The sequence below is a fragment of the Pectinophora gossypiella genome, chromosome 2 (assembly GCF_024362695.1).
Source record: "Pectinophora gossypiella chromosome 2, ilPecGoss1.1, whole genome shotgun sequence".
Taxonomy (NCBI): domain Eukaryota; kingdom Metazoa; phylum Arthropoda; class Insecta; order Lepidoptera; family Gelechiidae; genus Pectinophora; species Pectinophora gossypiella.
This window is the reverse complement of record NC_065405.1, coordinates 16,962,668-17,034,756: the sequence shown is the minus strand read 5'-3', so window position 1 is coordinate 17,034,756 and position 72,089 is coordinate 16,962,668.

Genomic DNA, 72,089 nt, shown 5'->3' with positions numbered 1-72,089 from the left:
TGATCAGCCTGTATGTCCGAACCAATCTAGAGATCACAAAGTGATTTTTGTAATATGTCCCACCGGGATTCGAACCCAGAGCCTCCGGGTCGTGAGCCTAACGTTCTACCACTGGACCACAGAGGCCGTTCATACCTTACAATAAAACTGTACAAGTAAACTTGTATTTGTAATTCTGTGTTCTCGCAATAACAACTCTATTTCTCATTCTGCTGTTAAAACGAACAGGCAATTCAAATAAAACTCGGACGTAAAATTTTCTTCAGGAAATAAAAATATAAGCGTAAAATATTGGCAGTTACAGTGTTAAACTTGAAATATAGCCTTGCGGAGGTTGAGATATTGACCGGGGTCAGAGGGTTTAGGGTGCCTATCCTAACATGACACACCTATCTAGAGGTATACACCTACAGGTGTAAGTAACTGTTTGTGACTTGCGAAACAAATTTATGATACGGGTCTAAGTGGTAGGGTTGGTAGAGGAAGACCTAGGCGTACATGCCGCGATCAGATAAAGATTAGATGTTTAAATCACAGACAGCGTTTTAAATAAAATCCAAGTCAAGAGTACAGTTATAAGCAATATAATTTACCCACTTTAGGACTCTGTCGCACTAAAATATTTGACATTTAGTGAGACTTACAGTTCAATTTGTCAATAAAGTTAATGTGACATGGTACCAAAGTGTAAACATATTAATGCTCGTGACCGTACTCTAAACGGTCGAGTATGCATGAATGAGAGTAGAAAAAACGAAAGTGGTGTGTCCGGATCATAACAAATAGAATTCCATAGTCTCTGCTTACCCCGGTCGGAAATAGGCGTGAGTCTTCACATACACTACGTACGTAGTGCGTTCATTAAATCTATATCGTCTTCAACTGAATTGTAGGTGACAAAACATCACACGCTTGCTTAAAGGCGAATCAGAAATCAGAATCATTTATTCACCGTAATTATCATGGATAAACTTGTTGAAGGTCAATGTAACATTTTTGAATTTATGTCATTTCGCAAGGTGTTATGGCTGAGGAGAAGAAATGACAAGAAACTGCAATAGCAACTCATCTTTTAAATCAATGAGGGTATACATTACAAGTTATTTAATAACAATAATTCTCTCTCTGTATTTAAGAGCTGCGCTCTTGTCGGTGGAGTAATCGCCATTCCTCTCTTCTTCCCGCCAAAACCTTCACCTCCCGATACGACACGACCTGCACCTTCTCTTTTATTTGTTTCATAAATGTTATAATAGGTCTACCCCTTCCTCTCTTCCCTTAAATTTTTCCTTCTATAAACTAACTGACTAAAACCGAAGACTATAGAGAACCGGAGAGGAAATATGATTGGCCACCTGATACAATACGATTCATTTAACAATAACTAGAGGAACACATTTAATACCAGTCATTCTTATCATTTAGGTAATCATTAATCTTATAATAAACTTTTTTACATAAAGTAAGCTTCACATGAGCTTTAAATTTATTTTCTGACAAATTCAAAATTATCTGGTATCTGGTAATTATCTGGTATTTTATTGTAAAAAAAGATGAATTTAATTTCCTTAATCTAGAATTTTGAATAGCAACAGTGGCCCCCATCGGGGGTGAGGTAAATCAAGCTCACTCCAAGCTCATATTGGTGGGAGGGGAGGAGTGTTGCATCTATACTTAGTGTAATTATTCATTGTATGGTAATATTTAAAAACCCTAGACCCTAGAAGGACGTACATTGGGGATGTCCTTAGAAAAGGTTCACGGTACGATCTATTCTAAACCGGCGTGCGTGTGTCAAACGATTGATGAATGTGGAGGAAGCAAGACAAGTGTGTTAGAATTGAAGCAAATGTAATTCCATAGTCTCTGCTTACTCCAGTGAGAAATCGCGTGAGTTTATGTATTTATGTATGTTCTTATTATACACACGTGTATTAAATTATCTTCACGTACACTATGTACGTAGTACGTACATTAAACTATACAGTCTTCAACTGAATTGGAGGTGGTGGTTCCGCGACAGAGCATGACACGCTTACGTTAGCGGCTGAAGCAAAGCAAGCTCATTCCAAGCATAGAATAGTGAATAATACTTGCTCCAAGCTCATATTGGCGGACGAGGTGGAGTGGTATTTCTATAACTAGTGTTATTATTCATTATATGGTGAGACGACGTTTATACCGTGCCAGGGGTAGTAAACAGTTGAATGCATTCCGTTTTTTTACTCCCAATCCAGTAACGAAAGATAAATTAATAAAATTATACTTCCAAAAATACGTGCAAAATTATCATACCCAGACCCATCAGCGAGGGGATCCTATTAAATTAAACTTCCTCTTAAAAACATCAGTTAAATCAATTTCCGATTCTTCTAAAAAGAAGTTTATATAACGGATGAAATTCCACTTATAGGACAAAAGACAAAGATGTTTTTGCTTATTACGAGCACCGATTCATGGAGCGAACACGGAAAAGCACTTAAGATCTTTAGATGGAAAGAGAGAACTGAAGAGAGGGAAAATTTGCACTCGCGAGGACTACGCGATTCTATGCCCTCCCTAGAGGTGCGTCTTACGTTCTGGCAGAATATACGGGCTGTAATTTAATGCGCAGCCGCTGAGGTATAAATGTCGTTTTAGGTATGTAATTTGTTTTTGATAACCTACTTTCAAATTTTTGTCCAATATGTAATGACATTTCATTTCTGAATATGGAACATTAACGACATTAAGAAATAAAAAGCCGTTACATCTATTATGAAATTACATTTGATTTTTTTTCCCAATACCTACTTGTTTTTTTATATTTTAAATTAGAATTATTTATTGTTAAAGGACGCCACATATCTAACAACAATGCAATGACTTAATAAAAAACTTACGTAAAATTACATAGCTATAAAGGAGACTTACATTCTTGGTGTTGGACATCCCGTATATCCCACCAACCTCACCCAGCACCGGTGTGGTGCGGTCCGAAAGCGATGGTGCGTCTCACTGACCATAAGGAGTTGTGTGAGGTACGGCCCTCGTATTCTTTGAACCCTGCTAAGTGAGGCATCCGATAATCTGGTAATCCTTACGTAACATACACATGCGAGGTAGGTATTTTGATGTATACGCGCTCCCCATTTTTCCGGCAAATCTACTATAAGTCACGTCAAAAAAAGATGTATACAAAACAAATACAACAGCTTAGCGAGCCAGCATAAAACTATGTTCCCTATGTTTTCAGTCGCAGAAGAAAATACGAAGTCAAAATAAATATTGTGTATTCTTTCCGTCTCAGCTGTCAAAATAATAAATATGCACTTCCTTATGATTTATATCAGCTTTATTGAAAAAGGAAAAAGCTTGCTGTCAAATTCTCTAACTCTGGATTATGTGTTGTAAGCCCAATTTCAAGAGGGCATATTTTTATGAATTCTGACTGACTGTGTTTAATAGTGGGCTCGACTGTTATAGACGGCGATACTACTTAGCGAGGCTACTTAGTTCATATTGCGACGGATGTATGACTATTCCAATTAGGACATTTGTCGGACCGACTGATGAAAACGTTCGTGATACAGTGTTGATATGTATAGACCTTTTGTATTGTAGGCAAGCATTATAGTGTCCTACTAACTGTATCTATTGATAGTTATAACTCTATCATTTATAATCTACTAATAGGACATGCCACACACACATGTACACACACACACACACACATACGCATGCACACACGCACGCACGCACGCACGCGCACAAGCACGCACGCAAGCACGCACGCACGCACGCACGCACGCACGCACGCACGCACGCACCCACCCACGCCCGCCCGTAACCCTATATCAATAAAACCACGTGGCACGCATGTTACGACAAAATGTATTGAACCGATCGATACCTTTGTGTACCTTTTAAATAAATAAATAGATAATTTTATCACGTTGCGCATGTTAGTCCCGCTGATAACTTTATGACTTTTCGATCGATTCTTCTTCTTATCGTGTGGGTTGTGAGGTAGAATACCAACCTCATCAACCCTGGTGTCAGGGTTATAATTGAGCCGCCAACGGCCCCTGACATGGCTCATGTAACGATTACTCACTTACATTAGTAAATAGTAACCGGGACCAACGGCTTAACGTGCCTTCCGAAGCACGGATCATCTTACTTTCGGACAATCAGGTGATCAGCCTGTAATGTCCTAACCAAACTAGGGATCACAAAGTGATTTTTGTGATATGCCCCCACCGGGATTCGAACCCGGGGCCTCTGGGTCGTGAGTCCAACGCTCAACCACTGGACCACAGAGGCCGTTATTATCGATGTGATCTCGTGACATAATTTTAATGAAAATGTTTTTGTTGGGATATATTATTCTCCTTACACAGCTTATAATTAAAATCCAAACAAACATGTCTTAAGTTCACAATTTATATGGCTATAATCGCTACGTAAGGTACGACATAAATAAAGATTACACGAGGAAGATAATTAAATATTCTACTTCATCTACACAGCCACATAAACAAGAGACAACAAAGACGGAGAAAGGGTGCACTTATCGCAGAAACAAATCTCTTCCCGCTTAGGAAGTAAGGCGCACACTTGTCAAAATGAAATATTAACCGATCCCAAGCGAAATCTCAAAGATTTCAGAGAAATTTATAGATTTCATAGATAAATTATAGCGGTATTAGAATTTATAGCTGGAGCCCGTAGCCTGATTGTACCTAATTGTTGGCTGTTACTTCTTGTATCGTGTGGGTTGTGAGGTGGAGCCCGCGACGGCGGCACAGCGCGTCTATCAAGTAGCCCTTCTGCGTTTCTTGCTCCCTGTCAAGAATAGGAATTTGTCACCAAACGAAGACAGTGACCGGGGAAATGGTACGAGAGTACTTCGGAAGAGCCCCGGCCGATTCTGAAAAAGCAATTATTGATGCTAATACGCTTAAAATACATCGATGTCTCTAAATCTTCTTCTTCTATCGTGTAAGGCCTCCGTGGGCCGGTGGTTTGAGCGTTGGGCTCACTATCCGGAGGCAGGGAGGGTTCGAATCCCGATGGGGACATATCTCAAAAATCACTTTGTGATCCCTAGTTTCGTTAGGACATTACAGGCTGATCACCAAACTGTCCGAAAGTAATATGATCCGTGCTTCGGAAGGCACGTTAAGCCGTTGGTCCCGGTTACTACTTAGTGATGTAAGTATGTAGTCGTTACATGAGCGATGTCAGGGGCCTTTGGCGGCTCAGTATAATAACCCTGACACCAGGGTTGATGAGGTTGGTATTCCACCTCACAATCCACACGATAAGAAGAAGATCGTGTAAGGTGTGAAACGAATTACCAACCTCATCAACCCTGGTGTCAGGGCTATTATTGAGTCGCCATATGCCCCTGACATGTAACGACTAGGTACTTACAATTAAACAGGACGACCAGTTCAGTAAAATTAGCGATTAATTTCCAATAAAGATAACATTTCACAATTGCTGCAATGCGCGGTAAGGATTAGATCTGTCAAAGTACGTAAACTAGTGTTGTGACGTTCATTAGCACAGTGATGTATCAGTCGATCGATTCTTTTATATCTAACATTACTTACATTAGTAAGTAGGTAGTAACCGGGACCAACGGCTTAATAGCCCTGTGTACCACTGGAGCATAGTGACTATCCTTTAGTGTTGTAAGGAAAAATGCGTTTTAAAATCTTCACGAGATTTCACTGCAGCTCGTGCGAATAAAACAACAATTTTATATTCATTTCAGTGAATTTTCTTATGTTTTACGCTGACTACTGTGAGTTTTAGCTTGGAAACGGTTCATATTTTATTATAAGAAGTCTGCTCCACTTCTTCTTGGCTGAAGCGAACTATTTCGGTGCATTTAGTTCGTGATTCTTTCGTACTGTTATATCCTAATTTAATACTAAAGAATTGCAACATCGACAATATTCATCTTCACAAGGAACTTCAACGTAAACAAATTCATTTTAATAAAACTCTTTTGCATCGATACGATAGTCAGTCAGCCTTTAACCGCGCGCGAATAGAGTCGTCAGAAATCAGAGAATTGCTTCATATAATTCTTTGTATTTTCTATAATAAAGTGTTTTTATCGTAGTTAATTAAAAAGTGTTTTTTTTAAAAAAGACTGATACCAGCCGCTCCTAACAAAATTGGTGTCAGAAGTGGGATGCTTGAGGAGATTCTAGTCAAGAGAGCCCTCAGCATCTAAAAGAATCCAGGAACGGCACCCCATCAGTCGTGGTCGACGATAAGTCTCATCCCATAGGAGAGCCCGCACCACAGCACCCTACGAAAAACGCATCGTGATCGACGGTCAGTCTCCGCTCTATGCGTGAGCCCGCATCATTATAGAACATTCATCGTGATCGACGGTCAGCCTCCGCTGTGTGCGTGAGCCCGCATCACTACATCATCTGCAACGTGGTCAACAGTATATCTCCGTTTTGTACGTGAGTCTGTATCACATAGATTTAATTCGTCGTGGTCACCATCATCTTTTACCAACTCTGGCTGCACTCACCATTGTCATCATCAAGCTGTACACAGTCTACCTACCCTGAGTGGACACTTGGCGTGATCGTGTATTCCGCCACACACGCATTCTCCTTATCGTGACGGACAGCGAGGCGTCAAATTCGAAACCGAAGCTCCCGCTTTGTGTCTCCGCCGATCATACGCCGCCGCTACCTTCATCACACCGGTGAAATACAATCCACGCTAAGGACTCAATTTCTTATAATGTGTATTAGCATCATTTTAATGTAAGTTATTTTCTTTACATCTTTACATATCTTTATTCTTATCTTTATTCGAATTCTTTACATCTTTACATCTTATAATCTTTATACTATTTCTTTACAAACTCTTTACAATCATCTTATTTACAAATCTTATACCCTAAAACTTTAACCTAATTTCTTGCAAAACAACGACATAATGTCGACTAAATCAGAGGTTGAGACTCAAAAAGTCAACCTCAACGTCCTAATAAAATTTATTAAACCTTATAACGGAAACAGGGACACATTACCTGCTTTCCTTACAAATTGCGACAGCGCAATATCTCTAGCTACCCCCGATCAGCAGTATATCATCTGCAAATACATCTTATCACAACTTGAGGGCAAGGCACAAATCGTTTGTAGCTTAAAACAATTTGAAAATTGGAATGAACTCAAACGATTCCTTAAATCGACATTTGGAGAAAAAAAACATTCAAGCCACTTGCTTTACGATCTACAAAATTGCAGACAGGGACATAACGAAACTGTCACGCAATATTCTATCCGACTTGACACGTGCCTAACACGTATACAGGCGGATATCCACTGTTCTTGTACCGACAATACGTTGCTCCCTGGTGAGATTGCCGCAATGGAAAAGCTCGCCTTAAACACTTTCTGTATCGGGCTTCACCCTCATCTCGCCACAATCCTAAGATGTCGAGATCCTCAGTCTCTAAAGGAGGCTGTAACTTATGCAATTGACGAAGAAAAATTGTTTAAGTTACCCACAACATCGAACCAAATCTCAAAATCTTGCTCAATATGTAACAAAACTGGTCATTCAGCATCAGTTTGCTACAATCGAAAACGAAATAACTTTCAAAAATCTTATCATGTGCCCCAACCTTCCACCTCTAATTCAAATTCTTCAAATTCTTCCGCGTCAAATCAAAAAATCTGTGCCTATTGCAAAAACATAGGTCATCATATAAATGAATGCCGCAAACGTAACTACTACAATCAAATTCGTGCAAAAGGCAACAATAATAATAACGCGCAAACAAATTCACGTCCTCCACAAAATCCTAAACCCATAAACTATTGTGACGAACAAATTTTCGATGAATCCGAGGACGATGAATCAAAAAACTAAAAAGGGTTTCAGTGGCGTGTCGTCTGAAATCCAGTCCCAAAAACGACACGGTAAATACAAAATCTTGTGATGTGCCTAAACAGGTCATCAACGTCTCACATGAGACGAAACATACTAATTCTTATGCTAAATCTTCTACTAAATCTTATAATGCTAAATCTTGTCCTAAATCTTATAATACTAAATCTTGTCCTAAATCTTATAATACTAAATCTTGTCCTAAATCTTATAGTACTAAATCTTGTACTAAATCTTATAATACTAAATCTTATGATACTAAATCTTGTACTAAATCTTACGATACTAATTCTTATACTAAATCTTATAATACTAAATCTTATGATACTAATTCTTATACTAAATCTTATACTAATTCTTATCCTAAATCTTTTACTACATCTTGTGAAACAAACCTTCAAGACACGAACCCTAGTGTGTCTAAAAAGGATATCAAGGATGTCCCTGTCTATGAGACAAATGTCCTTAATAAAAAAATATCATTGCCACATGCCTTTATAACCACAAGGTATTCTAAAAAACCATTGTGTCTCTTAATTGATACTGGCGCAAGTGTCAGCATAATCAAACAATCGAGCCTATCAAAAGTGCCCGAACTCTCTGATGAAATAATCAAACTCAAAGGAATAAACGACAATGATTCTTATTGCGAAACTCTTGGTACTTTCCAAATGGAATTTAACTTATATGACTCTATCTTATCTTACAAATTCCACGTCATCAATGACGCAATAAATCTTGCAACTGATGGTATAATCGGTTCAGATTTCTTACATTTCTTTAAAACAAGTATCGATTATAGCACAAAATCAATGTCCTTAAATGAGCATAAAATACAAATTCATTATACTGCTCCCAAATATATAATACCAGCTCGTTCCGAGACTGTAATCGAATGCATCGTGTCAAATGACAAGTCCGAGTTGAATAAACTCAAGGAAGCACTCGTACTAGATCACACTATATCCGAAGGTGTATTTCTAGCCAATTGTATTGTCTCTTTAAAACGCAACAACAGAGTAAATGTATCTGTTCTTAATACGACAGATTCGCCTGTCGAAGTAAAAAACTTTAAAGTTCGCTTGACTCAAATTGACTTTGATGAATTCCACAAAAACTCATCTCAAGACGAACAAAATATCTTTAATATGTCTTCAACATCGTCAAATCGCATAGATCGCGTTCTTGATCTCATAAGACATTCTCATCTAAACGAAGAAGAGAAAAAGTCTCTTTTCGATTGTTGTTCCCAATACACTGATATCTTTTATCTTGAAGGCGACCCCCTGAGTCACACTAATGCTCTACAACATTCCATTAGTACTGGGAATAATCCGCCTATCTATGTGAAACCCTATCGCTTCCCGGAGTGTCACAAAAATGAAGTGGACACTCAAATTAAAAAGATGCTTGATCAAAATATTATAAAACCTTCTATTTCTCCTTGGAACGCCCCTGTGTGGGTCGTACCTAAAAAAATGGACGCGTCAGGAAAACAAAAATGGCGTATAGTGATTGACTATAGACGCCTTAATGACGTCACTGTTTCGGAAGTGTACCCTATCCCTTTAATCACTGATATCCTTGATCAATTGGGACACTCCAAATATTTTAGCACCCTTGACTTAGTATCAGGTTTCCATCAGATTTGTCTTAGTCCTGACGACGCACAAAAAACAGGCTTCACCGTAGTGAACACAAGTGGTTCTGCAGGTCACTACGAATTTACTAGGATGCCCTTTGGTCTTAAAAATGCCCCTAGTACTTTTCAACGTCTCATGAACACTGTCCTTTCAGGTCTTCAAGGCCTACATTGCTATGTCTATCTCGATGACTGTATAATATACAGTTCCGATCTCTCTTCTCACATCGAGAAACTTAAAATGGTATTTAATAGATTCCGAGAGTTTAATCTCAAACTTCAACCCGATAAGTGCGAATTTCTTCGACGTGAAGTCACTTATCTCGGACACATAATCACTGACAAAGGTGCATCTCCGAATCCGGACAAAGTCAAAGCTGTCCGCGAATTTCCAATTCCTAAAAATCCTAAAGACATTAAATCTTTCTTAGGTCTAGTCGGTTATTACCGTCGCTTTATTGAAAACTTTTCAAAAATTACCAAACCTCTTACATCCTTACTAAAAAAGGATACCACATTTCATTGGTCCGTAGAACAAGACCAAGCTTTCAATGTCTTAAAAGATAAATTAACTTCCGCTCCACTATTACAGTACCCCGACTTTTCCCAACCTTTTATCGTCACCACTGACGCAAGCAATTATGCAATCGGTGCTGTATTATCGCAAGGTTCTATTGGCAAAGATAAACCTATTGCCTATGCCTCTCGAACTCTTAATAAACAAGAAGGCAACTATTCTACCACCGAAAAAGAACTACTAGCTATTCTTTTTGCGGTAAAAACATTTCGTCCTTACCTCTATGGTAACAAATTCAAAATCGTAACTGATCACCGGCCCTTGGTTTGGCTTTTCAACGTCAAGGACCCCGGAAGCAGATTAATTCGTTGGCGCCTCAAACTAGAGGAATACGATTACGAAATTGTATACAAACAAGGCAAACTCAACTCAAACGCCGATGCCTTATCTCGAATCCCAATTCTTGCTATAAATAATGACTCTCTCAACAATCTTTCTTTTGAGGTCTATTTTAAAAAGCGTTTTACTAATTCTTTACCAGATCCAAATACGCATATCGAAGAACATTCACAACCCTTACATCTTTCTAAATACAACTCAATCGCCTGTCCAGTATCTCTTGATTTTGATAATTCTATGCCACATTGTGAAGAATTCTTATCGCAGGTAAATGACACCGCGACCTTACTCGCAGCTGAGCGATCACCGTGTACTGTACAATCAGTCACAATTAATAATAAAATTGTATACTTCTTATTCACAAAAGTCAATCACTTCGATGAGACGACTTATAGATCTATCTATGATCTTCTAATTAAACTTAGAGATGAAATCTTAGAACAAAATCCAACTTTGACGGACTTAGCTATATCAGACTTTACTGATCCCTTTTCTAAACTCGTGTATACAAAAATCTACTTAATGATATCTCATATCTTTCATAACACTAATATAAAAATTCATATTTACAAAAACCAAATTATTTATCCTACTCCAGCTGAAGTTCCTAAAATTCTTAAGGAAAATCACGATTCTCCTGTAGCCGGACACCCCGGAATCAAAAGAATGTACAATCGTATAAAAGAATCTTATTACTGGAAGAGCATGCGTGCAGATATTGAACGATACGTCAAAAGCTGTAAGCTCTGTCAAGTAAATAAACCTTTACGTGCTTGTAATAAAGCTCCAATGGAAATAACATCCACAAGTACTAAACCCTTTGAACGTCTTGCGTTAGACATTGTTGGTACTTTACCCGAAGCAGGTTTCCAAAGATTTAAATTCATTTTAACTCTTCAGGATGATCTCACTAAATTCTCTTGTGTCTATCCTATGATCTCGTCCACAAGTGACGAAGTAGCCCGAAATCTAGTTCATTTTATGTCCTTATTTGGAACGCCTAAAATGATTCTAACTGATCTTGGCACTTGTTTTACTTCGGATCTTTTCAAACAAGTCACTGAAATCTTCAAAATAAAACCTTTATTTTCTACCCCGTATCATCCCCAAACAAATGGCGCACTTGAACGAAGCCATGCTACTCTTAAAGAATATTTAAAATCTTTCGTAAATGACAATCAAAACGATTGGCACTGTTACCTAGCCACAGCAGTGTTAGCATACAATACAACCCCTCATAGTACTACACAGTACACCCCATTCGAACTTCTTTATGGTCATAAACCAACATTACCAAGTTCTCTTTATGAAACTAACAATAGCACTACTTATCATGAGTATATACGTGCTCTTCTCTATAGAATGAAAGTTAGTAGAGAAAAAGCTTTACAATTCATACAACAAAGTAAGGAAATGTCAAAACAAAATTATGACAATAATACGAGAAACATAATTTACAAAACCGGTGATATGGTATATTTAAAACACCATCATCGACTTCGAAAAGCACTTTCCCCGATTTGGAAAGGCCCTTATAAAATAATAAAAGTTCATAATAAACATAATGTGACTCTTCAAATAAATCGTAAACATGTCAAATACCATACTAATCTCATAAAACCAGCGCATTCTTAACATAACTTTAAATTCTTTCAGGTTATTATGTCATGGAGCACTCGCCGAATCGCAAGTCACTCCAATTATACACAGTCCTGGTCTTTATTTTGACCCTACGACGAATATTTATTTCTATAATGATTATTGGAAAGTAGTAACTCATGTCGATATTCACTCGATAGAACCTCATCTTAACAATATAGACAAACTCATCGTACAAACTTCTCTTCTCTGTACAAAAATCCAACATGAAGATTACTCAAACTGTAAGGATATCTTCAGTCCTATAGAAGTCTTATTAGAATCGAACTACGTCAAAAGTCATTCTCTGTCTCATATTATCTCTCAAGATGTTCCATCTCGCTTCAAAAGGTCACTCGAATTTGGAGGCGAAATACTTAAATTTTTCTTTGGCACCCTCGACGCTGATGATGCGCGAAAATACGATTCCGCCATTAACTCGTTTCAAAATAATGAACATGAAATCTTCAATCTCATGAAAGAAAATATTCATGTAGTTAAATCATCAATAACTTCTTTTAATTCAACTATTAGTAAATTGAATCAAAACGAATTAAAACTAAACTCGCAAATTGACAAACTAAACGAAATCTTATCTTCCACTGTAAGAAGTAATAATAATCTAATTTATATTTCACGACTTAACATTTTTATAAACATTATTGAAGGATCTTTATTGACTATTTCTAACTTCTTAGACTCTATCATTAATGCAATTTTATTTGCGAAGGTAAATGTATTACACCCTTCTATTTTAAGTCCTACTAATCTTTTAATGAACTGTCTAAACGAAGCAGTTCTGTAGATAATAAACTGGACTTCCCAGTTCCTTTAAACTTAGATAATATACATACCCTTATGGATGTATCTAAACTAATTTCTTATTATTATAATAATAAAATAATTTTTATTATACAAATTCCTCTTATATCTCCTATTAAGTATGTTGTTTATAAAACGATTCCATTGCCAACTCCTCATGAAAAAACAAATCCTAATACTTTTGCTCTAATTACCCCTACTAAATCTTATATTGCGTTAACAGATGATAGATCACATTACTCTTTATTAGATAACATGCAACAATGCTCTGTGTTAAATAATGAATATTCTATTTGCCCATTAGAAAATATATTCTCTAGTGTTACAAATCCATGTTGTGAAACTAAGCTATTAACGGAAGTAACCTTATCTCTTCCTGATGAATGTAATTCTAAAATGTTATATGGTCTTATTGATATATGGCAAAAACTTAAAAATAATAGATGGATATTTGTTCAATCTAAAACTAGCAAATTAACTTTGAAGTGTAATAACGAAATGAAGGATTATTCTATTTCTGGAACCGGTATCTTAACTCTAGAAGAAAATTGTATTGGTTTTTCTAAGACTATACGGTTAGAACCGTCCACTGTAACCAACATAGCTATCAATAATTATTTTAATATTGATTTTGACATCATTCAAGATGATTGTTGTAAAAAGGATAATGTAAACAAGTCGATTCCTCTTTTATCTCCTTTAACTCTTAGTAATATTGACTTAGATTCTTTAAAACATTCATACAAACAACTTGACGATCTTGAACGTGACATCCACAGGATAAAAAACGAATCGCACTTTACTAAATATGCACATTATTATTCTTCATTCTCTATTTTTTGTATTAGTCTTATATTCCTTTACTTTGGTTACAAACTATATAACTATTGTTATAAAAACTATAAAAATCATAATTCACACTGTTGTATACAGATCTTTAATCAATGTACTACCACTCGCAAGAAGATGGTTGGATCTAATGTTACGAATTCCATTGAACTGAATGAAATTTCGGAAGCTTCAATTGAACCCGTTTATGGGACAATAAACAAAGCAAACACGTATAAAAGGAATATTGATAATAATTGAACTTAACTTACTTATCTTAGCCTATTCTAATTCTTAATCTTATCTTAAAATGTTTCTATTTCTTATACTAATGTACTTTAGTTCCTAGCTTATACTATTCCTTAATTGTTTAATTCTTTTGTTTAAAATGTTCTTACTTAAGACTATCTTTCTTATAACGTTTATCTTAAATCTTATAATCTTATACTTTACATTGTTACAAGCAAATCTCTGCCTTTTTGATAACGTCGTACTTTTTCTTAACTTCGCTTCATCTCTTTACCATAAAGCTCAGTTTTAAGGGGGGAGATGTTATATCCTAATTTAATACTAAAGAATTGCAACATCGACAATATTCATCTTCACAAGGAACTTCAACGTAAACAAATTCATTTTAATAAAACTCTTTTGCATCGATACGATAGTCAGTCAGCCTTTAACCGCGCGCGAATAGAGTCGTCAGAAATCAGAGAATTGCTTCATATAATTCTTTGTATTTTCTATAATAAAGTGTTTTTATCGTAGTTAATTAAAAAGTGTTTTTTTTAAAAAAGACTGATACCAGCCGCTCCTAACAGTACGTAAATCGGGGTGTCATTGCATAGCCATTTAGAATATATAAGTAACTACGTTGGAAAATTTACCTCGTATTCAATTTAAAGTTAATAATTCTGTTTAAAACTTCTATTTTATATCTTTATTAATTTTTCACGAAAAGTAAATTCGCTACATATGTCGCCATTACTGAAAGTCTTTTTTTTATAAAATTCAAATTCATTTTTATTTCAATTTCAAAATTAATCAATGTTTTACGATACCTCCTTGGTCATTTCTGTAAAAACTGGACCTTTTCAATCTTCAGGTTTAGTAACTGGACCCTGTGGAAAAACAGATAGCGCAAGGTTTTTTGACGTGGCAAATGGCATTAACTCCTTGGCCGAATAAATGGGGAGCGCTGAGGACTCTCATGCGGTAGACAATTTTGGGGAGCGAACCTTGCGTCAGTGCGGCATCTGAGAGGATTATATTTGAAAGAATAAAACGAACCTAGTATGCCGATAGCGATAAGCGTTGAATGAAAGAAATCGGTGACCATGCCGGCACGGGTCACAGAGTCTTTGAAAACCTCAGGAGCCGTAGATTTAATTTAATATACAGTCCACTCCGATACCGCTTAAGTGGACGTACAGCTTAACTCAAGCAAAATTAATATGAAATGGTTGTTTTATCCGACGGGCTGCGGTGTAACCGCGCGGATTAACTTTAAACACCTCGTTACTCCGACACGCGCACAAACTCAACTCAGGTTTTTTCACTAGCTTTTCTTTGTAACAGCCTCTGTGGTCTAGTGGTTAGAGCGTTAGGCTCACGATCTGGAGGTCTAGGTTCGATTCCCGATGGGAACATTGTCGAAATCACTTTGTGAGACTGTCCTTTGTTTTGTAAAGACTTTTCAGGCTTGAATCACCTGATTGTCTGAAAAAGTGAGATGATTCCGTGCTTCGAACGGCACGTTAAGCCGTTGGTCTTGGCTATTAACCGTAAAAATACCTCCAACTCCGCATTGGAGCAGCGTGGTGGAGTATGCTCCATACCCCCTCCGGTTGATTGAGAGGAGGCCTGTGCCCAGCAGTGGGACGTATATAGGCTGTTTATGTATGTTATGTTTTATTTGTAGTTCCACTCCGGGAACGAGGAGAGCCGGTTCTAAATTGCACCAATGATATTAATTTAAACGGTTGCAGAGGCGAAGATGGGAGCCATCAGTACGGCAATGCAGGACGGAAGGGGCAAGTCACAGGGACTGTAACCTGGAACCTGACAGCGGGCAGCAGTAACTGTCAGTACTATTCAGAGGCGGAGGACAAGAGTCCTAGTATGGCTTTGTAATAGACTACTCTGGGCGCCATCCCACTTGCGTCACACAGAGTACTGCGGGGCGGAAGGCAAGAGGAAAACCACTGCCCTATTTTTCCCTAAATAAGTAGAATGGAAAATGCTGCACCGACAAGAGCGTGGCTCTTAAATGATGATGATGCTGATATTAATTTACCTTAAACTCTTAAGACCGAGATTTCCAGACACAATAGTTAAACAATGGGGTTTGGATTTATAAAGAACATTCGGTCTTAGGAGGTTAAGTGCAAGTTTTCACTAATACATTTGGCTCGACCATTATAGACGGCGATACGGCTTACCTATCACGTTGGTCTAGCAGAAAGCTCGGTATTCTTTTGTCGTGTGGGTTATGACGTGGATGATCGACCCCGACAACCCTGGTGTCAGGGTTACTATTGAGCCGCCAATGGCCCCTGACATGGCTCATGTAACGACTACTAAATTATATCAATAAGTAGTAATCGGGGTCAACGGCTTAACGAGTCTTCCGAATCATCCGATCACTCACTCACGGTTGTGACTTTCGGACAATCAGGTGATCAGTTTATAATGTCCTAACAAACTAGGGATCACGAAGCACATAAAATCATGAGCTTATGTTATGTCCACTCGGGGATTGTAGCTAAAATCGTGCGAAGTGGAAGTAATCTCTGGGTATGTGAAATTCCACGGTAATTACAAACATGCATTACAAATTAATACGTTCTGGGGCAAGCGTCGAGAGACGAGCATAGAAATGGAATCGTATGTGACACAACATCTGTCGACGATAGGGTTCGAGCGTGAATATATGCCACACCGTTAAAGAGCGGGCAATCTCAGACATACACAAACATACTTTATAATTAAAGCACATAATACCGGGTTCTTACCGCGTTTAAATGGGGATATGAGACTCCCGATATTCCCATACCCCATTTAAACGCGGTAAGAACCCGTTATTATGTGCTTTAATTATGATAATTACCGCGTAAACTTAAAACAATGTATAAACATACTTTATTACCAATTGGACTAGAGAGAGATGGGAGCTGTGGTAGTCCAGTTGGTAAAACGCTTCTCACTTTGAGGTCGCAAGTTCGAATTCAACACGGGCCTAAACCAATGATTATCGCATTTATTTTCGAATTCATGTTTGGATCATAAATGATCATCACGTGCTCAGCGGTGAATGAAAACATCGTGAGGAAATCCACATTCCCGAGAAATGCATTGTCGGAGGTATGTGACCTAACTTTTTATCGGGCTGGTTTTCCCTTCGCGGGTTGGATGGTCAGACAGGCAGTCGCTTCTGTAAAAAACCGGACCTGTCAAATCTTCAGGTTAGGTAAGCGGACCCTGTGACAAATGGGATAATGCTAGGGAGATGATGATGATGAGGATATTGTAAACCACGTAAGCGTTTTTTTGTAAAATCAGATGTGACTTTTAGACGGGTAAAGAATTGTGTTCTAAATTTTTACTTGAATTTAAATTACTTAATTGAAAAAATAACTTACATGGAACAGATTGAATGTGCACGTCGAGTCTTATAAGAAAGTGAAGAATTGGCGTTTGATAGACAAGAATGGAGAATGCTACACCGACAAGAGCGTGGCTTTTAAATTAATGATGAATCAAATCGAGTTTTTGTTGAAGACGTCAGAATGTAATAATGTTCAATAGGACAAGATACCTTAGCACTTCGGAGGCATTTAATATGCTATTGATTTGGGAGCATTGGGACTGCATGACGACAATAGCACTTAGGGTTGATTTGGCATTCATTTGTCTTCGAGATCCCCTGAGACTTATCACATGACCTTATCAGTATCGACACCAACAAAATGTACTTATGCAGAATTTTTGTTTTTATAACACTCTTCAGTGTTTAATGAAACTCTCATAACATAAATAGCATATACAGGTTGTTAGTTTCAACTAAAGAAAACTTTGAGGGATGATTCTGAGTTGATATCATGTGTTTATTTTCCATCGCAAAACTATAGAATTGAAAATAATTAAAAAAAACACAAAACGGCATGAATTTTACGACGGAAAATTCCACTTGATATTAACTCTGAATTATCCCCCTCAGTATTCGTTACCATGGTACTAATTACGTCCTACTGCTAGGTGCAGGCCTCTCCTCAGTCAACCGAAGGTGAAATGAAGCATGAGCATGCTTCATTCGTAATGGTGGAGTCACCACGCTTCTCCAAAGCGGCACTGGAGGCATTTGGGCTAGTTGCCCGGGACCAAAAGCTAGGTGTTTTCTTTTTTTTTTTTGGGTAGGACATTATTAATGTTTCTAAAAGCATTAATAAAATGGAGCAGTTTTTAGAAATACTTTCAGGGTCCATGACAATCTCATGTGTTTATTATTCTTCGGCGAAGTTTTAACAACTGTAACAATTTTGGTCGAATTCTCACTTTGACTTCCGATAACTTTTTTTTATCTTTGATTTCACTTTGATTTATATTTGATTGAGCGGTACACAGACTTAGGCATAGTTGTGAAGTAAAATAAAATAATTATTAAGAAAGGGATAGCGACAAAATGATTATTTCTGAAGTAAGGTAGAAAATCTAGAAAAAGGTACAAAATAGGTCATATCTCCTAAACCGTAAATAATTGCTGAACATACATGGGGGTGTTTCTGGTAGCTCATGAGCCCCTCTATCTAATTTTTCATTTTGAACCTGAACTTCTGGGCCACCCTGTATATTATGCTGGAGGACATAAATATTTATAAATTTTATCCTTATACTGCCTAAGAGAATTGAAAAATAGGTCTAGATCAGACATTGCGGCACTTAGTTCTTTATGAGTCACACGAGAAAAGTAATCATCATCATCAGCCCATTAACGTCCCCACTGCTGGGGCCTTCGCCCACGGGCCTTCCCTATGTATGGATAGGGAGATCGGGCCTTAAACCATCACGCAGGCCCAGTGCGGATTGGTGGTTATTAACGACTGCTAATGCAGCCGGGACCAACGGCCTAACGTGCCTTCCGAAGCATGGAGGAGCTCGAGATGAAAACTTTTTTTGTGGTCACCCATCCTATGACCGGCCTTTGCGAAAGTTGCTTAACTTCAACAATCGCAGACCGAGCGCGTTTACCGCTACGCCACCGAGCTCCTAAAAGTAATATCTACTCAATTTCACACTGTATTAAGCAGCTTTATTAATATTGAATTATGCATTATTGTAATAAAATTAAGCACATCAGCGAATCCACTCAAACACGAAATGTTGTGCGCAATATATCTTGACTAATAAATTGACAGATCACATTACCCGTCTCACTCACACGCCATGCGAAAGAAAGAGACGTTATATCTGAATGTATAGAAATGTAAATCTAAAAGCTTTTGGCACGTCGCGACTTAATCTCAGGCGAAAAGCTACGTGGAAATGTAATGTTGCAGGGACTGTGTGAATTCGGTCATTTTGGTAAACTACTGTCTTTTTACGCAATAAAAAAATATTTATTTTTTTAGAGATAAGTAAATAATAATAATGAAGAGATAAGTAGTTATTGTAAGAATACAGCCGTGGTCGTATGCCGTAGTAAGCGAATTTTTCAGGCAATTGGTAAACAATTACACAATTATCTTCTGAACAATCACTAAAATGTGATATCAGTATATTGAATTCAATTAGTTAGGTAAGTACATAAAATTAAAATGATAAACACTTATTAAATCAAATATTTTATTGTACAAAAACAAAACACAAACATTTGTGTAACATCAGGAACAGTAAAATGGCCGTCCTATTGTTTGAATTATTAGATGTAGGAACTTTATTTTTCTGTTTGATACTAAGAATATATTTTTTTTCAAACTTTCTAGAGCACGATTACCTGCAGCCAGGCTTTAAGTCTTTGTGATCTTACATATATTCTTACTGGTTGCCTGGAAGAAATTGCTGCTTAGCAATAAGGCCGCCAGATTGTACTGTATCTATCATCCATTTGTGTAAATTTGTTTTGTATGTTGTATGCAATAAAGTATATTTGATTTGATTTGATTAATTGTTCCATATCAGGAATTTCACGAATCGTCCTATTATATAATTTTGCTGCGACATGACACGCGTATCGGCATTAACAGGCGTGACGACTTGGAGTGGCTGCGTTGCTCGAGATGCTTTTGTCTCGAAAAATACATTACTGCGCGTTGCTATGCGTTAAGAGCGGTAATATAAATACAGATTTACATTATTGTCAACTGACTTATTTAATTAAAGCACATAATAACGGGTTCTTACCGCGTTTAAATGGGGATATGAGACTCCCGATATTTCGACACTGTTGCAAGTGCCATGATCACGGGATGACTGATGAGATTGGAGTGGAGTAGGTAGATCCATAATTTTCTACGGGCAGACATATCTGTCTACCCTCTTTCTCTGCCGCTTGTTTCGAAACACAGGGTAGACAGATATGTCTGCCCGTAGAAAATTATGGATCTACCTACTCCACTCCAATCTCATCAGTCATCCCGTGATCATGGCACGTAAGAACCCGTTATTATGTGCTTTAATTATGATAATAACCGCGTAAACTTAAAACAATGACTTATTTAAGACGATATCTTATCATCATTTCTCCTGCGTACTGTGAGAACCTCCCAAACATAAAAATCCACATACATAATATTCAATATCAGAAGAGCCGAGCCCAGTTGTTAGAACGCTTTCCTCTCACTTTGAGGTCGCATGTTCGAATCCAGCGCAAGCCTAAACCAATGATTGTCGAATTTGAAGGCGAAGGAAAACATCGTGAGGAAACCCACATTCCCGAAAAATGAATTTTCGAAGGTATGTGACCTAACCTGTATTGAGCTGGATTTCCCTTCGCGGGTTGGAAGGTCAGACAGGTCGCTTCTGTAAAAAACCGGACCTGTCAAATCTGCAGGTTAGGTAAGGACTGTGGGAAGAATGGGATAATGCTAGGCAGATGATGATTATATTCAATACCAAAATCGAAAATATCTTTATTCCGCAGATAACGTTACTCTTTGAATCGCTATTGTTACATCGCATCCGCCTAAAACTACTGCAGCTTCTCATAACCTGTCTAATACAAGGTGTACCTTGTGTTGTAACACAAGGTGACGACTGTAACCCAGTCGTACCTTCATTTCAAGATGAACTAACGTCACGTAACTTATTGTAGATTTGCCGCATACGGCATTAACTACTTGACCGGATAAATGGGGAGCGCTGCGAGCTCTCACCTGGTACAAAATTTAAGGCAACAGACCTGAAGGTGCCCGGTTGGGCGCGAACTTTGGCTCAGGGTGAGAGGATTTTATTTATTTTGAAGGAATAAATCGACCTTGGTGGATCGATAGAAAAAGCGCTGAATGTGGGAAAGCATCGACCACGCCAGCGGGTCGATATCGGAGTCTTTGAAAACCTCGAGAACTGTAAATTAAATTCAAGAAAGACGATCAATCAATTCGTTATTACTGACTGGCTAACAAAGGCTTCTTTGTATTTTAACGAAATGGCAGCTGTGAAATAAAAAATGTAACATTTTTTTCAGCATTACCTTTTAAAATATTTTGTAAACTTTACCATAACAACCGCACACCAAATAACTGGTAACAAACACGCATTAATATCCCATTACATTTTTAAAAAGCGCTCCCGCTGTTGTAACAAAACACAATAAATCAAAATACCAGTTAAGCGTGCTTGTTTAAAAAAAATAAAGCTAAATTTAATTATGAGGATGCTCAAGTTACTGTATAATTAGTTTAAGCGTACATTGGGGGTAAAAAGGGCTCTGAGAGTGGTATCTGCTTGGTTTAAACACACAGACGTGTACAGTCATGAACAATATAATGTACCCACTTTAGGACTCTGTCGCACTAACGTATTGACATTTAGTGAGACTTACAGTTGAATTTGTCAAAAAAGTTAATGTGACATGGTACCAAAGTGTATACATATTAATGCTCGTGACCGTACGCAATGCTAAGGACAAGTATATGTTTTGACGAAAAAATATACTGCCTTCGTGGTCTCGTCGTTATGGATTCTTCTTCTTCTGTCGTGTGGGTTGTGAGATGAATCACCAACCTCATCAACCCTTGTGTCAGGGTTATTATTGAGCCGCCATAGGCCCCTGACATGACTAATGTAACGACTACTTACTTACATCAGTAGGTAGTAACCGGGACCAACGGCTTAACGTGCGAAGCACGGATAATCTTACGTTAAGGTTGCTAGGCTCACTATTTAGAAGTCCTAGTTCGATTCCCGATGGGAACATTATAAAAATTTCATTTTGAAGCTGTACCGTATTTGGTTAGGACATTGCAGGCTGAATGATGTCGTGACCGCATTAAGCCATGTTGGTTCACACTCAAGCAGCGTGATGAAGTATGCTCCATACCCTCTCCGGATGATTGAGGGGGCGTCTGTGCGTAGCAGTCAAATATCATACTATGTGCTATGACGTCATAACACAGTTGTCATGGACAGTACATAAGAAGTATCACGGAATTCCACTTACTACGATACTGACTCTCGTCAAAGACTCCATGCATGCTTAGGCGATTAGGCATTAGGCGATTCTCACACTGCCCCGCATGATTCTTCCGTTGCTTATAAGTATCTTCGCTTGTATAGAAAACACGCACAGTCTAACACACAGAAAATGCATTCGCATGAACGTGCGTGGATGCATTTTTTGTGCATATATGTTATAAACATACATACATAGCGGTCAAACATGTACCCTCCATTTTGCTTCGCCACAGTCCGATAAAAATGGACATACAAGCAATAGTAAAGTTCAAAGGTTTGTCTCACTGCTTGGTGTGTTGCTTTTATAAGACGCTGCTTGCTCCCCGGCAAACTTCTTTTCTTAGTTTCGTCCGCTGGCAAAGGAAAAGATCTTGAAAATAAAATAAAAATCTAATAAGAAAAATCTTAGCCACTAAAACAACTGGTGCACTTTCAAATATAAAAGATGTGAGTGAAGCCAGCATCGTTGACTTTAAAATGGGACTAGGGATGGCCTTGTCCTATTTTATCCATTTTTGTATCCGAAAAATAACGGCCATAGGCTGAGTGAATTGGTCTTTCGATCTGGAAGTCCCTGGTTCAATTCCCGGTAGAGACATTCACCATTCTGGCCAGTCTTGTGTTAAATGTAGCATGTCAGATCCTTCAATAGGGTGGTCCCCATTCCGTGCTTTTTCTCACATGCATGCTTCTACGGCCATTCTGATGCAAATCTACGTAGGTCATCCAAGTCATATGAAATCATTCATCTGTAATTTCTATTCATCATCAATCCTATAGAAATGTGTACTCATTTGTCTAGCCAAATAGTGAATACCTTCTGAGGATCTCTTCGGAGGATCTGAATCTATAAGAAGAAAGAAGGTTTTATTTATTATTATGCATGTATTTATTTGTAAGTTGTACTTAGTTTGCAACCGCAATCTTTGAATTTTCACATATTTTCCCTAGTTGTCTGGGAGAAATTGCTTTAAACGATAAGGCCGCCATTTACCATGTACATAGTTTAGTCTCTTTCATAACTATTTTCTTTCATTTTGGTGCAATGAAATTAGTATATTTGATTTGATTTAATTTGAAGTTTTTGGAATAAATCGCGGCTGACTTTGCAAAATGATGTATCTACAATTTTTTGCTAAAATACTTTGTGTCTTATTGATAATTGCAAAAGGTGCAGTAGGTCAGATTGGCCAAAAGTTTCTGATACGTCAGCGACGTCAACGACGAAATATTTAAGATTCGAATAACAAATATGGGGATAGTTTCGAATAAACTTTTAAATTCATTTAAACCCATCTCTAGTTTAAGTCGTGAAGTTATGAAATTGCTAAAATAATATTGAAAGAGTTCTCAACGCGGCAAAGGCGATGGCCTTTTGATGGAATTTCATTATTTGGTCTTCTCCCGACTGAAGCAAAGAACGAGCATGAAGTTGTTTCAATCCATCAAGTGTGCAGTAGGAAATTAAAGATGGTGTTTTATTTTTTCCTCTCTCTCTCTCTCACTCTCTCTCTCTCTCTCTCTCTCTCTTTCTCTCTCTCTCTCTCTCTCTCTCTCCGGTCCATACCTCAACGGTCTAGTCGTTAGCGCGATAGGCTCTCGATTTGGACGTGATTACATAAGTACCTCCGAAGATTTGTATTTCTCGGAAATGTGGGTAAAAAAGCACTTGATAATCATTTATGATCCAAACATGAATTCGAAAACAAATTCGACAATCATTGGTTCAGGCCTGTGCTGGATTCAAACCTGCGACCTGAAAGTGAGAGTCAGGCGTTCAACCAGTTTCGCTACGACAGCTTACTTCAAAAACACTCTTGGCTGATTTTAAAGAACTACACTCTTTTAATAAGCTCATACCAAATTTAATACTCAGTAAGAACCTTCAGCATCATCATCATAATTTAAGAGCCACGCGCTTGTCGGTGTAGCATTTTCCATTCCAGTCTATCAAAGGCCAATTCCTTGACTTCCCTATAAGACACGACGTTAACTTTTTCTTTAATCTGTTCCATGTAAGCTCTTCTTGGTCTTCCCCTTCCTCTCTTTCCTTCTAGCTTTCCTTCTATGATGTTTTTAATAAATTCGTTGTGTCTTATTAGGTGTCCAATCATCTTGCCTCTTCTGTCCGCAATAATTCTCAGTATTTGTCTCTTTTCCCTTACTCTTACTAGCACTTCCTCATTTGTAACCCTTTCTATGTCCAACTTATTCTTTCCATCCTCCTCCAACACCACATTTCAAAGGCCTCGAGTGTCTCTCTATCCTTCTGCCAGTGTCCAAGTTTTACATCCATAGAGGGCTATACTAAGAACCTTCAGCGCCCCCCATTTATCCGGCCAAATGGTGAACAGTATTCGAGGTAAATCTTTAATAATTCACGGCAAAACAAGACCGTTATACTTCTTTGTTAATGCGCAGTAGTATACTTTATATATTATTTAAATTTTATATTTTATGACCTCCGTAGTCCAATGGTTGAGCGCTGCGCTCACAATCCGGAGGTCCCGGGTTCGAATCCCGGTGGGGACATAACACAAAAGTCACCTTGTGGTCCCTAGTTTGGTTAGGACGTTACTGGCTGATCAGGAGATTGTCCGAAAGTAAGATGATCCGTGCTTCGGAAGGCACGTTAAGCCGTTGGTCCCGGTTACTACTTACTGATGTAAGTATGTAGTCGTTACATGAGCCATGTCAGGGGCCTTTGGCGGCTCAATAACATTGACACCGGGTTGGTGAGGTTGGTAGTACACCTCACAATCCACACGATAGAAGAAGTAAACTTTAGAAAGTGTATGAAAAGTCTAAGGTAATATTAGATAAATTAAAAATTTTAAAAACCCCGACCAAAAAAAATTCTCAATTATTTCGACAAAAGGTTAAAAATGCTAAACCCTATAAAAAGCAAAAAATAACTTATCCCACATATGCTTGCAAGCAAACTGAGCGTATAACATTCCTATCACACTTAACAAATGACCTGATGACCTTGAAGACCTGAACCGATTTCCACCATACATAGCTAAGAACACTCTCGACTGATATACCTTTCAAACAAAAACAAACCGCATTGAAATCGGATCATCCGTTTGGGAGCTACGATGCCACATACAGACACATACACATTTACACACACACAGACACGTCAAACTTACGAGTATAACACCCCGTCGTTTTTGCGTCGGGGGTTAAAAAAAATATTTAGAAAAGTTTATTTAACAATGCAGCTCGGGAAAATTTCTAGGATTTTAAAAAGTACTTATTCTATAAAGTGTATCTGAAACTGGTGGAATGACAATACGTGAAACTGTGCAAAAATACGGGACGAAGCTGAAGCCCCATATTAAAGTTATGAACTGTGACAGACTGTTCGAAAAACAAAGTTTTAATTGGGTATGCAAGGTATTTGGTCATATTTTTAAATGAAACGTTATGCTATTATAATAAATTAATTAATACTATTTAAACAAAAATATTTTTTTTAACAAAAATAAACCGACTTCAAACGCAAAACTAAAAAAAATAAATAAATTTACTTCGCACTAAGTAATAAGTACGTATTTTCAATTAGTTAATTATTTTTATAATTCTGAAGTCGGTGCCAAGTAAATGCTACAACGACGTACCGATTCATATATTTTTCAAATACTGATTGTTTTGTGATTGTTTGTTTGACATTGTTTTGTAATTGCTTTGATTTAGATACATACATACATACATAAACTCACGCCTATTTCCCACCGGGGTAAGCAGAGACTATAGAATTCCATTTGCTTCGATCCTGACACACTTCTCTTACTTCCTCCACATTCATCAATCGCTTCATACACGCACGCCGGTTCAGAGTAGATCGTATTGAACCTTTTCTAAAGACATCTCCAATTTGGTCATCGTAAGTCCTTCTCGGTCTTCCTCTGCCAGCCCTACCATCAACTTTCGCTTTATATACCGCTTTTGCAATTCTATTATCCTTCATCCTTTCTACGTGTCCAAACCAACCTAACATTCCCATATTATTTATTTTTCCATTTGATATAGATATTTAACAATATTGTGTGTACATAGTAATTTGATATTGTTGTAGGGTTGTTGCAGCATTTACCCCCCTGCCAAGATATTGTAGTGCATCGGGAATGTTTGCAGAAGTGTCCACTGATGGGTTTAACGATTTAGTACGGAAGCGAGTGGCATCCCTGTTAAATCGGTTGAGAGGCGGTACCAATAACCCTCCTGGAACCCATTGTTGATAGGTGGGACAGTCCTATTCTGGGTTTTTGGGTAAAGATGCATGTGTGCTCAAGATATCTTACGAGGCGGATGCTGTTGTAAATAATAGCAACTTGGCAGTTCCTATGTATGTGTAATGTGTGTTTCGGATAGGTACTAGCATAGTTTAAGTTCACAGTATTCACATAGTGATAACCAAACTAGGGATCACAAAGTGATTTTTTTAGTGAACCTGGTTTTCATTTCTTGAATTATGTTTATATAGTATGTTTCTAATAAACATGATGGGAATTCGTGATCCTTATTATTATTGAAGTTATTTCATTAAGTTTGTTTACCGCACAATCGTAGGGCACCTTACCCTAGTGATAACCACAGATTATATTAAATTTTATTTATTATAAACGTCATTTGGCAACGATAATTATTATTAGCGTAAACAGACTACCTTTAGAGGTCACATGGAGGTCAATTTCTGAACGATATTTGAAAAAGTAAACAGCATCTGACTTATTTGAGAGCTAAAAATAGATAAGTAAAGCTAATTAAGACGAAATTTCGAAATGGTTTTAGAATTATCGTAACTTTTTTCCTTACTTACCGAATTGCTACCCAAAATATACCCTTTTTTTAAGGTTCCGAACCTTAAAAGTAATAAAAATACAAATTTCAAATCTAAAACTAGTGTAATTTTATTTAGAAGATAGCCTTGGTCGTATGCCAATCTGTCCTAAGAGCATATGTATAATAAGAAATAAAACTAAGGGTGGTGTTAATAAACTAATTTCAGCTTCGAGACTGCCCTCAAGATCATGTCAACGTGACAGTTCTCATATAAAAACAGAGACTTGAGACATACATAAACATGTATGCATTTAAATTACATAAATCATGCAAAATTTGGTTTATTATATGAATTATTTAAATGACATTTATTTAAATCTATTATACAACAATTAATTTAATTATAGGACCTTTGTATGAATTGACACTTTTATATTTTAAGATTTATAAATTTTGCATGATTTATGTAATTTAAATGAATGGTAAACTATATTTCTTGTAACAACTGTCACACTGCATTTATGGCAAATAAAGAATCTTATCTTATGACTACGGCTATCTCCTAAACATCAATATTCGGAAGAATTGTGGAAAAATAATATTTTCTAGTTTCATACTTTTTAGAGCGCGAGTTTTCCGTAGTCGGATTTTATTTTCTAAGATGTTTCTCATAGCCTCGTTTCGGTTACATTCTGTGATAAGGTGAACTTGTACCTGTTTTTATCACAGAACGTTTTGACTTATTTGGTTTCACATATTAGCACCAATCGACCAAACGACATCATTATATCGTCAGAATCGATAAAATGACCATGACAAAATTTTATCACGTTAGTCATGTTAGCCCTACTGGATGAATCTCAAATCTTTTGACCTGTTTTTGTATTGAAACATTAGTCTAGACTTTTATAGTATTATCTTCACACCTGTCCTACCAAAAAATGTATTCGGCAAGGCAAGATAAAGTTTTTGCATTTGTGAAACCTCGCTTGCCTCGCGTAGACCATGCAATATGAACCGGGCTTAAGATTACCTTATTATTTTCTTTGTATAAAATCAATTTTAGCTGATACGGAGAATTGGCTACGGGCAAGGCAACTCGATAGGTTTAAAGTGGTCGTTACTATCAGTCGGGTCTGGCCTTGGTCGGCTACTAGCTAGACAAGCATAAAAATAGTTTTACATTCTTATTATTACCAACTGGATTAAACCTGCAACTCGACGCGAAATCTATTTTACCAGTAGGTAAAATCTGAGTAATTATATAGGCTATAATAAAGGTTCATAATTCTATATAGGTACCTATACAGGGTGTAACGAAAACTTTGAGGGATGATTCAGGCCATGATTCTGAGTTGATATCAAGTGGAATTTTCCGTCGCAAAAGTGTAAAATTGAAAATAATTTAAAAATACAAAAAAAGTCATGAATTTTGCGACGGAAAATTCCACTTGATATCTACTCAGAATCATGGTCTGACTCATTCCCTTCAGTATTCGTTACGGTGTCACTAACACCCTGTATATAAAATAATTTATATAGGTTCATAAATATGTCCTACTATATATGTCCTACTATGAATATGTGCTCCTGTTGCTCTCGCATTGGACTTTACAGCCACTAAAAGCTGCCACAGAAACCCTTTTGACGCACAATGACCAATAATACAATGGTTTTTTTCGCAATATGACACATTCGCATATTGACCTATTAGCATTTCTACTAAAACGCAAAATGACGCGTACGTGAAAAGACGTATACGTATAATGACTAACGGAAAATTCGAATTTAGACATACACGCAAAACGTCCAAAACGCATAATGACGCATTAGCAAAACTAACAATACGCATAATGACCAATACCAAATCATTTAATACGCTGTTAGGTTAGCCAATACATAATAAGAAACAATACAATATAATAAATAATAGTCTATGAATGGGGCAAAGAAAATAAAATCACACATAATAATGAACGGTTTATTAATGGATATTTTTGAACTACAAAAGTAAACTTAAAAGTGACTCTGGTAATATTCTTACATTAAAATAATAATCATGCAATACGTTTCAGCCGCGAAAACACTATCTTCCTAAGATATTGCATGGTGTTAATTTTTTTTTGCATGCAGTTCACGCAACAAAATAGACAGTTTCATATCAAAATCGATATCACATTTTCTTCGATTTACTTTTGGCTCGCGAAATAACGATCTTGAAATTTCATGGTCATAAAATTTTGTTTCCTTTTTAAGTTTAAAAATAAAACGGTAAAGGCTTGGATGTATGGACATTCTCACGTTCAAACGGTGGTGCCACCCTTCTAAACAGTTGGTAGTGGTACTTTTTTTACAGACAAGCTTAAAAAATGTAAACTTGTTGCGCGTTAGTCAAAATGCTAATAGGTCAATATGCGAGTGTGTCGAATTGCGAGTTGGTCATTATGCGAGTTTAATTGGTATTGGTCATTATGCATATTGGTCGTTTTGCTTAGGCGTCATTATACGTGTTGGTCGTTATGCTTGTGTGTCAATATTCGTATTACCTGTTGGTCATTGTGCGTATTGGTCATTGTGCGTCAAAAGGATCACTTCTCATCATTTCATTAATCATCATCAACGTACATAAGAATTAGCTGGATGGGTATAGTTCCCTTTGCCTTGCCCTTCGGTGAAATCCAAAAAAAAAATGCAGAGTGAGTTACTAATGTGAGTGATTGAAGTTTAAATCATTTACAGTAATTATAATATTTCATAATAACTAGATATTTGAACATTCAATTATTATATAATATTATTGCAGGGATAATTTGAACAAACACAAAGATAACATTCAAGTATACAAGCACAACTGTAATACTAGTGTTATTTGTAACCGTTTATATAGCCCATAATAACATGAATATTTGCATATTGGTTAGTCTATTTAAGTTTGAACTGTAAGTAATTTCCTCGAAACGAATTACCTACTAAGGCGTGAGTCAAAACAGTAAGCACTAACAATTTACCTCACTTGTGCACACAAGCTGATAAACAAAGGAATTACTTTATTCAATCACATGACAATCTTGAATCACTCCTTGAGTCACTCCTTGAGTCACTTTGAGTCAGTTCTCTTGAAATTCTGAGAAATATAATATCTACCTATGCAAATGTAGGTATTCAGGAAAACGTGAAAATGTTCATGAGTCTGAATGAGATTCGAATTTAGTTAGAATTTAGTATTCAATAATGAATGTTCGACAAGTATTTTCCACTTTACTTATCATCGCCTTGATGGGTATAAATGGGGGATAATAATTAACCTACGTCCATCTCTAGGCATCTTCTCCAGACCATTTTTTTTCAACAAACATAAATACTTTAACTTGTGTTAAGTTCTAAGTATTGCTTGTCCCCTGACTCGCATGCTAGGTAAACCTTTGTTATGGGAATCAGTGGTTGGGTAGCAGTAAAAAAAAAACGTGTAGGCATGCGGAAATTTCACTAATATAAAATATGTTCTTCTACATAAACGGCCTATATACGTTCCACTGCTGGGCACAGGCCTCCCCTCAATCAACCGGAGGGGGTACGGAGCATACTCCACCACGCTGCTCCAATGCGGGTTGGTGAAGGTGTTTTTACGGCTAATTGCCGGGACCAACGGCTTAACGTGCCCTCCAAAGCACGGAATCATCTTACTTTTTCGGACAATGAGGTGATTCAAGCCTGAAAAGTCCTTACCAAACAAAGGACAGTCTCACAAAGTGATTTCGACAATGTCCCCATCGGGAATCGAACCCGGACCTCCAGATCGTGAGCCTAACGCTCTAACCACTAGACCACGGAGACTGTTATGTTCTTCTAAGTACTAAAATAATAACTTGTAATATATCCAGGATGTTAGTGATCCTAGTGGATCACTCATACACATGCGCGTGTAAAAGCTCAAGTCGAGTCCATTGTATGGAGTACCCACACTGTGGTTCAACAGCGACAAATATTTGATGAGCTGTGATCTAGATACTCCAGTCGTATTAGCATACATTATCATCGGCCATATTAGCTTTGTTTTGTGAGCGAAATGTCGTATTTGACTTTCAACTTACAGCACGTCGCGGCGCTGTCCAAGAGCTTATTTGCGTTGGAAACAACTAACAATGTGGTTTGCTTACTAGATTTTCAAGCTACTCATACAAATACGTCACATTAACGTTTATTGTGAACGTTATTATCTATTCTATGCTTAGAGAAACTACTGCACGGTCACGAGCATTAATATGTAAATACTTTGGTACCATGCCACATTAACTTTTTTGACAAATTGAACTGTAAGTTTCACTAAATGTCAAATATGTTAGTGCGACAAAGTCCTAAAGTGGGTACATTGTATTGCTCATGACTGTACGGAGGTACTGTGACATAGAATTACTAAAAAAAAAACCCACAGCTCTTGTCAAGCCAGGACGAGCATTTTAACCATTACACCACCGGGTCCTCTTCCTGTCCATGCTAAATTCTTTCGATCTTATGTCATTAACCGACGCCGACGCTATGTATCTAGAAAATTGAGTACTAATATTACTTAAGACCGACAAGTCTACAGTCACATGTAGATTTTCTCTTTGTGAGTTTCTCTAAGCAGCCATGCTATAAAAACAAAAAATATTTAGTATTATAAAAGTTCATCATCATCATTAGCCCATTAACGTCCCCACTGCAGGGGCACGGGCCTTCCCTATGGATGGATACGCGTAGGGAGAACGGGCCTTAAACCATCACGCGGGCCCAGTGCGGATTGATGGTTATTAACGACTGCTAATGCAGCCGGGACCTCCGGCTTAACATGCCTTCCGAAGCACGGAGGAGCTCGAGATGAAAACTTTTTTTGTGGTGTTGTAACTTTTATAGGAGCTCGGTGGCGCAGCGGTAAACGCGCTCGGTCTGCGATTGTTGAAGTTAAGCAACTTTCGCAAAGGCCGGTCATAGGATGGGTGACCACAAAAAAAAAAGTTTTCATCTCGAGCTCCTCCGTGCTTCGGAAGGCACGTTCAGCCGTTGGTCCCGGCTGCGTTAGCAGTTCTTAATAACCACCAATCCGCACTGGGCCCGCGTGGTGGTTTAAGCCCCGATCTCCCTATCCATCTATAAGGAAGGCCCGTGCCCCAGCAGTGGGGACGTTAATGGGCTGGTGATGATGATCATTTATGACCCAAACATGAATTGGAAAACAAACGCGACATACATTGGTTTAGGCCTGTGCTGGGATTCGAATATGCGACCCTAAAGTGAGAGGCAAGCGTTCTATCAATGTAAGTATGTAATATGAAGTGAAAATCACCAGTGTATTTTATCAGTTTAAAATGTAAAGTTAAATATAGCAACAACCAAATTGCGCAAAAATTTGTTTTAATCTATTCTCATTACCGCTTCCAAAAAACATTTTCATTTAAAAACAAGTCTAATGAACTAATTTATTTAATAGTATGGCTGGAAATTCACAAAGTCGTTCACACTGACTACATTTCGAATTCTTTGCCAAATTGGCTGCGCCATTTAGTCGGTGCTAGCTGCTAATTGAATTTTCGCATACAAATCCGACCACTTTTTGCTGAAAGAAAGAAATTAAAAAAACTGGATTATCTAAAAAGATTTTGTCGACGCCCGATAAAACTATACTTTATAGTTTTTTTTTTTATAAAAGATTCGTGGAGGACAGGAGTATCAGGACGAATATTCATTACTTTATTACATTATTTCAGATGGGTCACTCATCGCCCCGCACTTGGAGCGAGTTCGATTTACCTCACCCCCGCTGCTGGGGGTCACTTTAGTCTATTTAGCGGGTTGGACCGTTTACTGCGCTCGCTTGCACGGGTTAAAAACGAGATTTTGTATGAAGTATTCGTACCGTAACGAGGTTCAAATTATGTAGACTGAATTGAAGGGAACATGTTCTATCACAATCAGAAGGTGACCTGGGGGGTTAAAATGGCCACATCGAAGCAATTCATCTAAGAAAGCAATATTTCTATTTGACATTTGTTTGCATTGCGCATTTAATTTTATATGCGCAAATGACAAATTGCAATATTGATTTCTTAGATGAATTGTTTCGATGTGGCAATTTTAACCCCCCTGGTCACTTTGTGAGACTGGTTAGGATTTAGCAGGCAATCATTGTTAGAAAAAACCAACTATTAGCTCTAAAACACGTCCACTAATCCGCTTTGTTTTAGTGGAAATTTGATATGATGTTGTTGTCTTTTTGTTTGTGTGTGGCGTCTTTAAACTTTTTCTTTTCTATTCCATTCAGTAAAGCAGCGTGGTGGAGTATGCTGAGAAAAGGTTGATTGGGGGGAACCCTGCTTACAACATCTATAAGATCACTGTTGTCCTGTGGTACACCTGCTTGTTTATCAAACGGGGAACGCAGGTTCAAACCCCGATATCAGACATATATCATCGCACGCACACACCCTCACCCTCTTACACACACCACACACACCACACACACTACACCACACACTACACATAGATTTGAATTAGCACAAGTCTTTCCTCTGTTAGCAGAGGTTGCTACCCACTGTTCTGTGTGGAGCAACCTCTGATCCCAAGACAATGTCGTAGGGCTAGCACACTCAGACGCACGTACATGCTCTCTCTCTACTAACAATAACAATTATTTGTTATACCTACTTAGTGTATTTTTGTTTATTTTATTTGTATAACCTCTGCTATGAAGGAGCGGAGTTTCCTGGCACAGGCATTACTATGCTTAATAGGAAACTCCAGCTACTAGTTCTAAATGTACACTATTGTTAATGCAAATATTTTATTTTATTTATTTTTTATCATTGAGTTGTCAGAAGACATATTGCATGTCACATATTATGTGTGGTCAAGAGACATGCACGAATGAGTTATCAATTTATCCTAACACTGTTGGCTCGACCATTATAGACGGCGATACGGCTGACCATATAACACGTTGGACTAACTGGAAGCTCGGTGAGGTGTGGATACTTAGTTAATTTTGTATTGGATGTACATCTGACTATCCCACTTGAGATATAGTCATTTAATTATGTTTTATGTATCAGAATCATTTATTCAACGTAATTATCTTACCTACTTGTTGAGGAGCTCGGTGGCGCAACGGTAAACGCGCTCGGTCTGCGATTGTTAAAGTTAAGCAACTTTCGCAAAGGCCGGTCATAGGATGGGTGACCAAAAAAAAGTTTTCATCTCGAGCTCCTCCGTGCTTCGGAAGGCACGTTAAACCGCTGGTCCCGGCTGCATTAGCAGTCGTTAATAACCACCAATCCGCACTGGGCCCGCGTGATGGTTTAAGGCCCGATCTCCCTATCCATTCATAGGGAAGGCCCGTGCCCCAGCAGTGGGGACGTTAATGGGCTGATGACGATGATCTTACTTGTTAAAGGTCAATTTAATATTTTTGAATCTACGTCATTTCGCAAGGTGTTATGGCTGAGGAGAAGAAATGACAAGAAACTGCAACAGCAACACACCTTTAAAATCAATGTAGGTATACATTCTTCTTCTATCGTGTGGGTAGTGAGGTGGAGTAACAACCTCGTCAACCCTGGTGTCTGGGTTACTATTGAGCCGCCAAAGGCCACTGACATGGCTTATGTAACGTTAATCAGGTGATATACATTAAAAGTTATCTAATAATTAGATAAACACATTTAATACCAGGCATTTTTATCATTTAGGTACTCATTAATCTTATAATAAGCTTTTTTACATGAGCTTTAAATTTATTTTCTGACAAACTAAACTTGTCCATTCCAATTTTTAAAAGTGCCTCATATTTAGTTTTAAATAAACGAACGGGTTGAATCGATTCCAAAGTCCATCGATTCCCATACCGAACGTTTTATAATTCATGACCTGATCCTGCGATGCCGACCCCGCCAGTGTGGCATAACGAAAGAGGTGCTGGAAAACTCAAAACAATACTAGAACGATGAGCAATATTCGTGACTGGTTGGTAATATAACCGCAATTTGCTAGATAGTTATCGTAGGCTTCTTCGGAATACGTGCTATAAAATTACCATATTCTTGTAAGCTAGTTATTTCAACGATCTAGCAAATCGTCGTGACTTTGTTTGTATTTTAGTTTTACAGCCTTCAACCATAGAATAATAAGACTACGTATAAAACAGTAAGGGCTCAAACTGGATTACAGCGGCAGCGGCGCGGCGGCGGCGGCGGTGCGGGGAGCGGCGCGTTCAATTGCTAAGATTTATATTGAAGTGTTCTCGAGGGCAGCGGCGCGGGGAGCGGGGTACGAGCGGTGCGCTCTAGTCGAGCGGTGTCTCTGCGTTTGAAACTCGCCTTTTTGTTTCCTCTGTTCATTATAGGGATTCAGATCTTCTTTTGCCCATAATAAATCGTACGAAACAAAAGAACTACAATCGAAAATGCGTTGTCGCCGTTTCGACATCGCGTTCATTTGAGACACAACTCTATACCGCCGCAACACCGCGCGATTTGGCCGCTGGCATCAAGAACGGAACAGCGGCCGCCGCGCCGCTCCCCGCGCCGCTATCGCCGCCGCGCCGCTGCCGCTGTCATCCAGTTTGAGGCCTAACCCTCCGCCCCGCGCCTACTACCTATTCGCATCAGGCGCCGACCATACCATTTCTGGGTTTTACTTTAGCCCCCGCAGACACCTCCTAATTTTCTATTAAGTTATACCTGTTATTTTCTTATCCACCGAAAAGGAAAGGGACAGATGATTGACAGCTGTTAATTTGGGTAAATAACCCGTGCGAATAAAATAGTCATATTGCTCATTATGCAACTCTTTTGACGTGTCGTCGTTTGTGTGTGTGTGTGTGACGTGTGCGTGTGCGTGGTGTGTGTCAACTTCATTCTGCCGGATTATTGGCCAATATAACATTTTGGGAGAGTATTTTAAATTTCTGCCTGAAATTGACGTGTGTTCCATGAATTTTCAGCCCGTCGAATATCCGTCCCTTTCCTTTTCAGCAGATAAGAAAATGTTAGGTAAAACTAAAATAAAATTCGATGGTGTGTTCAGGAAAACGCACCATGGAGTACTTAATGGAGAAAGCGCGCCGACACTCTCTCCCTCGCACTAACGCTTTATAATGATATTTTTATAGCGTCCAGAGTGTGGTTTTACTGCCTTCAACCTAAAAGCTCTTTGCCAAACATGCTTTAAGAAAGTGTGTCACACTAGAAACTAAGGAATGCATTCGCGGGATCCCGATCTCGCGAGATCTCGTCTAATTTTTCGGGATCAATCCCGAAGCATAATATAGCGAGATCCCATTCGAGATTGACGGGATTGGGTGAATCTTCTATTCTTTTTGTTTTAATTATGCTGATTCGAAAAAGAAAATTCATAAATATTTATTCTTCACAATTGGCTTACATAGCGCTTTTTGAACGTCAAATTACATACTATGTAACTAGCTAACTTATGTGATTTCCAAAGAAAACTTAATTATTAATTAGTAAAATTAAAGAATAAAGGTTTTTTCTTTAAAAAATATACTGATTTAATAAACCTCACTATCACAAACAAGCAGTTTTCGTCGTTTTCAGCTATCCTAACATTTTTTATGAAGTAAACGAGATCCCGGAAATTTCGGGATCAATCTCCCGGAATCTCGAATTTGCGATCTCGAGTCGGGATTGCATTCCCTACGAGAAACTTACAAAATCTTAGCTTAAACGGCACGTATGACGATAAATATCAATTTACGTATAAACTCAGCTAGAAGTAGCTCGGTGTGTCGAGTTTTGTCAGAAGTCAAATTGCAGCAAGCAAATTGTCGCTAAATCATGTCATATACGATACGAGTACATGCGTAGTTCAGAGACATGAACCTATGAGTTATTAATTTATCTTAAGTGCAGTTTTCACTAACACAGTTAGCTCGACCATCATAGAGGTGATACGACTCACCACCTATCACGTTGGTCGAACAGAAAGCTTGGTTAAGCGTGAGTACTTAGTTCATCTTGCGATGGATGTACCTCTGATTAGCCTAATAGGGAATACAGGGTGTCAGTGACAACGTAACGAAAACTTTGAGGGATGATTCAGGCCATGATTCAGAGTTGATATCAAGTAGAATTTTCGTTCGCAAAAGTATGGAACGGAAAATAATTAAAAAAAAAAACACAAAATGTTTCATGACATTTCCGACAGGAAATTCCACTTGATATCAACTCAGAATCATGGTCCGAATCATCCGCCTCAGTATTGGTTACGGTGTCACTAACACCCATACGTACTTGTATAGTAACTAGTACATGTACTGGTACGAGGTGTAAGTGATATCGTAACGAATACTGAGCGGGATGATTCAGCTGATTATTCTGAGTTAATATCAAGTGGAATTTTTGATCGCAAAAGTATAGAATTGAAAAAAATTAAAAAGCTAAAAGATATCATGAATTTTGCGACGAAAAAATCACTTGATATTAACATAGAATCATAGTCCCAATCACCCCTCTTAGTATTCGTTACGATGTCACTAACACCCTGTATAGTCGTGAGCTTATGTAGACTGTAACGAGAGGTGTATCTAAATAACTTATAGAGCAAACAAGAAGACAAGTGCAAAGTCGTAGGACGAGTTCCAATTTCCAATATTATGTTGTTGGTACGGATTTTTTTTGTTCAGGGGTTTCCCTCATTCTTCCCATAGGTTTTACGTAGACAAGGTATAAGATTCAGCGGATACTGTTAAGGGCTTATCATAAACAATTGTCTGTCATTATAGCACACCCCAGTCACTCCATACAAAAATCTCATTCTTACCGTTTACAGTCATGAGCAATATCATGTACCCACTTTAGAACCCTGTCGCACTATCATATTTGACATTTAATGAGACAAAATTCAAAATTAAAAAAATTCAAAATTCAAATTAATTTATTCGTCAACATAGGTAAAAGAGTTGTTACAATATAATATATGTCGCACTATGTCGCACCTTTCGGTATACGAATTTAAAACATAACAGATTATTAAATTACAAATAAAATTATTAAATAAATTACAATAGCATTCAATATAATAAAAATAAAAAATTAACAAATATATTGGAATGAAATGTCTTTTCAATACAAACGTTAGAAAATTATATGTCAAATAGGTAACATTAAGGTAAAAAAATAAAATAAAAATACAAATGCTAATAACTTAAGAAACTTGCACAATGGTGTACTTAAATCTAATTCCACTTCCCACCAAAAAATTCCCTAATATTATAAAATATATTATCAATCAGAAATGCTTGTAATTTAAATTTAAATGAATTCAGATCACCTTATGGCACGTAAACGAAGACCTACGGTTTAAGTTGTCAAAAAAGTAATGTGACATGGTATCACATATTAGTACTAGTGACCGTACAACATATCATGTAAGCACACCCGGTCACTATGTACTACTGTTATATAACAGGGGCAAGTCTATTGCCATTAACCGGGCACATATTCTGTAAACCACGTGAACAGCCAGGACACTTCATACAATCACCCTCGTTTTACACAGACACCACACATTGACATTATCGTACACGCGCATCTGTGTGTGTGACGTCTCACGCCATACGATTGAAGACTAAACTATGTCCGAGGTTAAGTAAACCTAGCTCAGACGCTGTGGGGAGCGGAGAGTTGCCGTTCTATCTCTCTCTATCCTTGGCATTTATTATTCCCATCTGATGGTGGGGTCTGCCTTCTTCGTCTTTCTCTTCCACTTTGCTCTATCGGACGTGTCGTTCTCGAAGACATTGCTTGAGCACAGGTCCTTTTTGACCACATCCTCCCATCTTGTTCTGGGTCCTGTTGGTCTAAGCCCTGGTATATTGAGGAGAGTTGCCGTTCTGTACGTAGTATTATTCCTTATTCTATGACGTAAGAGTAGGATAGACACAGCCCGCTCGCTCTCTCCCTTACTGTTTAGCGATATAGCGATTTAAGACTAAAGTAAGACCCAGAGGGTGTGAGGTCGGCGGCCGATACGAATTAGCGAGGGGCAGAGAGTTCCCGTTCTACACGTAGTTTCTTCTTCCTTGCGCTATCCCACTTTAGATGGGGTCTGCGATGGGATTTTGCGGCGCCATAACATTCTGTTTAGGGTTGTCGGGTCCGGTAAATTTTCATTTTTGAGTAATCAGGACATGCTGGCCCACCAAGTATAAGGAGAGTCTCTGCCTCTTTTGTTCTAAGGCAGGCAAAGAGCTGTGTGGACTACATACTGCCGTTCTACACGTGCTATTTATTCTTTATTGTCTGCGTACATTATTGTAAGTGGGAAGAGCTGGAAGAGGCCTTTGTCAAGAGACAAATGGACGAAGAAGATAAATAACATACACATACATACATAAACTCACGCCCGTAATCCCAAATGGGGTGGGCAGAGCCACAAGTAATCAAAGACAACTTGCAGCCACTGAAGATAAATAACATCTTTAAACATAATTAAATGGGTGAATCTCAATATTTCAAGTTTGGTAGCGAAATTTCATATTATTTTTTCGTGAATAATTAATTGAATTAAAAATGAATTTTTCAATTCCCAATTTTCCCAATTTCCCCAATTTTTCACGAAAAAATTATATGACAGTCGCCACCAAACTTGACACATTTTGATATTCACCAAATACATTTTTTTAAATATTAAGCTTAAGCTAAAAAAAAGTAATAAAAAAATAATGTTTTTTGTTAGAATAAGTTCATAATAAAGGCTATATCTATCTATCTGCGTACGCTATCGCCTTTGGGTTACTCGTAGGTATTTCTGAGGGTCGAGGGACGCATTCCGATAGGGAGTGAATAGGAATGTGGGTACAGAGACAAACTTACGACACGTACAATATCGGGCAAATACGTGACGGTATATCGCGTCCCTGAAAGAATATTGAACAGTGACAACACTGGAACATTACACCAAGATTCACTCAATAGTTACCTATCTATTTATACACAGTTTACTCGCCTCGTCTTTCTGAAGGCTGGCCACACTGACCACCTAATATTAGCAATTCTACTAATGTATTTATTATATTTGTACACAATAAAACAGACACAAGAAACATACAAAAAAAACAGACAGTACAGGGGGGTTAAAAAGGCCACATTGAAGCAATTCATCTTATAAAGCAATATTGCAATTTGACATTCGCGCGTATAAAAGTAAGTGCGCAATGCAATCAAAAATGTCAAATAGCAATATTGCTTTTTTAGATGAATTGCTTTCAAGTGGCGTTTTTAAACAAGGTCATCTTATTATCTCTAAACAAAGAGATTTCTTCCAGTTGAGCTACGTGACGAGATATTCAACGTATAATAATATATAAATAGACATACATACGCGTAAAAAATATTTAGAAATTACGTTTACTAATTATTATATTAATATAATTACAGGGTTGTGAATTATTATATTAATATAATAATATAGCAGCCTCTGTGGTCTATTGGTAAGAGAGGTTAGGCTCACGACTTGGATGGAGGTCCGGATTCGATTCCCGATGGGAACATTGTTAAAATTCATATTTGTTTGAGTACAATTGTACACTAAATATAAATAATAACGTTCTTCAACACAAAAGACCGCCTTTCTGTGCTTAAATCCTTTACATAAAATTACATTAGTTTCATTTATGAGCGAACATTATATTTTAAGGCCGAGGATAATTCTAGATAAATTTTCGGTAATCTAAGGTCGTTTCGTAAGATTAAAGTTATATCTAGGGCTAATTTACGACAACCATTAACATGGCTTTAAATATTGATAAAGTTAAGATTTATCTAATTTATACAATCAGACTGAGAATGACGAAAGGTCATCGGTTGAATACGCTTGAATGTATACGTACTTCGGAAGGTTGCTACTGATGTAAGGAAGTAGTTACATGAGTCATGCATAGGGCGTTTGGCGGCTCACTAATAACCCTGACACCAGGGTTGATGAGGTTGGTAATCCACCTCACAACCCACACGATAGAAGAAGATTTTTATTGGATTTTTTTATTGGAGATGTCCTTAGAAAGGGTTTAATACGATCTACTCTGAACCGGGCGTGCGTGTATGAAGCGATTGATGAATGCGAAGCAAATGGAATTCTATAGTCTCTGCTTACCCCGGTGGGAAATAGGCGTGAGTTTATGTATGTATGTAGATGAAGATTTTTAGACGGTTGAATTGCCAAGAGGATTACGTCAAATCAAAACAATACATCATTACATAGCAAAGCATCACGCCTGTATCCTAGAAGGGGTAGGCAGAGGTGTATAATTTAAACACCACGCCACCTATGTTTAAGTATAGAATAAGGAACAATACTACGTATGGAACGGCAACTCTCCGCTCCCCACCAGCGGGTGAGCTAGGTTTTCATCCCCTTGAAGACATTTGCACTCTATGGAAGTGAAACGTGGACTATGACACAGAGAGACAGGGAGAGGTTGGAAGCGTTTGAGATGTGGTATTGACGAAGAATGAAGGGTATAAGCTGGACTGAAATGGTGTCAAATGAAAAAGTGCCGGAAAGAGTTGAAGAAAAGAGAACCATATTGAAGACTATAGAGAACCGGAGAGGAAATATGATTGGCCACCTGATACGACACGATTCATTTATAACAAATATTATACGTAGAAGGAAAAATCGAAGGGAAGAGAGGAAGGGGTAGACCTAGGATAACATTTATGAAACAAATAGAAGAGAAGGTGCAGGTCGTGTCGTATCGGGAGGTGAAGGTTTTGGCGGGAAGAAGAGAGGAATGGCGATTACTCCACCGACAAGAGCGCAGCTTTTATATATAGAGAGAGAACACAGTTTAGACTTAAATCTTATGGCGTCAGACGTCACACACACAGATGCACGATAACGTCAATGTGTGGTGTCAACATAATATTCTTAACAAAGGTTTAGGTGTCAAGAACCACTTTAAAATTCAAATACATCGATACGATATCGTTTATAGCAAGACATTCGCTTAACGATCTGAGGGATATCTCGATGTACTTATATTTGTACCTAGCTAAAACGATGTAACCCCAATTTTTGAATAAAATTTCAATGAATACTGATTCCAGTACACAACATCTAATTTTATTTTAAATCTTCTTCTTTCGTGTCGGTTGTGAGGTGGATTACCAACCCCATTAGCCCTGGAGTCAGGGTTATTATTGAGCCGCCATAGGCCCCTGACGTGGCTCATGTAACGACTACTATCTTCTTACATTAGTAAGTAGTAACCGGGACCAACGGCTTAACGTGCCTTCTGAAGCACGGATTTTAAATTATCCGCTGAAAAAGAAAGGGACGGTTAATCGACAGGCATAAAATTTATGGAACAAACGTCAATTTTAGGCAGAAATTTACAAAACCCTACGAAAATGTTAGCCAATAACCCGACAGAATTAATTTGACAGCACACGTCAAACGGGGTGCATATCAGAGAGATGCCAATTTCATTCGCTCATTCATTTTAATATTAACAATTGTCATCCGTCCCTTTCTTTTTCAGTTGATAAGAAAATGACGGGTATAACTTAAAATAAATTATGAGCCATCTTAGGCGTGTTATAAAAGTTGATACAATGTTATGCCCACTTAGGACGCCAGCCTATCTCACTACGACGCCATAGTTACGCCACCAACGAGAAATTGTTCAGAATTCGTTTGTAGGCTACTTTGTTGCATAAATTTTGTTCCTAGCGCGACTGTGATACTATTTTTTTTTGACGTGAAGTGTTATACGTTTGCTGCAGATGGCTTTAACTACTAGGCCGGACAAATGGGGAGCACCCGCTGTGCGTGTGAGTATTTGGCGCTGAGAGCTCTCAAACCGGTACAAAATTTAAGACAACAGGCCTGAAGGTGCCCCCAGTTAGACGCGAACCTCGGCTCAGGACGTCATCTGAGAGGAAGAATATTTGAAAAAAATAATCGACCATCTTGGGTCGGTAGCGATAAGCGCTGAATGAGGGAAATCGTCGACCACGCCGGCGGGGTCGGTATCGAGGTTTGTGATAGAGTGTATTACATGCCTAGATTCGAAAAATAAAAACGTTTATAAAAAATGTAGGCGCACAAAAACCGCATCGAAACTACAGACTATTAAATAGTATTACCAACCCGCAACGAAGCAGCGTGGAGGAGTATGCTCCATGCCTCTCCGTTGATTGAGGGGAGGCCTGTGCCGAGCAGTGGAACGTATACAGGCTGTTTATGTATGTTATGTAACTTAACGTTAAAAAGAATTCTTCAAAAAATATATTTTACTAGCGACCCGCCCCGGCTTCGCTCGGGTGCAATGCTGAGGAGAAAATGAAATTATTTACGACATCACATTAAAAACCTCAAAAATAACAGTATTTCTTCACTATTTATTGGATGTCATTATACATATAAACCTTTCTCTTGAATCACTCTATCTATTAAAAAAAACTGCATCAAAATCCGTTGCGTAGTTTTAAAGATTTAAGTGTACATAGGGATATAGGGACGGAAAAAGTGACTTTGTTTTATACTATGTAGTGAAGATTTTTAAGACATACACCGCTTTGCCCACCGACCTGCTAAGTTAACAACTAAAGTGCTAATTTCTTCAGAGCATTCGCGACGATAATTATAGGCCATTCTCCCTTTTTTATAGGCCTTTCATTACCACCACCTTTTTATTTTTATTTAATTATCATAGATACAATTTAATGCTACATTCACCTCACAACCCACACGATAAGAAGAAGAAGATGCTACATTTTAAATAGTTAACATCGGAAAACCCTAAAAGGGTTTGTCCCGACATTAATCCCACATATTATTATACTAGTACATCTTATACTAAAGATAAGTACACTCAAATTGCGACACCCAACGAAGTTGCTCGCGCAGCATAGACTGCTTGTTTTTACAAACACATGTTTATAGCGATATACCTATTTGGCCTATACTCATTTCGGGCACCAAAGTCATTAGTGAAGTTATAATTAAGCGCTAATCTTGATGTTTAAGTTTGTAAATGAGTAAGTACCTATTAATTATTTATTTGTCATTTTTATTTAAGTATTTAAATTAAGTAAGGAAAAAGAGCTCTTCTTGTTCTTCCCCTTCCTCTCTTTCCTTGTAGCTTCCCTTCTATGATGTTTTTAATAAATTCGTCATGTCTTATTAAGTGTCCAATCATCTTGCCTCTTCTGTCCTCAATAACTCTCAATATTTGCCTTAAAATTTGCCTTGCAAAATTGCTTTACCTTGCCTTTGTCTCGAAAAGGGTATGTTTTTCTGAAAATTTTCCGAATTTAAATAGCCGTGGTCGCATGCCATGGTAAGCAAATTCTTAGGACAAATTGGGAACTATTGGTAAATACAAGGAAACCCACAAATAAGAGCTAGTTATATGTACATTTTTGAAATATGCTTATTAAGTCCTTTAGTTAGATACCCAACACACTATCATCCGAAAAAAGTTTTTTGTCCTCAGTTTTCGTCCTCTAAGAAGGCGGTTACATTGAATTTATCGTTACTTATAGCCTATAACCACCGGACAATCAAGACGCTTCTAGAGACACCTCATTTGTTAAATTCGGACAGGTGGTTTAGAAGTTAGGTTGTAACAGACGTACATACTTATATACATAGCGTTCAAACACATAACCCCCGTTTTTGCTGAAATTGGGTAATAAAAACATCACTAACAATGTTATTTTTCACGTGAGACATTGAAGATTTGCCGCAGATGGCATTAACTACTTGGCCGGAAAAACCAACTATGTAAGATATGAAAGTTTTTCATTAAAGTTTCATAAAAACATTACGTTCTCTGACCCCGGTCATAAAGTACGCCGACATTCGTGATTTTATCATTTTGTCGGCTTCCATAACCTTTACTATCTACTAGTATTACTCTCGTAAAAGAGGTGCTTCAACGTGTTAATAAATCATTTCATAATGTCACTGTAACGAACCTTTTCTCTGGACTCTTTCAGGGCAAGAGCGCGCCCTAGAAGGCGCTTTTCCTGCAGGCATAACTTGGAAGTGGTTTTCTTATTCTCCTTATATGTATTATATTGTATAGATAGGCTGTTTGTATGTATGTTTATGTATGCGTGTATATATGTGTGTATGTTTATAGGTATATATATACTATATATTATATATTTTTTATATAATTTCTTTAGATATGAGATATATTATTTATTATTATTTTTTTGTTATGTTCGTATCATTATAATGTTTATTGCACCAGCCCGTGCTCCAATGAATAATCTTCTTTTACCCTAAGGTTGCCTGGCAGAAATTGCTGTTTAGCAATAGGGCCGCCTATTGTGCTTATGTTTTATTCGTATGTTTATGTCCTTTGTATATGTTGTTGTGCAATAAAGTATTATTGATTGATTGATTGATTGAACCTTTTTTATATTTGACGTCTCGTACATTTGCCTCTTAGGGCATTAAGGCGATTTTCACACTGCCCCGCATGATGCAGCGTAGGGCGTGGATGCGTGTTATTCCGTTGCTTGTATCTGCGTTTGTATAGAAAACACGCACGGTCTAACACACAGAAAATGCATCCGCATGAACGCGCGTGGATGCATTTTCTGTGTGTTAGAGCGTGCGTACCTACAAGCAACGGAAAAACACGCATCCATGTGCTACGCTGCATCATGCAGGGCAGTGTGAGAATTGCCTAACTACTTGGCCGAACAAATGGGGAGCGCTGACGGCTCTCAACAGGTACAAAATTTAAGACATCAAACCGTAGGGTGCCCAGTTTGGCGCGAAGCTCGGATTCATTTTCGTTGCATAAGAAAATGACAGGTATAACTTAAAATAAAATTAGATGGTGTCTTCACGAATTAGTACCAGTAGGTACAACCAAAGAGCAAAATGCAGTCACTGAGCCCAGCGAATTATTTGTAGGTAAACAGTAGTGAAATTATGAACCGTTAGTTTATTATTTATTTTTTCTACTCCTCTACTTTAATCTGGCTTTTAAATAACCAAAAAGTCTAATATAAGTACATACATAATTAAACTCTTTGAAAAAGTGTACGCTCTATGGCCTATAAAAGCATTGTTTACAAAGTGTAACTGTACTATAATGTCGCCAAAAAAGCATTGTTGTTGTTTTTTTTTTTTGACCTGGAAACTGGCACCTTTACTTTGTTTGGTGCCATAGATATACTATAAAAAAAAAGTATACATTTGCCGCCATTTTCCCATACCATTCAAAATTTACATCTTCATTTTTATAAATAAAATTTTTCTTTGTATAATTTTTGTTTCATTTAAAATTACGTCGTCGTAGAAAAAGTATTGTATGCAACGTTGTATAACTAGGTCAAAAAATGCTCGTGGCGTCTCTTATTGCGATGTTCGCCAAGGCTCACATCGCAACTCACGCCACTCGCATTTTTTGACCCTTCTTATACAACTGTTGCATAAAATACTATATTTGTACACAATGAAACAGAAACAAGGAACATACAAAGAAAACAGACAGTATAGGTAAGCTTATCTCTAAACAAACTCTATTTCGCTTATCTCTATTAGTTGTCATAATTATAAAATTCATGTTTTTGTAGGTGTTTTTGGTCTATACAGAAACGACATGTAACCAGGAGGTCATAAGTGCAACCAGTTAATTTATTACTTTGCAAGAGACTGATTGGACTTTTTCACCTTATCGTACCTACTAGTTAAGTGTATTCTGGACAAAGGTTGATCTGTCACTATATGAATTATACGTATAATCTTCTATCGTATGGGTTGTGAGGTGGATTACCAACCCCATCAACCCTGATGTCAGGGTTATTACTGAGCCGCCTTACATCACTTACATCAGTAAGAAATAATAATAATAATAATCATCCATAATAAGGATAGAATCCCGAATAGGATGGATATATATCCATTTATTATAATATCTATCTTGGGACTTTTTTTATTGATCGATCAATGACTTCACGTCAAAAATGTCTGTAAGTCAAAAGTAGCAAATAACTCGTAATAACTCTGTCAACGTCGTGTACTTAAATATGTACGTCCAGAGAAGCACAGAAAATGAAAAATATATTAACTCCATACCAAGCACTATGCAGTTTCCAAAGCGCAGAAATTACTAGAACTTTCTATGCAGGTGTTACTTCCAGTTCATCCGTTGCAATTTGCAATCCCCGCTGCATCGCAAAATTACAGCGAATTTTTTCATTTTATTTTACATCTTGATATTAAATATTTTATCGCGTAAGAGAAATGAAATTGGATCTCCTTATACCGTACTTTGTAAAGTATATAATGCTGTGAGCGCTTGCAATTTGCTATAAATAGGATTATACTTAGTAGGTTACAAGGTTCCCTAGTTTAATATTTCGTAGTTTCTTACATTACTATCATGTGTGTTATGAGGTGGATTACCAACCTCATCAACCCTAGTGTCAGAGTTATTATTGTTACTACGCATTATCGTCTCCCTAGCGAAATCCCGTTTTCATAGAGTCCTCTAACCTAACCTGAAGATTGGACAGGTCCGGTTTTTTACAGAAGCCTGACCTTCCAATCCGCGAACTGAAAACTAGCTCAATATAGGTTAGGCCACATACCTCCGAAAAGCATTTCTCGGGTATGTGGATTTCCTCACAACGTTTTCCTTCACCGCAGAGCACGTGATAATCATTTATGCTCCAAACATAAATTCAAAAAACAATTTAGAAAATCATAGCTTTAGATGTAAAATCGAACTTGCGACCTCACAGATCTCTCTCTTTATTCAATAGTTGCGCTCTTGTCGGTGGAGTAATCGCCATTCCTCTCTTCTTCCCGTCAAATCCTTCACCTCCTAATACCTCCTGATGCACCTTCTCTTTTGTTTCATATATTTTCTCTTAGGTCTACCCCTTCCTCTCTTTCCTTCTCAATTTTTCCTTCTATGATATTCTTTAACAATTAATCGTGTCTTATCACGTGACTTATCATATTTTCCGGTATATATCTCCGGTTTTCTATACTCTTTATTATAACTAAAACTTGTACTATTTGTAAATGACGTATTAAGTGAAATTTCCCTACTGAACCCAATCTATTTTCTATTGCCTTGTAGTTACGCATGTGTACTAACAAAATGGTTTTTATCGCAGAAAATGACATACAAATTGTATCTGCCTGCGATGGATCTTTCTATTACAACTCATCGCGTCTTTTCTTAGAATCATTATCTTTTACGTCATGGCCTCGTGTTGAGTACGCTTGACTTTCGGCATAGTGTCTCATGTTCGAATTCCATCTCTGAGGGCCCCGATACCGACCCCGCCGGCGTGGTCGACGATTTCCCTCATTCAGCGCTTATCGCTATCGACCCACTAGGGTCGATTAATTCTTTCAAATATTTTTCCTCTCAGACGACGCCCTAAGCCGAGGTTCGCGCCCAACTGGGCACCCTCAGGCCTGTTGTCTTAAACGTTGTACCGGGTGAGAGCCTTCAGCGCTCCCTATTTGTCCGGCCAAGTAGTTAATGCCATCTGCGGCAAATCTACAATAAGTCACGTCAAAAAAAAAATCCATCTCTGGCTCTAAACCATTGCATTCGACTTTATGGGTTCACCTTCATATTCATGCATTTATTGCAAAGTCACGTCTCCAGAAATCAGAATCATTTATTCAACGTAATTATCATGGATAAACTTGTTGAAGGGCAATGTAACATTTTTGAATTTACGTTATTTCGCAAGGTGTTATGGCTGAGGAGAAGAAATGACAAGATACTGCAACAGCAACACATCTTTTAAATCAATGAGGGTATAATTACAAGTTATTTAATAACTAGAGGAACACATTCAATACCAGTCATTTTTATCATTTAGGTAGTCATTATTTTATAATAAGCTTTTTTTACATAAAGTAAGCTTCAAATGAGCTTTAAATTTGTTTTCTGACTCCTTACCCCCTCTGAATGATTGAGGCCTGTGCCTGGCTGTGGGACTGTTTATGTTATGTTATGTAAAAGAGAAGTATAAACACTTTATATTCACCCAAAGGTCCTTATTATGTAACTTTAGTACGCCTTGTATAAGTATTTCAAAGAAGGATCTCCTAAATGGCGCCCATAAACGCGCTTTACAACCTCGTGTTATTAAAATACAAAACCCAATAAAAATTGCGTTATAGGCCACATAAATAAGGAAAAGGTGTGTTCATACATTTTTCCATATAATATTCTTATTAAATAAACAACATTCATATCATGCACATTATATATTTTTCATGATAAGTGCATCATTAGGAAATGGAGGTATAATTTCGCAAACGACGCCGTGGGCCGAGGTTCGCGCTCAACTGGGCACCCTCAGGCCGCTATGAGAGCCCTCAACAGTCCATATTCGTCCGGCCAAATAGTAAATGCCATCTGAGGCGAATCATCAAAAAGTCCCGTCAAAGCAATTCAAATTCAAAAATATCTTTATTCACTTTGAACAGTATTTTTTTATAAAACAAACATCTCATCCGCCTAAAACTACTGCGGCTTCTTACAACCTGTATAGCTGACAAAAACCAGATGCAAAAAAAACCTCGGCAGAAGGCCTTAGACGTTATTTATAAAAAAGACACTGTGAATTTAGCAATTTCGCTGCCGTAGCTACTGCAGCTTCTCACAACTTGAAAGGATGTTCAAAGATGAACGTAATACCTGTGGTACAACGAAATAAACGATTTTTTTTTCAACCATAATGTACGGTCTATAAATTTTATTAACTACTTGGCCGGAGGCAAGCATACATTAAACTTTCAGCATTTTCCTCGCTTTTAATAAGTAATAAGGAAGTATTACGTGTGTAGTCATATTACTCTATCAAATAGCATTAAATTATGTATCAATTATATTACTGTGTAAATACAAATAAAGGGAAAATAGGCTGAAAGCCGTGTTGCCCGATTGGAAGAAGTTTTTTTATATAATATTTTATAGGTTTTTTAACGGTGGCGCGTTTTTAAAGCTGTGGACAGGGAGGAGTGGAAGAAGGGAAGAGAAGCATTTGCCCTGCAGTGGGACTTTGAGAGCTATTATTAATAATAATATAGGCTCTCGTTTGACCAATCTCATCTGATGATAAGTGATCTAAGGTGGATCACGCTTACCAAGTAAATGCGTATTTAGTCTAGCCTTAAAAACTCTCAGATTATAACGAACAAAACCCAGCACGGGCCTAAACCAATGAATTTCGTTCGTGCCTCACCCAACAGGGTCCACATAATACCAGCGTCGTGGTTCACGCCGCGAATTGTGCTGAGTGAGGCCCTTTTATCTCAGGACGTCCACCACCACCTTATGATCGTTGTAACTATCATCCTCCTATGCTTTTTGGAATTGTTTTGTGATTTTTTTTAAGTGATGTTATTGTCTTATCCTTGTATGTGGCGTCCTTTTATAATAAACAATTTCTATTCTATTCTATTCTAATTTATAATTCATGTGTGGATCATAAATGATTATCACGCGCTCAGCGGTAAAGGAAAACATCGTGAGGAAACCTACATTCCCTAAAAACGCGTTTTGGAGGTATGTGACCTAACGTGTATTGAACTGGTTTTGCCTTGGTGGGTTGGAAGCCCAGACAGGCAGTCGCTTCTGTAAAAACCGGACCTGTCTTATCTTCAGGTTACGTAAGCGGACTTTGTGACAACTGGATAACGCTGGAGAGATAATGAGTTACGAATAAAAGGAAATATTTTGACTATGCATTACATGTACGCCAGCGGCCCAAACACACCATTTCAGTGTGTACGAGCCGAAATTAAATGTAAGCAAGAACGCACCTCCTTTCGCATGCAAATTATGGAGTATGTCACTCAGCTCGGCGAGTGGATTTTTATGTTTTTATGCAAAACACTACGTAAATCGTGGTTTTTTTTTAAGGAACGTCATATTTCATAAGTGCGTGCCTTTGACGACGTTCGTGATATTATTAATAAATATCATCGCCATATAGGTAGTAAAAAACGCAGCTCCTTTTTACCCGACTGCAAAAGGAAAAATGCAAAATGTATGTATAATACACACAAAAAAAAACAAAGTTTTCATCTCGAGCTCCTCCGTGCTTCGGAAGGCACGTTGGTCCCGGCTGCATTAGCAGTCGTTAATAACCATCAATCCGCACTGGGCCCGCGTGATGGTTTAAGGCCCGACTTATCTCTCCTTCCGAGAAACTGTGAAAGGCATACTTACAATACAAGAAATAAACATAAAATTGCTATTCAAAATTCTAGATTAAGTAAATAAAATTCATCTTTTTTGGGGTTATGTATACGTTTTTACAATAAAATACCAGATAATATTTTAAATTTGTCAGAAAATAAATTTAAAGCTCACGTGAAGCTTACTTTATGTAAAAAAGCTTGTTATAAGATTAATGACTACCTGAATGATAAAAATGTCTGGTATTGAATGTGTTCCTCTAGTTATTAAATAACTTGTAATGTATATCCTCATTGGTTTTTAAAAGATGTGTTGCTGTTGCAGTTTCTTGTCATTTCTTCTCCTCAGCCATAACACCTTGCGAAATGACGTAAATTCAAAAATGTTACATTGACCTTCAACAAGTTTATCCATGATAATTACGTTGAATAAATGATTCTGATTTCTGATTTCTGGCCCGTGCCCCAGCAGTGGGGACGTTAATGGGCTGATGATGATGATGATGTATAATATTATACAGGGCGTCAGTGACATCGTAACGAAAACTTTGAGGGATGATTCAGACAACATTCTGAGTTGATATCAAGTAGAATTTTCCGTCGCGAAATTATGGAACTGAAATAATAAGACACAAAAATTTTCATGAATTTTCCGACAGGAAAATCCACTTGATATCAACTCAGAATCATGGTCCAGGTAAGTTATAAAGGTATAACATTTAAACCACCTGTCAGAATTTAACAAATGAGGTGTCACTAGAAGCGTCTTGATTCTTCGGTGGTTATAGGCTATGTGACGTCACGCTTTTAATGTGGAGCCCTCTAGAAAATATAAACTGAGGTAAAAAAAAAACATTCTTTTTTGAATAGTACATACATAAACTCACGCCCGTAATCCCAAATGGGGTGGGCAGAGCCACAAGTAATCAAAGACAACTTGCAGCCACTGTTGATACGAAGTCCTAAGATGGATATGATGAACCTTATGGTGATAAGGGATCAGCCTATCGCCCATAACAAGAATAGTATAGTATTGAATAGTATTTTATGATGCTTCTATGCTGTTCTGGGAGCAAATAAAAAACATAGAACACGTTCAGCTGCTTGTCTTCCCGGGCATGTCGTAAAAACCGACAGAGGGATTGCGTTCTCTAACATGATGGACTAATGTTATGGGCGATAGGCTGATCCCTTATCACCATAAGGTTCATCATATCCATCTTAGGACTTCGTATCAACAGTGGCTGCAAGTTGTCTTTGATTACTTGTGGCTCTGCCCACCCCATTTGGGATTACGGGCGTGAGTTTATGTATGTATGTATGTAGTATTTTATATATATATAAGTATGTGAAGAATTTCACATAAGAAAATATATTTTCTTGTTTCATACTTTTTAAAGCGCAATTTTTTTGTAGTCGGTTTGTAGTTTTGATGCATGAATGTTTTGAGTATGTGAATTTAAAAAAAAACCTCGAATTTGTCGAGCTAGTTGTGTCTGAGCACTCGAACACAAAACGTAACTTTCCATTCTTGTTAAACAAATAGCTATTAATCATTCGAATAACAAGCTAACAGGCCATCACAGGTGAAAATTAATGGGTGCCAGAGGAAATCAAACGGATTAACTGCTAAAACAGATTGTATAAATGTTATATTGCGTTGTATTGTATGAACATCCCCTAGCGGTTAGCGTCAATATGGGACAAACCGCTAAATGTTACTTTTCAGTGCATAATATTACCTCTGACACTCTACTAGGTAGCTTTTGTTGATGCGTACATCGTGAGTTACCCCTGACTATACCAACTGAGCTTGTATTTATTCATGGATATTCCGCAAAAGTAATAAATATTTATCATTTTTCATTTATTGATTTCAACATGTGCTGTGTAACTTACAGCGTGTTCCAAGTTTCCGATAGATACGGCACAACATTTACAGCCCTCTGGGGCAACAAACGTTCAGACCAATTTATTATATTGTGTGTTGTGATGAAACACCAGCGAATTCACTAGTCTCTGTTACTGACGCCTTTTTTTCTCTTTTGACTTCAATCATAATCATATCATTTATTGCGTTCCACATGGTAGGAAGTAATTTAGGGTAAGTAACACATGGACCCGGATTGGGCACAGCAAATGTAAGTAGAGTTAAAGCATATTTTTTAGGCTTAAACATAATAAATAATAACAATTATACATAATTTAGACGTAAAACTAAAGTAAACAACTAATCATTAAAAAACTCCTGCAGAGTATAAAAACTTTTGTCTATTAGATACTGTTTTAAACTTTTTTTGAATTTATTTATTTCGGTGATGTCTTGCAAGGCTTTTGAAATCTTATTATATATTTTAACAGACATAGCGAATGGACATGAGAGAATAATTTGCAATGCTTATTGTAGATTTGCCGCAGGTGGCATTAACTACTTGGCCGGAAGTTGTTGCTGAAGTCATTTTATTGACGAAACATAGTGTTTGTATTATTACCCGACTTCGGCGAAGCAAAAGGGAGCGTTATCTGTTTGACCGCTTTGGAAGGCACGTTAAGCCGTTGGTCCCGGCTGCATTAGCATTCGTTAATAACCACCAATCCGCACTGGGCCCGCGTGATGGTTTAAGGCCCGATCTCCCTATCCATCCATAGGGAAGGCCCGTGCCCCAGCAGTGAGGACGTTAATGGGCTGATGAGGTATCAAATAATACTACTGGATAGATGGGATATCTAACAGTGTGGTATTTCAGCATTAAGCAATTGATCCCGCCATTTTGACGCTAATTCAGTCGTTATCTAAGTACTTACTCACAACCTCCACACACAAATCCTTCTTCACATAATCCCTCCACACTTTCCTGGGTCGTCCCCTACCCCTAGGTATATCCATCCACATATGATGACTCCAAACATCTTATCGTGTGAGTTGTAAGGATTACCAACCTCATCAGCCCCGGTGTTAGGATTACTATTGAGATGCCAAAGGTCCCGACATGACAGGTAATTAAACTGTTATGTCCTAAACCAGGGATCATAAAATGCTTTTTGTGATGTTTCCACCAGGATTTGAACCCGGAAACTCCTCATTGTGAGCCCAAAGCTCAACCACTAAACCACAGAGGCCGTTCTCTACCCTACTCCAAACTACGATGGTGAGTATATTTATGTTTACAACTTCAAATGTTTCCGACAGACATAATGAAACTCAACGAAATAGTGGCCCAAAGACCGTGTGGCACAAATTCTGGGTGAAATATTTCATGGCTTCCGCACAATACAAGCCAAACGGGGTAGCTTTATCTTTCCGACCGAAAATATAAAGTTAAGTATAACTTGGTGTCTTTGAAACTGGTTCCGTTTGTACTTTCTATTTAATAATAATAAAAAAAAAGTTTATTCAGGTAAAATTTATTTATTTATTTACACACACACACACACTTGCAACATGTTACGAACAATATTCTTATTCAATTCAATTCAAATTATTTATTTCAGATTAATATCCATAATTATAAGTACATTAGATTAGATAAATTAAAATTAAATTAAATTAATTTAAGTATATAAACTCGAATAAAATTAAAATTATCAATGTCCTAATAAATAAAATAAAATAAATATTACTAATAAAAACGAAATAAAATATATGAAATAAAATACATTGGTGCCCATTCGGGTGCACACAAACTTGACCCAATTTTAGTTAAATGAGTGCCGTCCTGCACTTACAATGAGATTTTTATTATACGGTGTACGGACAAACCAAGGTTGGTTTTTGTTACCCCGTGAATTGTAAAAATTTGTATAAAGTACTGTACGGTCACGACACTAATATGTATACACTTTGAAACCATGTCATTATTATTAACTTTTTTGACAAATGAAACCGTAATTCTCATTAAATGTCAAACATAGTGCGACAGGGTTCTAAAGTGGGTACATGATATTGCTCATGACTGTACTTATTTTTAATAAATAAATAAAATAATTACAAGAACTTTAATTTATATTAAGTGCTGATTCCAGTACACACCATCTATGTTAATTTTAAGTTAACCTATGTTTATATTAAGTCATTTTCAAAGGAGAAAAGAAAGGGACGGGTAATCGACAGGAATAAAATTTATTTATCACTAAATGTGAGCCATTGTGGTGGTACTCCACACTCGCACTCATTGCAACCATCAACCAGGTATCCCCACCTCCAGAGATTATCCTTGCAGCCGCCAACCTGTGTTCGGAGCCTATTTAAGGACTTCCATGTCGGCCACGCTAGATTGCTTCCAGGCGCGAGGCTTTCCGATGGAGCGATAAAAAGGGGTGGTAACTAGGCTTATTAACATAGATATAAAAGATAGAACAAGTGGCTCAAACATCATCCCCAATTTTTTAATTTTTTCTGTTTTAATGCGACGAATGGCTGCCGAGACAAACCTCTGTGGTTTAACGGCATCATTCAAACCATGTATTTAGATTAAGGATATACATAAACTGCCTATATACGTCCCACTGCTGGGCACAGGCCTGCCCTCAATCAACCGGAGGGGGTATGGAGCATACTCCACCACGCTGCTCCACTGCGGGTTGGTGGAAGTGTTTTACGGCTAATAGCCGGGACCAACGGCTTAACGTGCCCTCCTAAGCACGGAATCATCTTACTTTTTCGGACAATCAGGTGATTCAAGCCTGAAAAGTCCTTACCAAACAAAGGACAGTCTCACAAAGTGATTTCGACAATGTCCCCATCGGGAATCGAACCCGGACCTCCAGATCGTGAGCCTAACGCTCTAACCACTAGACCGCGGAGGCTGTTGTTAGAGAGATGGAGATTAAGGATATAAAGAAAAAAAATACTGCCTGCGTCGCTCAATACCGTCTGAATACGATTAAGTATTTCACTTCGTTATAGTTTTATCTCGTGACATTAAATATTGATTTACTTACCCCTATGGAATATAAAATTATAGCAGCGATGAAAATGGAGCATGAAATTTTACAACAATATTAAATTTACATTTTGCCAAAGTGGCAAGATAACAGGCATTATTTTCGATGTATTCGTCGAACTTACGAAACCATAATAATGTGATTTATTTAAGTACTTATTATATTGGAATGACTCTTATCTTTCGTACTCCGCAAACACGCAAAACATAAAAAATACCTAAAATACTGTTAAGATGTGTGTGGTTTAATAATTAGTTTCACCACTCGCAGACTATAGTAAAAACGCTGATCGTTTTGCCATTGCGCATAATATTTAAATACTTACTAAGGTTACAAACAAATCCGATAATAAAAGATAGATCGATGAATATAAAATTAATTATACAGTATTAAAGAATAAATATTTTTATAACGTTTTTTAAAAGGTATTTTAATGTTGCAATTGTTAACAAATACTTATTACACAAATAACATGTCACAGATATCGTCGCCTCCAAGTGAAAACCTTTGTTTTGTTTATTTTCATTTATATGGTTCTATATTTGACAGGTTTTCGATGCCTCCCTTTGTTTATTAAAAACCTGTGTCGGGAGACCTTATAAGCGCCTTTAAAAAAAAACACCTTCAGATGTGATTTTTTTAATCCAGGTAAATATCGTGGTCTCAAGTTTTACCCGAAATGAAATTAATTGAAAGAAATTGAGGTTTTGTTGAAGAAAATCACATCTGATGTGATTTTTCAAAATGGCGCTGATGTGGTTTTCACTATAAAGGTTTTATTTATACTAGTAACCCTGACACCAGGGTTGATGGGGTTGGTAATCATCTCACAACCCACACGATAGAAGAAGACTATCGCCTATGCAGGTATGTACAACAAAGAACATTTGATGTGATATACAAAAACACGCCTATTTTTTAATTTATAGTATATTGTATGTTTGTAAAGTTATACACGAAGTGTTTGTAACATCGCCACGAAAACTTTGACGCATGATTCAGGCCATGATTCTGAGTTGATACCAAGTGGAGTTTTCCGTCGCAAAAGTATGGAACGGAAAATAATTTTGAAAAACATAAAAAATACATGAATTTTCCGACGGAAACCTGAAAATCATCCTCCTCAGTATTTGTTACGATACATTGTTTTAAGTTTACGCGGTTATTATCATAATTAATCTGTCATCCCGTGATCATGGCACTTGCAACAGTGTCGAAATATCGGGAGTCTCATATCCCCATTTAAACACGGTAAGAACCCGTTATTATGTGCTTTAATTTGTTACGATGTCACTAACACTTTGTATTTTATTTGTACAACGGGACCCTAAAAACAACTAAAGCGGTTTATTTATGCCTCCACTGGAGTTCGCCTTTTCTCAAATTAATCTTATGGAAAACCTGCCCACATGTTCCCGACAATCTATTTTGTTTACGAAGAAGGATACCGTGTAATAAGGATGTGGAAAAATCGACGGGTTTTTACCCTTGTCGTTTCAAGGTTGTCATAATAATGATATGCTCACGACTATATTCTCCTGGGGTAGACATGATCGAGATAAACGAAGCACCTTCGTTTCGCCGAGCTTTAGACATATGTGAACGATGAACTGTGTCACCAAATTAAAACACATAATAACGGGTTCTTACCGCGTTTAAATGGGGATAGGAGTCTCATATCCCCATTTAAACGCGGTAAGAACCCGTTATTATGTGTTTTAATTATGATAATAACCGCGTAAACTTAAAACAATGTGTCACCAAAAACGACAGTGTTAAAACCACGGAATAGACGGAAGGTTGGAAGGGCCAAGTAAGCAAGAAATGCGCGCCCTACACTTGTACTTGTACATGTGTTTGTTTGTAGTTGCGGCTACCGAATACATCCCGTTTAGGGACGGTACTGAAAAGTATCGGCGTCCGAAGGACGTAATATACGATCCCGACGACCCGATTACTCTAGCCATAGAGGCAGCCAGTCAGCTCGCGACACCAAACACTTCAGGACTTCAATACCGACCCCGTCGGTGTGGTCGACGATTTCCCTCTATCAGTGCTTATCGCAATCAGACGACGTCCTGATCCGAGGTTCGCGCCCAACTGGGCACCCTCAGGCCTGTCTTAAACGTAATACCGGGTGAGAGCCTTCAGCGCTCCCCATTTGTCCGGCCAAGTAGTTAATGCCATCTGCGGCAAATCTACAATAAGTCACGTCAAAAAAAAAAGCTGAAACGTATGAAGTGTCATGTTAATCCAGTACATTTTGATCACGTCGTCTCTACTAAATCTGATGTTTGGTTTATTATTGAACCGGCAAAACCCGCAATCATCATCACTTATTTAAGAGCCACGCTCATATCAGTGTGGCATTCTCCATTCTGGGGGGCTAAAATGGCCACATCGAAGCAATTCATCTAAGAAAGCAATATTGCTAATTGACATTTGTTTGCAGTGCGCACTTATTTTTACATGCGCAAATGTCAAATTGCAATATTGCTTTCTTAGATGAATTGCTTCGATGTGGCCATTTTAACCCCCCTTGTCTATCAAAGACCAATTCCTTCACTTCCTTATAAGACACGACGTTCGCCTTCTCTTTAATCTGTTCCATGTAAGAAGAGCTTTCTTGGTCTTCCCCTTCCTCTCTTTCCTTGTAGCTTCCCTTCTATGATGTTTTTAATAAATTCTTCGTGTCTTATTAGGTGTCCAATCATCTTGCCTCTTAACCCGCGATATAAGTCATATATTGTAATGACGATGTACTTACCTTACCTTTGTTTTTTGTTTTGTTGTTATATATTTTTTTCCGTTTAAACAATTCACGGCTCGGTTTTTTGTTGGCACGTTCAATTCATTTATTACTAATTATAAGCGTAATATGGGTACTGGCAGAATATCAGTGTTGGTGAGAGTGGGCATTCGTACCATACTCTTAGCAACAATATGCTGAGTCAGTCCCATTTCCCTGGGCAGTGTTAGCTACTAGTCATAAATTGTTAAACTTAATTTATGTAAATGCTTTTGTAACCTTCACTGTTTTGGGAATAAAGTTATTCTATTCTATTCTATTCTTACTTAATTTATTCAATCAATGAATGGACCTTTTACTTCCGGAAACAAAATACATTTTCAACCAAAATCATTCGCGCCACATTAACATTTCGTTGTACTAGTTACGTTTTCGGTAAGTTAATGGATTGTTTTCGACTGGTTGAGCATTGGTTCCACATTTGTATAGAGAAGGGTCGGAATTTAAATGACAAACGTATACCATCGCCTGTAATGCTTAATGGGATCGGCAGAGACATGAATAATGGTGGATTACCAACCCCATCAACTCTGGTGTCAGGGTTATTATTGAGTCGCCATAGGCCCCTGACATGACTCATGTAACGACTACGTACGTACATCAGGAAGTAGTAACCGGGACCAACGGCTTAACGTTCCTTCCGAAGCACGGAAATCAATCAAAAGGCTAGTGAAATCGTCTCCCTCTGACATATCTCATTCGAAAAATTAATATGATCCGTGCTTCGGAGGGCACGTGAAGCCGTTGGTTCCGGTTACTAGGTTACTGATGTAAGTAAGTAGTCGTTACATGAGCCATGTCAGGGGCATGTTGCGGCTCAATAGTGACCCTGACACCAGGGTTGATGGTTGGTAGTACACCTCACAACCCACACGGTAGAAAGAAGAATAGTTTCTAATTAAATATTGGATGCGTCTGTCAACAAGCATCATTATTATTACTAACGTAAAATTAGTTTTGAAAATACGACTTACGCTAAATTGGCGCCCAGCATGGGACCTAATTATACAAACAAAATCACGCAGAATATTTGTAGGATGTAATCGTGTTACACGCTTCAGTAACTTTGATAATCGCACGAATACCCACAAGGCTATTGCTGACGTTTTGAATGACCATTTATTTTCGCATTATTAATATTGTACTGCCATAAAACGGTCATCACCAGCCCATTAACGTCCCCACTGCTGGGGCACGGGCCTTCCCTATGGATGGATAAGGAGATCGGGCCTTAAACCACCACGCGGGCCCAGTGCGGATTGGTGGTTATTAACGACTGCTAATGCAGCCGGGACCAACGACTTAACGTGCCTTCCGAAGCACGGAGGAGCTCGAGATGAAAACTTTTTTTTTTTGTGGTCACCCATCCTATGACCGGCCTTTGCGAAAGTTGCTTAACTTCAACAATCGCAGACCGAGCGCGTTTACCGCTGCGCCACCGAGCTCCTCATAAAACGGTACGTCTTAAAAAATATAATTCTTACTTTTTTTTGTTTTTTTTTTTCATAATCTTGTTAAGCCCCTAATCTTTTTGACCTTTATAATGATATTAGTAAAGCATAAACTTTAATTAAACTTAATACTTACGTACAGTCATTAGCAATATAAAGTATCCACTTTAGGATTCCGTCGCACTAACATATTTGACATTTAGTGAGACTTACAGTTATGTGACATGGTAACAAAGTGTATACTTGGTGTATACATATTAATGCTCGTGGCGGTACTTTCCAGATTCAAAAGTTTGCTACTCTATGAAAACTAAGATAGGTACCAAAGGATTGCAATTGTTTTTTAAATTCCACGATTCATTCTCCTTTTACCGTTACTATTTACTACAAAGTAATGTGCCGTTCTCGGAAATGTTCCCAAAGTGGAAATAATCCCGTTCTAAGAACTTTTTAATAAGAAGGACACTGATTGCGTTTATTTTTAAATTGTTCTTTCCCGTGCTCGGAGCCTATCCGCCTAAAGGTTAGACAATAAAGCTGTATTGGCCCCGATTCCTGCAGACACCGCCTAATTTTATTTTAAGTTATATCCGTCATTTTCATATCCGTCGAAAAGGAAAGGGATGATTCACAGCTCTTAATTTAAAGAAGAATGAGTAAATGAATGAATAACCCCGGCGAATCAAAAAGGTACGTTGCTGGTATGCAATCCGTTTGACGTGCTGTCTACTTAACTGTGTCGGGTTATTGACTGATGTAAAATTTTTAGACGATTGGTTTAGATTTGTGCTTAAAATTGACGTGTGTTCCATAAATTTTATGCTTGTCGATTACCCGTCCCTTTTCTTTTCGGCGGATAAGAAAATGACAGATATAACTTAAAATAAAATTAGATGGTATTTACAGGAATTAGCACCAATGTATTTACATTTCGAGAAGCTCGGTGGCGCAGGGGTTAACGCGCTCGGTCTGCGATTGTTGAAGTAAAGCAACTTTCGCAAAGGCCGGTCATAGGATGGGTAACCACAAAAAAAAATAAGTTCATCTCGAGCTCCTCCGTGCTTCGGAAGGCACGTTAAGCCGTTGGTCCCGGCTGCATTAGCAGTCGTTAATAACCACCAATCCGCACTGGGCCCGCGTGGTGGTTTAAGGCCCGATCTCACCCTATTCATCCATAGGGAAGGCCCGTGCCCCAGCAGTGGGGACGTTAATGGGCTGGTGATGAATGACTAAATTATATAACATTTATTTTTAAAAAACGTCCAGGACCCAGTGCCGAGGTTTTTCTAGTCCATTAACATCCCCACTGCTGGGGCACGGACCTTCCCTTTGCCTTTGCGAAAGTTGCTTAACTTCAACAATCGCAGACCGAGCGCGTTTACTGCTGCGCCGCCGAGCTCCTCAATATAATTATATTACATATGCCTCAAATCCCGATATGAGAACATCGAAACTCGAACTTTACTTAACGACCACAAGACCAACCTTCAACTGCCTTCAAGCAAAAAGTAATAAATATGCCAAGTTAGAAGTCAACAATAAAAGTTATACGAAAGTATTTGTGAGGTAGGTACATTATTGGTATAGAATATGTGTCCCTAGACAGCAATATTTAATGATGTTTACAAAGCCTTACATTTTTGTATTGTAACAGATGATATAGTGACTAAGATTGAGAAAGGAATGTTAAGTTGCTTTGGACACGTAGAACGGATGAAGGATAATAGGATTACGAAAGCAGTATTTATAATTATAAAGCGAAGGTTGATGGTAGGGCTGGCAGAGGAAGACCTAGAAGGACGTGCACATACCAAATTGGAAATGTCCTTAGAAAAGGTTTAGTACAATCTACTCTAAATCGTCGTGCGTGTATAAAACGATTGATGAATGTGGAGGAAGCAAGAGAATTGTGTCGGGATCGAAGCAAATTGAATTCCATAGTATTTGCTTACCACGGTGGGAAATAGGTGGTCGACGATTTCCTTCAATCAGAGCTTATCGCTATCGACCCACTAGGGTCGATTAATTCTTTCAATTATTCTCCGTCTCAGACGACGCCCTGAGCCCAGGTTCGCACCCAACTGGTCACCCTCAGGCCTGTTGTCTTAAACGTTATACCGGGTGAGAGCTCGCAGCGCTCCCCATTTGTCCGGCCAAGTAGTTAATGCCATCTGTGGCAAATCTACAATAAATCACGTCAAAAAAAAAGAATGGGAAATAGGTGTTAGTTTGAATATGTGTATGTATGTAAGTGTTTAACGTCATGTTGCGATAGCAGCTTGGTTTTTTATTCATTCCAAAACATCATGCATGATACGTTATATTGTAATATCCATGTTATTTGTCACTCGTATTCAATCAAATCGTTTTTCCAATCAAAAACTAGACAAAAGGTTTTACGCGCAGTAGGCGGTGTCGAACGCACTTTTTGTTCGCAAATAAATTACGATAGCATGTGACTTCCTGGCAGGGACGCGAATGGAGGAAACTATTCATTTCCTGTGTAAAGTCTGCTCTGTATGAGCATCAATTGGGCTGAGATTACATTGAGACTGTCCGAGTCGACGCGTGCAGCGATTTAAGTTCAATGCTCTTTTTTTGGTGTAACTAATTGTAGATTCGCCGTAAATGGCATTAACTTCTTGACTAGACAAAAAGGAAGCGTTGAGGACTCTGACCTGTGACAAAATTTGAGACAACAGGCCTGAGGGTGCCCTTTTGGGCGCGAATATCTGCTCACGACATCGTCTGATGGATTATATTCGAAACAATTAGTTGATACAGGTTAATAGCGATAAACGCTGAATGAGGGAAATCGTCGACCACGCTGGCGGGGTCGGTATCAGAGTAAAAATCTGTCTAGTTTCTTAGTACCTCTGGCTTCTGTTTCAGTCTGCTGGCCAGTTATTCTGTGCGCCATGTGGCCGAACCTTCAAATCGAAGTTCGGTTTTGCTAGCCACATTAGAGCCTATCATAACATCGACCTGGGATAGACATTTAGGAGTCGCCGTCGCCGGACACGGCTTGGGTGATATATATATATACCTCTGGCTATCCCCATCGATAATAATAATAATAATAAAAAAGACATACAATAATAATAATAATAATAATAGCTCCAGTATCCCGGTCCACTAACCCCCAACCCAATAGCCCAGTTCCCTTTGTTCCCATAATTTGCAATAGTCCTACACGAACCGGGGATTGTCTTTGGGTGCACTCCCATAGTGCATACAGGGATAATCGCCGGTTGGTGTCACACCACATTTAGATTAAACTGTCTTAAGGGGCCTCTACGTGTTGGCTTCGGCCCCACGCACGCCTTCCAAAAGTCCGGGCCTCCATAGGCCCGTGATATGAAAAAGACATACAATAATAATAATAAAATTCTTTATTACTCAAACAAGGTACAATTTAAACACTTAACAGCGAGCCCTGCACTAGGGATCACCCTGTATCGCAGTGGCTCAATGAGACACAATTTTCGCTTAATATTAATAAAATTATACATCAAGTCCGGTGGAAACTTAACTTACTAGTAGAATAATACAGTTAAAAATTATATTAAGAATTATAGGACATAACAAATCTTAGAATCTAAAACATTAGGACAATCTTGATAATGGATGTATGTTGTGAGTAAAACTATTTTTAAACCAAGTAACACGAGACGCGGAATGTAATCAATTGTAGAACCAACCGTGATAAACTTAGCGCAATTGACTACCCACGCTTCAATTGTGCTAATTAATGGTCCCTCGGCTAACACGAGTTGCCGTCTCCCTTGCGTTATCGCGTTTTCACAGGGTTCGCTTATCTGACCTGAAGATGTGACAGGTCCGGTTTTATACGGAAGCGACTGCCGGCCCGACCTTCCAACCCGCGAAGGTAAAACCAGACCTATTACAGCTTTAATAACATACTTTTGAAATGCGTTTCTCAGGAGCTTGAGTTTTCTCACGATGTTTTCTTCACTGCGATATGGTATTCCATAAAGACTTGGTTTTTTATAAAGTTAGATATCGTCTTATCACTTCTTTTTTTTAGACTATTGCTATGTATGTCGTTTGCATATCCCGGGCCTATGGAGTCCCGGAATTTTGGAAAACGTACGTGGGGCCGAAGCCAACGCGTAGAGGCCCGTTCAGACAATTTAATCTAAATATGGTGTGACAGCAACCGGCGATTATCCCTGTATTCATTCACTATGGGATTGCATCGAAGACCATCCCCGGTTCGCGTTGAACTGTTGAAGATTATGGGAATAAAGGGAACTGGGCTATTGGGTAACAATTATAATTAATACTATTGTTTAAAAATTGAAAGAGATGACGATTTGGACGTTTGCCGGAGGGACTGGCCGGAGTACGCACAGGACCGCAAAAAATGGAAAGAGGAAGGGGAGGCCTTTGCCCAGCAGTGGGATCTTGTAGGCTAGACTAGATTTGATTAGATTTAGGTTTAAAACTCAAAAAGTTTATTTTATTAATAGTACAGAATTCAAGAAAAACATGTAAATAATCAAAATTACAAAAAGTCAAATAACCTAACTTAAAATTACTTAACCTAGAACCCACTCCGTGTCAAACCCGGCCCAAAAGTGCCCATGACACTAGCAGCGTTACCGCGCTGAATTGCCACGGACAACTTCTGAGCCAAGTAAAACCCAGAGCGGAGGTCAAAGCCCTGCTCTCTAAGGCGACGGCCCACGTCCTTAACGAATTGCTTCGCCTCCTCCCCCCAGCAACCACACGGCTCCACCGCAAATGGCACAAAAATGTAGCCCCCCTGTAGCAAGGAGTACTTTGCATGCTTTAGGACAGCTGCCGCTTCGGCTGCCGCCCCTGCGCGCTGACTGGTTTGCCGAAGATGACTGGCGGCAAAGGTATCGCCACACGTGGCGTCCCACAACATGCATCAGGCAGGTTTAAAATAATGATCCGCGCCATGAAAGAAATTGACGGATTCGAATGACACTAATTAACAAGTGCTGAATAATAATTCTACGCAGAATCTGCGACGACAGTAGCGCCGCGACTGCACGAATTCTTTCGCGACGCGGACCATATTTTAAACCTGGTTTATCTTTTTGTCTTGGTTCTGTAATAGCACTGTATAGTTTGGGTGATTTAAACTAACGTAACGTGTAACGATGACAAGAAGCCTTTTGTTTTGGTTTTATTCTGAGAATTTCAGTCGCTTAGAATAACACGCGGAAATGCTTGGAAAATATACACAAACAGTGCCTTGACCGAGGTCGTATTTAAATCCGGGATACCAATTACCTGGTTTCATGCGTACTGTTGCGTCTAAAACAAATAGATTTTGAAGACATTGTCATCATTTTCGACATGTCATCGTTACCTCGATTGTAAGTAATATTACAAATTACTTTGTAAATGGCCATTGTATTTTTTTTTTCAGGGTTCTGAACCTCAAAAGACGAACCTCAAAAACGGAACCCTCATACGAATAGGTCATTCGACATGTCATCTTTCCTCTGATTGTAACTAATATCAAATTCAAATCATTTATTTGAATGTGGCTTTTGAGTTGCTTAATATTAGGTGTTTTGTGTGTACTATTTATATAAGTAGGTATATACATATAGGTATATAGATTAGGTATATATATTTTTGTACCCATCTTGTACCCGTTTGTACCCGCAATCTTTCAATTTCAATTTTTACATTTTCCACCTCACCTTATGATTGTCTGGAAGAAATCGCTTTAAGCGATAAGGCCGTCATTTGCCGTGTACTTAGATAAGAGTCTTTTTGTAATTGTTTCTTTTTATTTTGGTACAATAAAATATATTTGTATTTGTAGTGTCGGAACTAAGGTTATGTGGGAGAGTTGCTTATTATGTACTAGCTTTTGCCCGCGACTTCGTCCGCGTGGCGTGTCATATAAGAGAGAGATCTTTGTGTGTGTGGGAGTGCATACTTATGCAGTTTAGATTTTTTCATACAATTTTTTCCTAATAACTCCCATTTTTCAAAATACAGCCAAAAATTAACTTTATATTATTTACTAAGGTATGCATGCATGCTAGATTGAATTAATTGATTGAATTGATTTTTTTTTAATTGATTGTTCGTTGAGTTTTAATTTTAATACACACTTCCTCTCTTCCCTTCAACGTTGCTGTGCCCTACAGGGTCCATGTTTTAGTTCCTATGCCTATGTAACACCCCATTGTACTTCATGGAATGCAATAAATAATTTAATTGAATTGAAAACATCTATCTTACGCGGTTTCGATTTTATCATACAAATGTTTTTTTCCCGCTAACTCCCGTTTCCGTGGGAATTTTGCAATATCCTGTTGCAACTAAGCTTTAAGTTAACTAAGGTACCTGCATGCCAAATTTCAAGCGTCTAACTTAAGCGGTTTAGATTTTTCATACAAAAGGATTTTCCCGCTAACTTCCGTTCCCGTGGGGATTCCGGGAATTCCTTTCTTAGTGCACCTCTACGGTACCTAAGCTATCATCATCATCATCAATTTAAGAGCCACGCTCTTGTCGGTGTAGCATTTTCCATTCCAGTCTATCAAAGGCCAATTCCTTGACTTCCCTATAAGACACGACGTTAACCTAAGCTATGTCCCTTCCAAATTTCAAATGCCTACGTTTAGCCGTTCAGGCTATGCGTTGATATGTCAGTCACTGAGTCAGTCAGTTTCTCCTTTTATTTAGATTTGATTTTTTCATACAAATGTTTTTTCCCGCTAACTACCGTTCCCGTGGGAATTTTGTAATATCCTGTTGCAACTAAGCTTTAAGTTTACTAAAGTACCTGAATGCCAAATTTCAAACGTCTAACTTGAGTGGTTTAGATTTTTCATACAAAAGGATTTTCCAGCTAATTCCCGTTCCCATAGGAATTTCGGGAATTCCTTTCTTAGTGCACCTCCACGGTACCTAAGGTACCTGCATGACAAATTTCAAACGTCTAACTTGAGTGGTTTAGATTTTTCATACAAAAGGATTTTCCCGCTAATTTCCGTTCCCGTGGAAATTTCGGGAATTTCTTTCTTAGTGTACCTCTACGGTATCTAAGGTACCTGCATGCCAAATTTCAAACGTCTAACTTGAGTGGTTTAGATTTTTCATATAAAAGGATTTTCCCGCTAATTCCCGTTCCCGTGGGAATTTCGAGAATTCCTTTCTTAGTTAGTGCACCTCTACGGTATCTAAGGTACCTGCGAGCCAAATTTCAAGTATCTAACTTGAGTGGTTTAGATTTTTCATACAAAAGGATTTTCCCGCTAATTCCCGTTCCCGTAGGAATTTCGGGAATTCCTTCCTTAGTGCACCTCTACGGTACTTAAGGTATCTGCATGCCAAATTTCAAACGTCTAACTTGAGTGGTTTAGATTTTTCATACAAAAGGATTTTCCCGCTTATTTCCGTTCCCGTGGGAATTTCGGGAATTCCTTTCTTAGTGTACCTCTACGGTATCTAAGGTACCTGCATGCCAAATTTCAAACGTCTAACTTGAGTGGTTTAGATTTTTCATACAAAAGGATTTTCCCGCTAATTCCCGTTCCCGTGGGAATTTCGAGAATTCCTTTCTTAGTGCACCTCTACGGTATCTAAGGTACCTGCGAGCCAAATTTCAAGTATCTAACTTGAATGGTTTAGATTTTTCATACAAAAGGATTTTCCCGCTAATTTCCGTTCCCGTGGGAATTTCGGGAATTCCTTTTTTAATGTACCTCTACGGTATCTAAGGTACCTGCATGCCAAATTTCAAACGTCTAACTTGAGTGGTTTAGATTTTTCATACAAAAGGATTTTCCCGCTAATTCCCGTTCCCGTAGGAATTTCGGGAATTTCTTCCTTAGTGCACCTCTACGGTACTTAAGGTATCTGCATGCCAAATTTCAAACGTCTAACTTGAGTGGTTTAGATTTTTCATACAAAAGGATTTTCCCGCTAATTCCCGTTCCCGTGGGAATTTCGGGAATTCCTTTCTTAATGCACCTCTACGGTACCTAAAGTACCTGCATGCCAAATTTCAAACGTCTAACTTGAGTGGTTTAGATTTTTCATACAAAAGGATTTTCCCGCTAATTCCCGTTCTCGTGGGAATTTCGGGAATTCCTTTCTTAGTGCACCTCCTCGGTACTTAAGGTACCTGCATGACAATTTTCAAACGTCTAACTTGTGTGGTTTAGATTTTTCATACAAAAGTATTTTCCCGCTAATTCCCGTTCCCGTAGGAATTTCGGGAATTCCTTTCGTATTGTACCTCTACGGTATCTAAGGTACCTGCATGCCAAATTTCAAACGTCTAACTTGAGTGGTTTAGAGTTTTCATACAAAAGGATTTTCCCGCTAATTCCCGTTCCCGTAGGAATTTCGGGAATTCCTTTCTTAGTGCACCTCTACGATATCTAAGGTACCTGCATGCCAAATTTCAAACGTCTAACTTGAGTGGTTTAAATTTTTCATACAAAAGGATTTCCCTTCACTACTCTGCTCCTATTGATTGTAGCGTGATGAAAAGTATACTATTACCTGTCCAGGAGTGTGTAGAATAATTGTACCAAGTTTCATTAAAATCCGTCCAGTAGTTTTTGTTTGTATAAGGAACATACAGACAGACAGACAGACAGACAGACAGACAAAAATTTTACTGATTGCATTTTTGACATCAGTATCGATCACTTATCACCCCCTGATAGTTATTTTGAAAAAATATTTAATGTACAGAATTGACCTCTCTACAGATTTATTATAAGTATAGATAACTGGCTTCGCTCGGATGCAATGCTGAGGAAAAAATGAAATTATTTACGACATCACATTAAAAACCTCAAAAATAACAGTATTTCTCCACTATTTAATGCATGTTATTATTATACATAATATAAACCTTCCTCTTGAATCACTCTTATCTATTAAAAATCCGCATCAAAATCCGTTGCGTAGTTTTAAAGATTTAAGCGTACATAGGGATATAGGGACAGTAAAAACGACTTTGTTTTGTACTATATAGTGATGTAGTTATGCAAATTAAATGCAGAGTCTGCACAAATCTGCAATACAGGTCATCGTTTGTTCCACATGACGTTTTGGCAGCAACTGCACACTATCTGCGATTTAGATCAACGTGCTCTCTGACACTTTGCGTGCTCTAGGCCGTATCTGGCGGGCATTGGCATGTGCATAGTAATGCAATGACACAAAGCAAAGCATCACGCTTGTATCCCCAAAGGGGTAGACGGAGACAAATTGTTAATAAAAACAAGAAATATTGCGACTTCCGATCCGCTTACCTTACCTGAAGATTTGACAGAAGCGACTGCCTGTCTGACCTTCCAACCACCAAAACTAGCCCAATACAGGTTAGGTCACATACATCCAAAAATGCATTTCTCGGGAATGTGGATTTCCTCACGTTGTTTTCCTTCACCACTGCATCAATCCAAACATGAATTTGAAAACAAATTCGACAATCATTGGTTTAGGCCTGTGTTGGAATCAAACCTGTGATCTCAAAGTGAGAGCAAGCGTTCTACCAACTGAGCTATTGCGCTTTTGCAAAAATCCAGAACTGTCAAATCTTCAGGTTAGGTAAGCAGACCCCGTGATTAACTCGGAATCATGGTCTGAATCACCCTTGTAAGTTTTCGTTACGATATCACTAACATCCTGTATGAAAACTGCTTATATTGTGGCAAGAGCTGGCTCCACTGGATTCCGAACCTAGCCAAGCCCGCTTAAATCTTTGGCGGCGGAAGTGTTCTCCCACCCCTTTTATGGCACCATCGGAAAGTCTCCCACCTGGAAGCAATCTAGCGTGGCCCACGGAAGTCTTTAAATAGGCTCTGGACACAGGTTGGCGGCTGCAAGGATAATCTCTGCAGATGGGGATACCTGGTTGATGGTTGCGATGATTGCGAGTGTGGAGTATCACCACAAACTATGGCTCACCTTTTGTACTGTCCTAAGTGCCCTAACACCTGCACTATTAAACTTTTACAAAGCCACTGACAATGCCGTAAGCGTGGCCAATTATTGGTCAGCAAAAATTTAGTATCGATCGCCATCGTCTCGCAAAGAAGAAGATATTGTGACAATAAAGTATTACTAGCATCAATTTTCTGTTAATATTGATTTGAAAGAAAAATATTTCCCCATTATCATAATCTTCTTCCTCTCGTAACATAAAGAGGTTTAAATATGGAACTCTACAACATCGTAACAAATGCCATTATGTAGGCAAAATTCTATTAAGTTAATGCTTCTTTTCTGCGTGATTTCGCATGATAAGCTCTTATCCAGATTATTGCTTATCATCCCGGGCACATCATGTTTAAGCTGAGAGCACACCAGGGGAGTCTAAAGGCCACAATGAAGCAAGTCTTCAATCAATACTGCCATTTTGACATTTACGCATACAAACAAAAGTGTAAGTAATGAGTTCAACAACATTTTGTTCCATGTAACCTCTTCTTGGCCTTCCCCTTCCTCTCTTTCCTTCTATTTTATGATGTTTTTATTTCTAATTTTGTCATGTCTTATTAAGTGTCTAGTCATCTTGCCTCTTCTGTTCTGGATGACTCTTAATATTTGTCTTCTTTCCAATATACACCTCACCTCTTCAAAATGTGGCACAAAACCTGTACTTAAAGCTAGCCTAGGGGTGCCTTTCCACCAGAGATGTGCTATGCAGCTATGCTGCGAAGATGTATACGCTGCGCTACGAAACTATGTGACACTTTCCACCAATACTAAGCTATGTAGCTGTGCGAGGTAGATGCGCTCGAAGATGCTCCTCTGCAAAGTATACTGTAGGTACTCTGCTCGGAACATAGCTAAAGTACGCATCCATAGCACGCATCCATAGCACACATCTATAACACGCATCCTTCCATATAAAAAACATCATCACATCATCACCAGCCCATTAACGTCCCCACTGCTGGGGCACGGGCCTCCCCTATGGATGGATAGGGAGATTGGGCCTTAAACCACCACGCGGGCCCAGTGCGGATTGGTGGTTATTAACGACTGCTAATGCAGCCGGGACCAACGGCTTAACGTGCCTTCCGAAGCACGGAGGAGCTCGAGATGAAAACTTTTTTTTGTGGGCACCCATCTTATGACCGGCCTTTGCGAAAGTTGCTTAACTTCAACAATCGCAGACCGAGCGCGTTTATCGCTGCGCCACCGAGCTCCTCATAAAAAACATATCTTAGTTGAATCCGTTTCCACCGGTGCTATGCTATGTGCACCAATGAATATGATTGGTGGATATCAAACGCATCCGTAGCATCGTAGGATAGCACATCTCTGGTGGAAAGGCACCCTTAAGGCAACTCCAATCTACCTGATCACTCTAGCTATAGAGGCGGCCAATCAGCTTGCGACTACAGACACTTCACACGCCGGCGTGATCGACGATTTCCCTCATTCAGCGCGTATCGATATCGACCCATTAGA